Genomic DNA, 72,089 nt, shown 5'->3' with positions numbered 1-72,089 from the left:
TGCCCTGGCTTCTGCTTCTCTGAGCTGTAAATAGTTTCTCGTGGTCTCACACTCTGTCCTATCTAAATCCATTCTAGCAAGTCCACGGTGGATGAAATCCATGGGCTTACCTGGTATTATTTCTTATTTCCCCTTTCCCACATAACCCCTGTTCTTTCTTTCTTTTTTTTTTTCTTTGAGAAAGGGTCTTGCTCTGTGGCCCAGGCTAGAGTGCAGTGACGCAATCTCGGCTCACTGCAACCTCCACCTCCCAGGTTCTAGCGATTCTCCTACCTCAGTCTCCCAAGTAGCTGGGATTGCAGGCGCCTGCCACCGCACCCAGCTAATTTTTGTATTTTTAGTAGAGATGGGGTTTCACCATCTTGGCCAGGCAGGTCCTGAACTTCTGACCTCCTGGTCCACCCACCTCCTGTTCCTTCTTTGGCCTCTAGCACTACATACACCTCTGCCTATAGTCCCTGCTGTAACTCCAGCTAGAGTCGTCCCTCACTACGGGGATCCCGGTGATAGGCCCACTGCCTCTCAGCCATCAGCTGTCTTTTACACCCCACAAGAGGCATGTCACAACTCCAGGAAGCTGTGTACGAAAGTAAGTCAAGAGATACTTAGGGGTTTTCTCTCTGGACCTCAACCCTACAAACTACCTGATACCAATTTTACCATGCTTTTGGGCATCTCCTAGTGCACTTAGGTGCCCCGTGAGAGGGACTCCTCCCAGAGTTTGGAATAATAAGTGAGATATATTGGTTTTCTGGAGCAATCATAGCAAATTACCACAAACTTAGTGGCTTAAAACATACATTTATTATCAACCAATTCTGGAGGTCATAAACCTGAAATCGAGGTGTCAGCAGGGTTGGTTCTGGCCGGATTCTCCTTCAGAGCATCCGTTCCATGCCTCTCTCCTGCCTTCTGGCTGCTTGCAACCCTTGGCGTTCCTCGGCTTGGGGCTGTGTAACCACACTCTCTGCATCTGTCCTCACGTGGCCTTGTCTGTGTCTCTGTGTCTGTTTCCCCTTCTCTTCTCTTGTAAATATTTGCCATTGGATTTAGAGCCGAATCTAATCCAGAATAATCTCATCTGGATAACCTTAACTATATCTGCCCAAACCTTTTTTTCCATAGAAGGTCACATTTATAGATTCCAAGGATTAGAAGTTGGATAGATACATTTTAGGGGGTAGAAGGGCACATTTATATCAATTACATAGGGCATATACTTCAATAGGGTCCCTATCTTCTCACAAAGGCCAGAGACGGGTAAGTCCCCTCTGGGCACCCCAGCAGCATCCCAGCCCAAGATCTATTCTCTCTGAAGCCCTCTTTTTACACCAGAGGAATTTCTACTTTTTGTCCCATTTCAATGAATTCCCCCATGTTGCACCTGAATTAATTTCTATCTGTAGGCTTCTTGACTCTAGAAAATCCCTCCTCTCCTCTTCTCTTGGGTAATAAAGTCTCAGGGCACAGTGTTAATGGAAAAAAGAAAAAACTCAACAGACAAATGCAACAAAAACGTGTAGTTTAAGAAAGAGATTATATTATTTGTAATCATTTTTAAATAGTATCTCTATTACACATGTTCAGACACACACAGAATAGTATGTTATATTGGGATATGGCCCCACATGGTTAACATCTTAACACAAACTTTAAGAAAGAAACTCAGGGTCAGGTAAGGTGGCTCACACCTGTAATCCCAGCACTTGGGGAGGCAGAGGCGGGCGGATCACTTGAGGTTGGGAGTTCGAGACCAGCTTGACCAACATGGAGAAACCCCGTCTCTACTAAAAATACAAAATTAGCTAGGTGTAGTGGCACAGGCCTGTAATCCCAGCTACTCGGGAGGCTGAGGCAGGAGAGTCGCTTGAATGTGGGAGGTGGAGGTGAGCCGAGATCATTGCACTCCACTCTGGGCAACAAGAGCAAAACTCCGCCTCGAGAAGAAAAAAGAAAAGAAAGAAACTCAGACTTGAAAATATGTATATAAATTTTTATCAGTATAAAAATGTAGTCACATGTACCAACTGAAAACAACTCAGAATAACGAAACTCAAGCTTATATAGAAAACCTCCCTCGGTGGAGTACAAAATATTTTAAAACTATTAACTCTACAGGAAGCATCTAATTCGTGTAAGTTTGATAAGCTATATTTAAGTCCTGGAGGAATTTGCTCAACTTTACACTCTATGCTTTGATTTTTAATTTTAGAACATTTCAAACATAAATAAAAGTAATGAGAACAGTATAGTAATTACCCATGTACCTCTTTCTCAGTGTCAACAACTATCAATTTATGCTAACCTTACTTTGTTTTGATCCACATTTTTCCCCCTGATCCCACCCCTGAAGTTTGAAGCTATCTAAGATATTATATCATCTGTATTTCAGGAGTATTTCTTTAAAAACAGACTCTTTTTTACCTACTCAATGTTATTATCATATCTGAAAATATTCACCATATTTCATTAATTTTAAATATTCTATCATTGTTCACATTTCCCCAATTGTTTACCATTTTTTACTTTGTGTTTTGAATTACAATCCAAATCACATTCATACATTGCAACTGAATGCTGACAAATCTCTCAAGTTTCTTTTAATCTCTAGGTTCTCCCTAGGTCTCTGTTCTCTTGGTCAGTCAATCTCTACCTGCCAGCTTTTGCAGAAGAAGTGGCTTCCTTGTCCTGGAGCATTTTCCTCGGTCTGAATTTTTCTGACTTCATCGTGGTCTTTTTTAATCTTTTGCATTTTCTTTAAATTTGTATTCAAAATTAGAGATTCATGGAGATTTTTGTCACTGTTTTTGTCCAGACATCTTCATAGATGGTATTGGGTACTCCCCTCAGTAATAACTAATTTCCGATTGTCTTCTTTTTTGTGTTGTTAGCAGCCATGGATAATCTTTGCTTGAATCCATTAACTCATTAGATATTGAAAAGATGAATTATTTCTTCAATTATTCACTAGTTTGCTTCTACAAAGAAACATTTCTTCTTCATCAGCTATTAGTTATGCTGAGTTAAAGTTTGTATAGAAGAGGCAAGATAACTGCTCAGGGTTTTTTTGATTCTAAACAATTTTCAAACAAATACAATTTCTAAAATCATTCAAAGACTATATACACACATGTGCACACATAAAATACATTTATATACAATATATAAAATCTGTGTGTGTACATCTAGGTGTGTAGCTGTTATGTATATATCTTATGAGCTCAGAGATTTAAACATCTTTCACAGCTTGAAATTTATTGGCAAGGGAGCATGTTCATTTAGGCCTGAGTCCTTTTGACACACTAGTAGTATTGAATAGCATCACTATTTTCTAATATGGTAAGTTATATTCCAGGTTCATCTCACATCATCTGCATCTGCCTACTAATTCTTTTCAGTGGATGTAGATAAAAATAATTATCTTTGTTTTGTTTTAGATAAGAAACATTATCAGTTGAAACTAATACTTCAAATTCAGGAGTCCAGAGGTTCTGCTTGATTTTCTATGTGTATCTTCTTTCTGCATGCCCCAAATTCTAGTTTTCAGTGATGCAGAATAATTACTCATTTGTTTCATCCCACACTACACGGATTACGGTCTGAGAATAATATCAACACTGCCACCAAAATCATATTATTACTGAAAAGATGATTGTTTTTACATTCTCTTGTCCTACCATTTATGCACAATCTAATTGTTAAGCTTTAAGACCGCTTGGAATAGTTCCTCTGTGGAAGGTTATGCCATCAACAGGATATACATTGAGGTTTCTTTGTTTCTTTTGACTTTCAATGTTTAGGAATTGCTCTTTGTGTTTAATTAATTTAATAGTTATGTAAAATATTTGTTTTCAAAGTCACATCTTTAAAACAAAATAGTTTTAACAATAGTTTCTATCCCTTGCCTTTTATTTTATTCCCTACTTCCCTCTATAGTTAACAATTTTTTCTAAACTTTATGGTTTGTCTTTTCATTGATTTTTAAAATATAAGCACAGGCCAGGTATGCTGGCTCATTCCTTCAATCCCAGCACTTTGGGAGGCCAAGGCAGAAGGATCACTTGAAGACAGGATTTCGATACTAGCTTAAGTAACATCCCAAGATCCTATCTCTACAAAAAATAAAATATTATCCAGGCATGGTGGTGCATACCTGTGGTCCTAGCTACTCAAGAGGCTACAGAGGGAAGGAGGATCACTTGAGCTTAGGAGTTTGAGGTTGCAGTGAGTTATTATCATGCCACTGCACGTCAGCGTGGGCAGCCAAGTGAAACTTGTCTGTAAAACAAACCAATAATAAATTAAATATAACATAAGCGCAAATACACACTCACACACATACAAGAATATATATATATACTTGTATCCCAGAGTTTATTCCACAATAACCATAGTAACATACAGGGATTTTTCTAATTCTTTTTACAGCTGCATAATAATCTATTGTGTGAATTTTCATAATTTATTTAACTGTTCTCTGTTAGTGAATATTTGAATTATTTGTGATCACTTGCTATTAAAAATGGTGCTTCAATAAATAGCCTGGTTTGCAAGTACTTTCATACATTTATCTAGTGTATCTTTGGGGTAGGTTCCTACAAATAGTAATCTATGAATTTTTTCTTCTTCACATTTTAAAATATAGTTTAAAATGCTAACTCAGGATCCTAAACATAATGGCTATTGTTTTGTTTTTGGTAAAGGGATTTGGGGTGATTTTTGGATTTGGATGGATTTAAAATTTGTTTGTGTGGCAGAGCAATGAGACACTGTGATGTTCCTAGTGGAACAATGTGCTATCTCTCCATAAAAGAGTAATAAATTTAAATCCATCAAAGAACTAGGAACAATTTTAAAAGCAATAACCATGACTGTATTATATGTATGCAATATAAAATCACCACCATGAGCATAAATGTCCCAGGAAAAAACAAAGATGTTAAATTAGACATCATCAGCTGTTTCTGAGTTTTCCATTTAGTTTCCTTTGGCCATAGCATATTCCGCTCCCTGTTAATGTAAACTACTTGGCATTGGCTATGAAGTGATTAAACATTAATGGTTTTAGCTACCGTTTCTGAGAAGTGAATGATTTAATTGTGTCACACTGGATGTATCATGATTTCTATAAATCTACGCCAAACAAAAAGAGACTTTTCCAACCAAAGGGACTTTAAAACTTTAATTTCCATCATGGTAATGTCAAGAGAACTGATCTCATGGGAAAAAAGCAGCTACTAGGGAAAGCACATACAAGCACAAAACATGCTGATAAGAAGCTATGTTTTCATAGGAGACAATTAACAATATTTCAATGCTTTAAAAACTGAGAAAATTCTTGAAAATTACTGAATATCCCACATATACCATGCTGTATAAAATGTAATAATTTGAAACAAAAATGGATAATTTGGGCCAAATATAAGAGGATCAATGTTGAAATAAAGTGGTGTTCTTAGTCATTTTGATTAAATTCTTGCACCAGTTAGTGAGTGAAAAATAATGAGAGAAATTTCAGTATCAATTTATATGCTTTTTATTCAATTGTATAGATCAGGAATTGATACACTTTGTAAAGGGCCAGAGTAAATATTTTATTTTATTTTTCCTTTTAAAAAATTTTGTTTACTTTTATTCTTATGAATACATAAAAGTCATCACATGAGATACATATGATATTTTGATATGAGCATACTGTAATCAAATCAGGTTAATTGGGATATTCATCATCTCAAGTGTTTATCATTTCTTTGTGTTAGGAACATTCCAATTGCATTCTTCTAGTTATTTTGAAATATACAATAAACTATTATTAACTATAGTTACCTTACTGCGCTACCAAACACTATATCTATTCCTTCCATCTAACTATGTTTCCATACATATTAATCAACCCCACTTTATCCCCCTCACCCCCTCTGATAACCATCACTCTACTCCCTATCTCTACTAGATTATTTTTTTAAGCTCCCACTTATGAGTGAGAACATGAGACATTTGTCTTTCTGTGCTTGGATTATTTTGCTTACATAGTATCTTCCAGTTCTATCCATGTTGTTTCAAATGACAGGATTTTATCTTTTTTATAGCTGAGTAATACTTTATTATATATAATATATATTCCATTGTAAATGGAATATTTTACACACACATACACACACACACACACACACACACACACACCATTTTCTTTATCCATCCACCTGTTGATGGGCACTTAGGCTGATCTTGGCTATTGGGAATAGCGCTGTAATAAACATGAGAGTACAGATATGTCTTGGATATACTGATTTTCTTTCTTCTGAATATACACCCAACAATGAGATTGCTGGGTCCTATGTTAATTCTATTTTTAGTTCTTTGAGGAATCTTCATACTGTTTTCCATAGTGGCTATACTAATTTACATTCCCACCAATGGGGTAAAGGGCTTCCCATCTTGCCACATCCTCACTAGCATCTGTTGTTCTCTGTCTGGGCAAAAGCCATTTTAAGTAAAAGCCATTTTAACTGGCATGAGATGATATTTCATTGTGGTTTTGATTTGTATTTTCCTGATCACTAGTGATGTTGAGTGTTTTCTCTACACTTGTTGGCTGTTTGTATGTATTCTCTTTTTTTCCTTTTATTGTACTTTAGGTTCTGGGGTACATATGCAGATCATGCAGGATTGTTGCATAGGTACACACATGGCAATGTGGTTTGCTGCCTCCATTCCCCTGTCACCTATATCTGGCATTTCTCCCCATGTTATCCCTCCCCGACCTCTCTACCCCCCCACTATCCCTACCTTGGCCCCCCCAACGGACCCCAGTGTGTGAACTCAGATCTTTTACCCATTTAAAAATGGATTACTTGACCTTTTTGCTTTTGACTTATTTGAGCTTCTTATATGTACTTGTTATTAATCTCTTATCATATGGATATTTACAAATATTTTCTCCAATTTTGTAGGTTGTCTCTTTACTTTGCTGATTGTTTCCTTCGCTGTGTAGAAGCTTTTTAACTTGATGTGATACCATTTGTGCATTTCTGCTTTGGTTGCCTGTGTTTTTGAGGCTTTATTCAAGAAATTTTTGCCAGACCAAAATCGTGGAGTGTGTCCTCAGTGTTTTCTTCTTATAATTTCATAGTCTCAGGTCTTAGGTTTAAGCCTTTAATCTCTTTTGATTTGATTTTTGTATATGACAAGAGATAGAGGTCTAGTTTCCTTTTTCTGCACGTGGAGATCCAATTTTTCCAACAGCGTTTATTAAAGGGACTGTTATTTCCCTCATGAATGTTCTTGGTACCTTTGTTGAGAATGAGTTGACTGTAAATTCATGGACTTATTTCTGGGTTCTCTATTCTGTCCCATTGATCTCTGTGTCTGTTGTTATGCCAGAGTAAACATCTTAGACTTTGTGAGCTAAGGGGCAAAATCAAGTATGTCACGTAGGTACTTACAAAACAGGAGAGAAAACAAATTTCATATTTTTTAACTGATGAAATTCAAAAGATAACAATAATGATGAATTGCCCTTTTTTGTAGCAAAGATCTACTAATGATAATAATGAAATTTTTATTCAAGGGATTAACATTTTGCTTAATTGGAGTTCAAGGTTAGTGTCTCTAGCCATCAAACTGATTACAAATGTTCATTAGTAAAAACCATTGTTAGCTTGTGGACCATAGAAAAAGAGATGGCAGGTCAGATTTGGTCCACGGACCATAGTCGACTGACTTCTGGCATAGTATAAGTTCAGTCATTTCACCATTTTTCTTTCTTTACAAGCCCTAAGTTAAAGAATTGCCTCTGGAATGCAAATTTTTTCTCTGGTTCTTATTGTATACCAAGCATCTAGAATAGTGCTGGGCACATATGAGGCCTTCGATAAATATGTCTTTAATGAAGAAGTGAATAAACATTTTCTTTTATTTGATGTGTAGAGATTCGGACTAGGTGGAACCTAATTAATTTACAGAGTCAAGATTCTGGGAACCCAGAATAATGATAAGACCAAGGAACCCTGTCTCATTTGCTTCTGAGCATTCTCTTTGTCCCACCATCAAGTACTAGTACAAGTCACTGGTCTATTCCAGTGATAGTTTGCTCAATGTCTGAAGAAGAATTAATAGAATAAAATCTTTAAATGGAGGTAATTCAATGCATTTATTAAATTTTTCTGAAAAGTTACAATCATTTCATTTTGGTGACATCATGTTGGTGATTCAGAGAAAATTAATTTAAAGATTATTATTCTGAGACATTAAACCCACAAAATGCTATTTAACTCAAATTGAGCTTGACCTCATTAATAGAGGCTATACGCTTTCTGGTATAATTATTTCCGCATCTTGATATTAATATTCTATCACTGGAGAAAGAGTAGATCAACACCTGCCTCCAGAGTAAATAGAATTTTTAGAGTCACAGGATATTTCAAATGCAATATATTCATTTTAAATGTGAAGAAATGAATAGAGCGTAAGTAGGTGACTTGCCTGGGTGTCTCATGTGTGTCAGTGGTAAAACTATTATTAGAATCAATTCTAGGATCCAACGTCTAACTCTATTGTCATGAAAGATGAGCTACAAAGAAAAAGTAAATTATATTCCTTTAGCTATCAAGTCATAAATTGGGTAGTTCAAACAAGAACTTAGCACAGCCTTATTTTCATGATTAATACAGCCCATAGAAGATAATATACAATTATTTCTGCAAATACTAACACAGAAATTTTATGTTTGGGCCAGCAATATTCTCTGGTCTACATTTAACATGCCAATAGTCAGAAACTGATTAAATTTGATGAAACACTTGGTTGGGAGCAGGGTGCATATTATAATTTCAAGAGACAGACTGGGCACAGTTTGGGAACCAACTTGGTTATAGAGGCGACAAGGCTGTCCAAATATTTGTTCCTTGTCCCATCTGTCTTCCTAAGGCAGCACGTTGCAAATGAGAGGGAGAAGGCCAAGTTCACAAACCTTTATTGCATTGTTTACTTAGTTTGTAACTATTGGTCTCATATTGAGTATAACACAGATTACCACTAATCTGATAAAATTATGACACGTTAGAATAAATGCTGTTTTAATTGCATAATGTCATAATGTTTATATAGTGCTCTTACGTGTGTCTGAATTGAAACTCATAGTAGGATCACAAAGTGGACAAGTGTAATAGATTGATTGTATAAATGGCCTAAATCTTCACCACTCTGTGCATCCATGCCCCTGTGCTATGTGACTTTACAGTTCATGTCCCTGAGGAGGTTGAGACTATTTCCCAGCCCTTTAATTCTGAGGCCAGCTCTGTGACTTTCTTTGGGCCAAGGGCATGTTGGTGGACTGTGATGCATGCAGACTCTTGAAAGGAGGCTTACATAGTTCCATTTCCTCTCTTGCTCCTATGCCATGATAACACAGTCAAGCTGACCTACAGGAGTAAGAATGAGAAAACTTTCTGTAAAAGACCAGAGAGTAAATATTTTTGGTTTTGTGAGCCGTGTGGTCTCCACTGCAACAATTCAACTACACCACTCTGCCATTGTGACACAAAAGCAGTTACAGGAAACATAAAAATAAATAAGTACTGCTGTGTTCCAATAAAGCATTATTTATAAAAACAGCCCCTGGGCTGGATTTGGCCCACAGTGCGTAGTTTGCTGAGCCCTGTACTAGAGGATAACACACATGGGATAGAGTTGCGTTGCCCGAGTCATCCTAGTTTAGATCTTTCTGAATCAGCCTACTTTCACCCAATTTCCAGATTCCTTAGAGAACCCAGGCACACATCCAGCAGGACTGCCTGGCTAACCTGTAACTTACAGCAGACACATGAGCAAACCCGATCAAGATCAGCTCAACCCTGCAGAATCACTAACAAAGCCACTGAGTCATAGGATGATTTATCATGCAAAGCTATTGTGGCTATTAATACAGTAGGTAAAGTATTAATTTTGCTACTTTAGAATTAAGGATGGGGCACAAAGCCTCAGTCGTTATCTCAGGCAGCCAGAAAGCCTCAAGACTCAGATACAGGTGTTTTTCAAATCCAGTATCTAGTCACGATACCACACTGCTTCAATCCTTCACTATTCTCTTTATTTTGGGTGGTTTTGCTTCTATAAAGATATAAGTACAGATATGTATGACTTGGGCTAAAAGACTAAGAACTTTAGGCATCTTCTAACGTTACACGGATGTCCCTCTTAGTTTGGGGTCATTAAAAATTATGTCTGGCTTAAAGTTTGGATTATTTGGATTATTTTCTTGAAGTTACTAATACAGATCTCTTCGTGGTGTATCAAAGTCTACATTGTCCTGGTTCATATTTTCCAAAACTTCAGCAAAAGGAAATAACGTAAATGGTCTACTCTTGCACACAGCTCCTATCTCTCCATTTTATGGCTCACATTTTATGCAGGGCTGTCAGGCATTCTGAATTAAATGTGACTTAGGGCCTACGCTTGCTGACTGAGGAGGCTCATAGGTCCTATAGCTCATCCACAATCTTGCACATGAGCTGTCAAGTATGAGAGATTGGTGCCAAATTCAACCCAACACAGCCCCTTCCCAGTAGTCTGCCTTCGACAACTCCTCCTTGTCAAATCCAACAGTTTACCTAGAATATATAGTGAATAAAGTACCCTGAAAGGTATGCATGTAGAGGTGCTGCTTTGGCTGATGGCAGGAACACCTAACAGCTTCCCACAGGGCTGACATTTCAGGCTGGCAGGGGGGAGATGATCATAGGATTTTTGTGCTGCTGTTTCTAAATGGATTGTAAAGACTCCCAAGGCAGATTGCCTTGCTTCTTACCATCTGCCTCCACGAAGAATCAGTGTGATGCAACTATGCAACTCAGAAACTACTTTTTTGTTTGTTTCTTTATTTATAAAGTAGAGTCCTCAGGTGAATGGTTTACAGAACCCATCAGAATTCCCTAGCACTAGGTCTTACTGCATTAAAATTTAATAATTTGGGTGTCAGAAACTCCATGCCCTTCTCCTCACTGCCTAGCAAAACATCTGGCCTTAGAGTCATTGAATGTTACATTGGGAAAGTCGCAGTCAGCAGTGCTTACGGGCTTTGAGAGGTCTCCCTAGTAACTCGGGATCAGAGCTTGTGCAATTATCTTTTGATGGTTAACCTCCTAGCTAAATACAGAATAGATATGCCAAGTCACTTCCTGATTGGTAACATCCAAGAAGTAGCCTCTTTGTGTTTTAATACAGTGAAAGGGAGACTGTATAGGACAGAAGACTGATTGGATTGCCCAGGAAACAGGAAAAACATATACAAAGATAAGCATTGACTATACCTATCCAAGCACCCACAGCGGTGAGGGTCCTGTGTCATCAGACTTGGCCTTGCCAGTCCCAGTTGCACACTCATTCCAAGTGTAAAGATGAATTGGATGTGGGATGCTGTGGTCAACAGACTGTGAGGTTTTTAGTTTCATGCAAGAGATTATCTCCACCTTGAAATGAATAATGGATGTGTCAGATTATCTTAGTCTTATCCATTTAATATTTGATTCCTAGAACTCTCTTTGGTTTAAACCCACGCCCATCAAACATGCTGTTTTGCCACACACAACACACGGCACTGTGCAGAACACTGGGACGTAGAGAGATGCTGGGATCTTTAGCAGTGATGCCGTAAGGAGAACCAACAGCAGCTTCTCTTATGACTTAGCTTCCAGGGCAGCTTGACCACAGCAGGAGAATGGACTAATCTCTGGAATTTGGACAACCAGGCCATGGGACAGTTACAAGTCTGTTTCCATGCATTTCCTGCCATTCTCATTTACACTTTGGTCTCACTTATATTTAGGTTCTTCTGAATCTGCCTCTCTGGGCCTAAGAACTCCTATGCCCTGAAAGAGGCAGTTTCCCACCTATTAAGAAGATTCTACGTCATGTAGTATTACATAAAAATATATAGTTTTGTCCAATATAATACAGATGCAATATCTATATAAATATACATTTGCCTTTACTACAGTAATTCTGGTAAAACCCACCTCTCTCCAATTTCATTTGAAAGTCACTGAACCCTGCCCCCAAAACTCCCATCACTGCCCTAAACGATGCCCCTATAAGAGGTACAGACAAATATCTTCCAGTTTCAGTGGACCTTGATAACTTGTGATAGGGTTGGCTTAGAATAGGTGGGGACAGAACGAGGCCTGAATGAAGGGAGATGGTGGTATTTGAAGAAGTAACAGGGCTGGATGTGGTGGCTCATGCCTGTAATCCCAGGACTTTGGGAGGCCAAGGCGGGCAGATAATGAGGTCAGGAGTTCGAGACCAGCTTGGCCAATATGGTGAAATCCCATCTGTACTAAGAAATACAAAAATCAGCCGGGCTTGGTGGCGCATGCCTGTAGTCCCAGCTACTCAGGAGGCTGAGGCAGGAGAATCGCTTGAACGTGGGAGGCAGAGGTTGCAGTGAGCTGAGATTGCACCACTGCACTCCAGCCTGGGTGACAGAGTAAGATTCTGTCTCAAAAAAAAAAAGTAACAATGTTACCTAATTACTAAGGATCCATAAAGGTTACTACTGGTGATAGTTGTGTGAGTGTGTGTGCATGTGCGTGTACACAGCTATGCAATACAGATACAAAGATAAATAAGCCACAATTTTTGTTTTCAAATGAAGTAGCAGAAACATGAAAACAAACCCCTCCAATTGCTCATAGGTAACAGTTTTAAGGCAAGTTGTACAATTTCACTTGAGTCCCTGAGTCCCATCATAAGTTAAAATCACTTAGCACACAGACTTCACTGTAGAGCCAACTCTGTCTTGCGGTCAGGTGGGGAATCCTTGATGCAGGAGAGGCTAGACCAGTAAATATCCTTCCCCTTCATCCACCCTCCTTCATAAAAGCAGTTTCACTAATAAATCCCCCAGTACCTAAGGCTTCTCTTCTAAGTAAAAGTATAGTTGGAAAACTATTCTAAATGATTTTTACAACTTATACTTACATTTAGAAACCGAACTGGGTAATTCTTAGAGTTTGTCATTTTTCCTTAAGCATGTTCTGCTCATATACATAGTTCCTATACCTCTGAGAATATAAAATTTAAATGTCCTTTTCCCCTAAAAAATGTCTACTAATGAATATCAAATATTAGTTGCTAAATGGATAACCGCTACAATAACCACAATCCACTCTGCTTCTACTCAGAGAAGCATTACCAAATGAGAAGAAAATTTGAGAAAACAATGAAAGAAGTGATAATGGTTCAACAAAGATCTGACCCAAAACTAGGAGGAGCTCAGTTATCTGAATCTTTATGATTGACAGATTACTGAAATAATTTACACATGGGAAATGCTTAATGGCTTAGAATATACTTTTTTCAAGGGCTTCACATACAGAAAAGTATATGACCTTCAAAAAACCTTATAAAGTTTGAGGAAACTGCAGATCAGACAGGGTGAGTTAGCTGCCCAAATCCAGAGAGCAGGGGTGTGTGTGTGTGTGTGTGTGTGTGTGTGTGTGTGTTTATGCATGCAGAGTCAACTCATGGCATTTGGACTTTTCCCTCTTGGGTTCATGGATTTTTTTATTAATTACACCACAAAGAGTTCCTAAAGCCAAGATCCACAGTATGCAAAGCTGCTTTTAACATTAGAAAAAAGAAGTAAAAAGAAACTTGTATGGAATTCTACCCAGTCAATTGTCTAATAGGTTTTGTTTATGGACTTGAGTTGCTCAGCCTGTGAAACCTAAAACATAACACAGTGACTTTTCTCTTGAGTGGCAAATCTAAATGAACAATTCACAAATGCCATTAAAAGTACTGTTTAAGAAATATATTTAAAATTAAAATGAATCAAAAGATAGGAAAATAAAAAATTAATATAAATTACATGGACAGCATATATAAGGAAAATATTGATATTTTAAGAGCTCACCCTTTATTATCAAGACTGAAGTATACATTCCATTGAAGACCAAAAAAATCTAAATTTGTGTGATTTATGTGTTACATATTTATATGTAGAAACCAAACAACATATCTGGGTGCTAAATCTATTAAGTGAAAGTTTGTAGGGATAATCGTAGGCTCAAGTTATCACCCCACATATGATTATAAAAATAAAAGGAGACTTTTAAAATAGACAGATTTGGTTGACATTACCTTATTAAATTGATCAAACAGAGCAAACTGATATCATATGCCTACTGATGTATTACAATGTGAAGGACATACCACCAAAAAAGTTTAATCTGAATCTAAGAATGAGAAAGTCTTAAATGAAACAAATCCAGATTAAGGGTCATTCTATAAAACAATTTGTCTACACCCTTCAAAAAAAGTCAAGGTTATAAAAAAGAAAAAGAAAGTGAAAGAAGTCTCTCATTTAAGTGAAAACTAAATAGAAATGATAACAGAAGGCAATGTCTGGTCTTTGATTCCTGGATCAAAAATAAAGCAGTTATGAAGGCAATTATGGGGGAAATTGGAATAATTAGAATAAGGACTATATATATTAAATATTATATTGTGCTAAATGTCTTGGGTGTAATAACAGTGTTATAGTTATTTGGAGATTATCTTTTTCATAGGAAAAACATGCTGAAGTATTAAGGAGTGATGTGTCATGATATCTGCTACTTACTCTCAGATGTTTCCAAGGAAAAGAAAACAGAGAGAGGGAAAGCAAATACGTAAAATGTTAATGACTGGTGAGTCTAAGCGAAGGGCATAGTAAAATTTGTACTATTTTTCAGCTTTTCCCTAGGTTTGGAACTTTTGAAAACAAAATGTTAGGAAAAATAAAAACAAACAAAGTCATTCTCTAAATTTTTTATTTCATATTTCCGTTTCAGCAGTATTGAAATTTTTCTCATACATGCAATTATTTTATAGATTCAAAAGTGCAGTGTTGAGTGAATGTCACAAATCATAACGTGATTAAAATTTATAAGAAAGTACTTTAAAAACCAGACAAAAGACATAAGAATTATTATGTTAAATTTCTAATCCAAATGTAAATCAAGAGTACAGGATACTAGCAATGCTAATATTCAAAATGGATTTACCCCAGTTCATAATTCCTCTGCTTCTCTCTTACCTAAAACCTAAGGAAGTATTCATTATAAATTGGAAGTAGAGAATTCTTAAGAAACCAACTGGATGATGAGTTATATGAATCTCTTTACAGGTACAATCTACTTTTCAGCAATCTGTAAGCCATGGAAAGAGTAACTGCATATCCAACAAGAAAGCCCAAAGCTCTGTTTGGCTGGGGAAGGGGCATCAAATACGCAATGGTATGGTAGATCCGTGCTCCGACAAAGAGTCTGAAGTGCAGGATGGCTATGGAGGGGTCAGGACCACTCAGGGAATACAGAAGGCCAATTCCAAGAAATGGAACAATATTTTCAAGGTCATTCAGGTGGGCTCTGTAAAAAAAGATGGCTATTAAAAACACGAATTTCAAATTAGTAGGTATGTATTCTTTTTTCCCTCTCCTCTAAAAACTACATCTGAGTACTAATGAATCCTTAAATTTCAAAGTAAGCTTTTTTTCTCTGAAATGGCCTTGCTTCCTTACCCACTTGACTTTTATTTAGAATGTCTCATTATTTTTGTTTCTTTTTATTCTTAGTGTATCTTTAAATATCACAGAAGGCATTTTGTAGTTCCTAGAATATCAAAACAATATCTATCTAATAGAACTCATTTCATTTTTGTAAATACAAAATACTTTTTTCTTATGAGGTTCATAACAATTAGCAATTCAAGACTCGTTTTATAAAAATTCTTTTTCCCAAAGGAAGAAAATCCTTTTGGTGTTGATTTTTCTGAAGACTCCTCCTTCGCTTCTGCTACCCTACCAAATGATTATTGAGAGAATCCCTGCCAACCTAAACGACTAGGTTGCCAATAATTAATTTACCAATTTAATATGAAGAATCTCATGTTCTTACATCTAATATCAGAACACATAACTAGCCTTTGAAATACAATAAAATTTTGGCTAACCTATTTTCCAAATGCCAAAGAAATTAGGAATGATGGTGCAAAAGTACAAAGGGCACACAGAATGTGGGATAGGTGAAAGAGAGAGAGAGAATTTCCTAAATGTTTTCTTTATAACAGAGCTAGAGGAAAACAAAAAGTATGTTTTAGCCACAGTTTTGCTCCAACTATGGCGTCTTGGGTTTCTCCGGCTAAGATCACATACAGAACACATCTACTATTGACTTGACATTTTCACTAGTGCTGCTGTTGCTGCCACTGTTGTTTTTAGAGGTGGGGTCTTGCTCTGTTGCTCAGGCTGAAGGGTAGTGGCACAGCCAGAATTCACTGTGGCCTCAAACTCCTGGGTTTCAGCCTCATGAGTAGTGGAGATTACAGGTGTCAACACCATGCCTGGCTAATTTTTAAAATTTTCTTTTTAGAGGTGGGGTCTTGCTCTGTTGCCCAGGTTGGTCTTGAACACCTGGTCTCAAGCAGTCCTCCAACCTCAGCCTCCCAAAACACTGGAATTACAAGTGCAAGCCACCCTGACCAGCAACATTTTTAAAAATACTTAATTTTAAAATTTCATCTCCTTTAAGTCTACAGAATTAGAAATTGCTTTAGAATCTAGGCTAGAAATGGAGAGTTTGATAGCGCTTGTCAGCTATTGATATGTATTTCAAAATGAAAAAACATTTCTGTTTTATGTTACTCTCTTCTCTAGCATACACATATAATTATTACATATTGCCTGCTCAGTGATCCCCACTCTGTTCCCTTCCTTTCCTTTCTCCTGTTTTCCCTAGATTATCTCTAAGTTTGCCTCACGAAGACGACAACTACATAGAGATACGAAGAAGACAGCAGCAGCCTAGATAAGCGATGAGTTGAAAAGGCTTCAATAAAGAATGAAAGCAAAGAGAGAAAGCTGTGAGTGTTCTTGTGCCCTCTCTTTCATGGAGCAACACAAGCACTACCGAGGATGAGATAGGAAAGAAAAGACAGGAATACCGTTTTCTATCAAAGAAGGGCCCACTTTGTCAATTACACTGAGAGTATTTGTTTTGACACTGACTTCTGCAGCACCACTGAGACACCTTCACCTCCAATCTTAGGCATGTTAGTGTTCTCCTTCACAACATGCTAAAAAGACAGAAATTCTAAGGTTAAGGAAGAGACTATAAAGAGGAGACTCTCTGGAAAACAATGTCCACTTCTATCCCTGTGTTGAGCAGCTGACAGATGGAGTGCAATGTTAAAGCAGAGGAGAAAGTCAAGGACAGTAAGAGGACCACGAGGGTAGAGGGAAGGAAGGTCAGGGGCAGGGGTTTCTTCACTTTTCTAGCTCCTGCATGTTTTTCTAGCCTCATTTCTATCCTATTTTTCCTTTTGAATTCTCTTGCTCTTTCATCAGCCCTCAAAATTTCTCAAAGATAACACTCCTCATTATTCTAGCAAGGCCTGCTTTCCACAGACCCGTATATTCTATACCAATGTATGCCATTTTCTGTACTTCTTTGAGACTCTGTTCCAGGCACACACCTCCCCAGCTCTCCCTGTGAGCACCTGCTGCAGTGCAATTATCACCCTTCCATCCTAACTCACCCCCTGCTCCAACGACAGACTCCTTCCTGGAGCGGCATCTTCCGTAACGTTAGTGCCATTTATAGACAGCTGCCAAAATCTATCACCAGGTGGAAATCAGCCTTCCTGAGAGACCGCTTTCTACCTGCGTCTATTACCCTTCTCCCCCGTGATTACATTTGCCCGTTTTTCTTTCTCTTTTGGACAGATGTTCCCTGGTACACATCTGCTCTGTGACAGACCTTCCCACCATCTCTGTGCCCATGAGGCCACAGCCGTGCCTCCTTCCTCAGATCAGAATTGCTCGGATCCCAGCACCCACCTGACCTGGACTAGAGTTGCTACATGCACCTAGGGATTGTCAGGCTGTGAACAACTACAAAAGGAGCTGCTCAGAAGGCTTTTCCAGACTCCCTCATCTCAGCCAAAGCTCTTCACCCTGAGCACACAGCGGTGTGTTCACATTCTCATCAAGGTATCTTCCCAAATTGACAAGACTTCTCCTCTCCCCTTCCTCCTCCCAAATCCTAATATTCTTCAAGGTATTCCTTTGTGGAATATTCCATGGAACTAATGAAATGTGGCTTCATAACATTCTCCAATGATTACATGCACAGGGGTCTTATTTGGGGGGAACATTATAAAACGCTGAGGGTCAGGAACCCAGTCTTAAGGCTTTTTGATAGCATCCCAGTAGAATAAATGACAGTGATACATACACAATAATCTCTCCATATAGGTGTGTTCATACACTGGGGTCACAAGGGACATCATCCAGTTTAACCTATGTTCGTCTCCTGACAGAGTCCCCAGCAAGTGTCACTTAGACTTCACGAACACTTTCAGTGAAGGCGTATTCTCTACCTTTAAAGGGAATATATCCTAAATGTCTCTCCTCTCCCTAAACATGAAACTCAAGCCTTTATTTTGTCTTTCGAATGACTCCCTGTATTTCACTAGCTGGGCTGTTTGCCTTTCAACTTTTTTTTTATCTTTGTGTGTTGAATGTCTATGGTCTTGAATGCTTCCTAGACAAGGTAGGATAGTATTAAATAAACAAATACGTAAAACGCTTTCTAACATCACTGGTTTCTGTCTGTCCAGAACTCAAATAACTGACTTTAAGCCATATATCTTGATATTTCAACACATATTCCTTTACGCTTGTAATTAATTGTTCCGTATGTGTATGTATTAGTTTTCTGAATTATCGCACGCGGTACAGCATCCTTTTCACTTCATTTGTAGCCTCATTCTGTCCCTGCCAGTTTTACAATTACTGCAGGAACTAGAGAGGTGGGGGAAAAAAAGCCTAGCTTAAAAATGGAAAGAACTCTTTCAAAGAGAGATTTCTGGAAACTCTCTCTCTTTGAAAAGCATCTCCAGAAGTGTGTTATTAGGCACTTTTGCGATGAAACAAGTACGATCTCAAAAAGTATTATGTAACTGAAAACTCCACTGTTGGAGACGCTCTGCCCTTACTATGAGGAAAAGCCAGTGTCTCATCACCAGGGGGCGCTGTGCACACAGTCGCTGCACCTCCTCAAGGACACGGCACCTTTTCAGAAACAGGGTCAATTGTTCTCCCTAACATTTATTTGCAACCTGACTAGCTGATCAATTTAGATAATGTCGTTCTCCTCTAAAAGTACAATCCCCCATGGGCAGGGAGTAAGGGTGGAAGGTCAGAAAGAATAGTAGGGAGGAATCTCAAAAACCCCCCAAAAATATCTTTTGTTACGCTTTCACACATGAGATTTACTTGGATTTTCATTTCAATCTTACTAATGCTACTGAGGGTCTAATTGCTTCTGATCACTTTCCAGTCCTGGGCAATTTTATAAATACAAGGTCATGACTAGCATCATGTATGTGGCTGCCTGCTCTAAAAAGGAAGCACTAGAGGACCAGGCAAGGCTTTAAATGGTTTTGTGTCTCTTCAGTGGTTTTGAAAACTTCAAGCTTCATTCACTTTTTTTCAGTTTATTATTTTTCATCTAACACATAACTTTTCCTTTGATGTTGTTCTGCTATTGTTTGAAATTTCTACAGTGATTCCTTGTCCCGAAACTACTTTATATCCATATTCTTCACACAACCCATTTTCAAGACTGGCCGATTTACTCAGCAGGACTGCTGAATTAACAGCTTTATAACTAAGTGAGACAGAAGGTGAAATTTTGTGCTAAGTACCTGCAAAGACTTTTTCTTAGAAGAGAAACATTCTTGCTTGATGACTAGGTTGGGGGTAGAATTGTTTTGCATGAGTAAGAAGGTACTTTTAATTTTAGTGCTGATAGGGTTGAAGAGTCTGTGGGGCAAGAGGAGAGCCTCAGAAATGGTGTAACACTGAATACTGCTTGACTAAAGGAGGTACAGGTATGGGGCATATTCCCCTGAGAGAGAATGCTGAAGGACATGGTCAGACAGAGTAATAACATACAACTGAAATGTTTGTGTTGCCACAGTGTAAACGTCTCTGCACCTCCACTTACTCAAGTCTATTTTTAGCCACTATTTTTTTGTGTGTGAAGGGAACTGACTGAAAGGGCTGGATTAACATCCAGCATCACCAACTGCAGAATATGGAAACATGCATAGAAGCAGGAACCCAGATCCAGAGTTAACCTCGGGATGACATGCCGATAGGGAATCTGCAGAAATCTTGGGAGGGGCTTCAGACTTTCACAGAGGATCAAAAAAGGGATAATGCAACCTAGGTGTCCATCAATATGAATTGGATAAAGATGGCCGGGCATGGTGGCTCATGCCTATAATCCCAGCACTTTGCGAGGACAAGGTGGGTGGATTACCTGAGGTCAGGAGTTCGAGACCAGCCTGGGCAACATGGAGAAGCCCTGTCTCTACTAAAAATACAAAAAATTAGCCAGGTATGGTGGCGCATGCTTGTAGTCCCATCTACTCCGGAGGCTGAGGCAGGAGAATGGCTTGAACCCAGGAGGCAGAAGTTGCAGTGAGCTGAGATTGTGCCATTGCACTCCAGCCTGGGTGACAGAGCAAGACTCTGTCTTAAGAAAAAAATAGAATGAAATCATATCCTTTGCAGCAACATGGACACAGGTGTAGGCGCTTACCCTAAATGAATTAACACAGGAAAAGAAAAACAAATACCACATGTTCTCACCTACAAGTGGGAGCTAAACATTGGATACATAAACACAGATAGCACAACATAGACTGGGGACTATTAGAGGGCGAAGAAAAGGGGAGACGAAGGTTGAAAAGCTAACGGGTACTATGCTCACTACTTGGGTGACGGGAAAAACAGTACCCCAATCAAATCTTGGCTTATTGCTTTTCATTGTTCATTGAATCCCCAATACATTAAAACATAACATCTAAAAAGAGATGGCAGTGGCGAGAGGGACAGAGAAAAAGAGGTTCCTATTTCTCCAGAGTGTCAACATTCTTATTTTGAATCTTATGCAAAAATGCCTAATTCTTCAACCTTTTACATGAGCTGGCAGTCTCACCTGTGGAGAAAGATGATAAAACCACAAGAATCTACTGTTCCCATTTTACTCCTCCCTGCCATTACTGTTGATACATCTCTATATAAAGCAATGTCATTAACCCCAAGAGAGTGTCGATAAAAGTACTGTATGGCAAAATTGCCAATATATGTGATTGCAGTGATAGCTGGAGACTTTCAGATGTCCAGTTTTCTATAATTGTTAGGAGTAGGAAGAGGTCTGACTTTTTATCTGCATTCTCCAAGACCCTGAGACATCTTCACTGAACTCCTGGACCAAAATTATTTGACCAAGTAAGTAATTTCAAGAGACATTGGTTTACCTGCGTACACGTTCTACTCTGTCATCTGTTCGAAGATACTTCTTGGCGTTTTCTCCTTTGCCAAATGTTGCACAGTCTTCTGGGTTGGCAAAAACCTATTCCAAATACCAAGAAAATAAAAAACTTATTTCAAATACTGGCTGGGTGAGATGGCTTACACCTGTAATTCCAGCACTTTGGGAGGCTGAGGCAGAAGGATTGCTTCAGCCCAAGAACTCAAGACCAGCCTGGGTAACATAGGGAAACCCTGTCTCCACAGATTTTTTTTTAAAATAGCTGGGCATGGTGGCGTGTCACATGCCTGTGGTCCTAGCTACTCAGGAGGATCAGGTGGGAGGATCACTTGAGCCCAAGAATTTGAGGCTGCAGTGAGCTGTGATTGCACCACTACACTCTAGCCTGTCTTAAAAAAAAAAATGAAACAAACAAACAAATAACATGGGGATATTCTACCTCATAAGTTATCAGTGGAAGAAATATAGACATCCAGGTTGACCCATTTGGAGTGATAAATCAAACCTAAGAGTAGAAGAAAGCATCTATTGTTCAAACTGAATTTTTATTAACAATGCAAAGTTGTAAAAAGGAAAGCACAAATAAGAACTTGAACAAAAACCAACCAGTGCATAAGAATAGTGAAAAGGAAGCAAATATGGGCAGAGACATAATTCTAAGTCATCATGGACTATCACTATGGTTCACTGGGACCTCTTTCACAGTAATGTTGACATAACTTCTCTCAAGTGTATTAGCATTTCCAAGTGATTGGCCCAACTGAAATAAATACATTTACCAGCCAAAGGTTTTAGAGAACAGACAAGAAGCATAAAAGAGTAAGGGATGGGAAAGGTGTCTTACACTTTGTTAGAACATGTGTACCTCTTTTCTTTTTCTAAACTAGATAAAACTTTGGGCTGAAGACTACTGCATCATGAAATTTGAGAAGCTGAATTACATTCCTAGGAGTAACAAGTACACATTCATGTATTCCTTCCTGCAATTATTATGCTGTTTGAAATAATTTCCCCATCCCTTGAAACTTGAAATCTGCATTTAAAAAACATTTAAGCATGTGCCAGTATTTAATAATTTATGACAGAGAAAAAATACAAACTGCAAAATTCATCTTAAATTAAGCTTAAAAATCTTGTAAGTTTTCTATTTTTTCTTAATATGATATGAACATTTATTAGAGATGAAGATGTTGAGGAGAACTGATGTGCAGGTCTGGGAATATTTATTCCAGATAAAGTTCTTAAGGTCAGGCCTCTCTGTCTTGTTCATCATAATGTTCCCCTAAATAAGTGCCTGGCACACACTGGATGTACAATAAATATATGTTGAATAAAGAAATAAATGGTGTATTTACAATGGAAAGAGCATGAGACTGGGTTTAATGCAATTTCAGTTTGAATCCCAGTTTCACCCTTTATTTGTATGTAACCTTGGGTAAGCTATTGCTATGGACTGAATGTTTGTGGTCCCCCAAAATTTGTATGTTAAAGCCTAATCTTCAATGTGATAGTCTCTGGGACGTGAGGCCTTTGGAAGGTAATCAGGTCAGAGAGTGGAGCCCTCATGAATGGGATTCGGGTCCTCACAAGAAGAGGAAAGAGAGAGCTTGCTTCCTTCTCTCTCTCTCTCAATCTGCTCTGCCAATATGAGGATACTATGAGAAGATGGCCATTTGCAAGTCAGGGATGGGGCCCTCACTGAACACCAGATCTGCTGGTATCTTGATTTTGGACTTACCAAACTCCAGAACTGTGAGAAAAACGTTTGTTACTTAAGCCGCCCAGTCTATGGTATTTTGTAAGAGCAGCCGAAACGGACTCAGACAGCTATTTAACCTCTCTTTCAGTTCCCCTTCTATATAAAATGGAAAGATGAATCCTCATTTCACCTGACAATGCTAACAATTGTGTAAAATGACTCCATGATCAAGCACACATAAAAAGCATTCTGGCTCCTGGCACTCTACAAATTTGAATTCCCTTCTTCTTTTCTTATAAGACAGGGTCCATTTCCTTGGTGACATTCTGTTTCTAGAAGTCAGCGTGGATCTGGGGGGTAGACAGCCACTTTGTTGCCTGATACTTGCAACACATCAGCGCATGAGAGACTTAACCATGTGGGGATGTGTCCTCCATGAAAATGCAAATATCCTTCCATTATACCTCAAGACAGTTGGCCAGGCTCATGCCTGTAATTCCAGCACTTGAGGAGGCCGAGGTGGATGGATCACCTGAAGTCAGGAGTTCTAAACCAGCCTGGCCAACATGGCAAAACCCAATCTCTACTGAAAATACAAAAATTAGCTGGGTCTGGTGGTGTATGCCTATAATCTCAACTACTCGGGAGGCTGAGGCAAGAGAATCCCTTGAACCAGGGAGGCGGAGGTTGCAGTGAGCCAAGACCCTGCCACTGCAGTCCAGCCTGGGTAAGGGTAAGAGCGGGACTGTCTTGAGAAAAAAAAAAAAGATACTAACAAGGAAACGCCTTAGGGAAGACTGTGGCCTCCGCATAAAATCAATGCTCTAGAGGACAAAACTCAGGACAGGTCCTAAAAGAGAAACGGATGATCTCGAGGACGAAGTTGCGGAACGGGCACAAGGACTACACTGGTGAAAATATTTTACCTTTGTGAAGGGAGCCTTGCTCTACCCCTTCCAGCAGGGATAAGCCCCACCTGAATACAGAATGTATGCTTCAGAATCTGTCTACCACTTTCTCCACATCTGCCCTTTTAAAAAAAATCATTCTGATAATACTGGGTAGAAATAGTATCCATGAAAGAAGTCAGAAGTACACAAAATTCAAATGATCATCCCAATCAGATGAGGATCTACCTTGAAAGTAAGAACTTTAATTCTCAGCCTTTTTTTCTTTTTCTTTCTTTTTTTTTTTTTTAAATCAAAATCATACCCTTGACCTGTACCAGAGCCGAAAATACCAGTTAACTGTAAAACAATTATTTTCTAAACCCCCTTTGGCAAAATTAATTCCAAAATGAAAGTTTCCTTGAAAACTTTGATATTCCAGAATATCTCATCTGCTTAGCAGAATGACAAAAGGTAAAAGCCATAATGAAAAAACCATTTACTCGTTTCCAGGAGAAGGAACTGTTCCATAAATATATCAGCTCCATCTGTGCCAAACGATTACATCCTTCACTTACAGCGTAAAACAGTGTGCTATTGCGCTTTACCAAAAATAAAAAAAAAAAAAAGAAAACTAAGAAAACTCCTTTCCAGAATTTCAACTCTTAAAAGTAAGAAAATATTACCTCCAAATTTCTTACCTTTCTTGTCATTCTATAGAAGGCAGTTGCAGTGCTCATAAGCATCATCTTTGAAAGAATAATTGCCGCATAGGACGCAAAAGCCCTGAATACTTCATTGTCCATTAGCTGAGTAAGGTCACCCATTGTTTCAATTTTGGTCTAGAATCTTAAAAAGATTTAATAAGATAAGAAAAAGCAGACATAAGTACACAAAATAACTGGAAGATCATTTGATGTTCTTATATTGCAGCATTAACTATACTGTTCTTAAAAATATCTTGGACTATTTGCAGAATAAATGATTATTTAGTTATTAAAATGTCAAAGTAAATAGGGGCTGAGTGCAGTGGCTCAAGCCTATAATCCCAGCACTTTGGGAGGCCGAGGCAGGGGGATCACTTGAGGTCAGGAGTTCGAGACCAGCCTGGCCAACATGGTGAAACCCCATCTCTACTAAAAATACAAAGATTAGCCAGCCATGGTGGCATGTGCCTGTAATCCCAGCTACTCAGGAGACTGAGGCAGGGGAATTGCTTGAACTCAGGAGGCAGAGGTTGCAATAAGCCGAGATACTGCCACTGCACTCCAGCCTGGGCAATAGAGCGAGACTCCATCTCAAAAGAAAAAAGGTAAACATCATTATATTTTATCTAGTTTTATATCATTAAGCTTGAAGACATCAAACAAGTACTAATTTAAAAAAGGTGCAGTACAAGCAAAAATAAAGAGCTAAAATTCTCTAAACAAAGACTAAAATCACATACTTGCATTGAGATGGACTATATATAGGTTGAAATCAAAAGGCCAGAGGTCATAGACTGATCTCTCTGGAAACATCAAACTATGTACCTAGTAGCAACACTGATGTTTTATCAGGAAGGCCTAAGTTCTTAAGTATTCTTCTTTGGAGACCCAACTTACAACTTTTTGTCATTTTAGTAGTATTCAAAATCGTAGGCCACAGGACATGAATTCCAGTGCCACCATTTAGCTATTAACTTTGCTTGAGAGATTTAGTCTCTGAGACTAAATCTTTCTTCATTCTTAAAATAGACATAGTAATAGTTTCTAACTTAATGGATTGTTGTCTAATGTAATTGAGATAAAATATGAACCGGTCCAAGAAAATCCCTCAATAAAGTGTACGATGTCTTTATCATGATCATCGTCATGATCACTGGCATCATCAATTCCAAGACAGGCTAAAGAAAAGCAGGATAATGGAAACATCAAAAAACAGGAATTAAGGAATTCCATTTATGGTATGGAATTACTATTTATGGTTCATGGGTGTAATAGGGAAGGAGAATTAGTTTTACATGATCCTCAGGTCATTTCACATTCTGAAGTTACACCAGATAGAAGCTGTTCAGTAGAGGAATGTAGCTGTCTACACTTGGAGCTGGGAGCATAGCTGGGAATGTGCTGAAGAGGAAAGCTAAGACACGCTGGCGATACTGAAGTCAAAACAGGTAGGAATTTAGGGTAAAGCTTAAAATGTAAATTTCCAGTCCTCTGACAGTTATTCTTGTAACCTCCTCTTGTTCTTTTATCAGTCCTACTACCTACTTCTATCTCTTCCCCAGAAACACGTATCTTTTCTCAGACCCAAGCTTAGATGCTGTTTATCCTGCTTAGCATGTAGTACTACCTCTTCTAGATGATGACTGCTCCCGCTTTTAAAGCTCAACCCTGGCATGTGTCCTTATTAGCCTGACATCTATCAGCTCCAATCTTTCTATCCATCTTCCCTGTAATCTACACATTTATATGTATCACTATTGGTCATATAGCTGTCTCTGCATTGCTGCTGAATGTGATAAAAACCACATACACATATATTTAGCTTTATTACAGTTTGCTATGTGTCCAACTATGCTATGTACTAATTCCATCACCTTTGTTAATCTATTACAATTGTCATAGCTATATCCATTTCACAAAAGAAGAAAAGGGGAATTAGAGATGTGAACCTGCCAAGCTGGGACATGAACATCCCTGACACTCACCACACTATACTCCCTCTTTCCAGAGACTTGCTTAATTCTGCTCTCGACTCTTTAATTCCGCTTAATTCTAATTCGACTGACATGAAGTGAATGTCTACTCTGTGGCTGGTACAACTAGACACTCCTTATGTCTGTCATCTTCTTTCCTCTTCCAATTATGTTGTGAGGTAGGTATTATCATTCCCATTTTGCAGATACAGAAATCAAAGCTACCTAAGTAACCCCTATTTTTGTTTTCTTAGACTAAAAATGTACAGCTTGGATTTAAGCAAACAGAAACTACATGTGCAAGGTTTTTTTTTAAAAAAAATCCCCTATGATAGCAAATTAATCCATCTGCACAAGTCTGTGGTCTAGAAAGCACAGTATGTTAGGTTAGCTCTCAGTGCAAGATAATACTTTTGTAACATTTAATGTGTGTGCTTTTGTTCTAGTATTGAAGGAGTGGAAGTCATGAACAAACTGCACTGAGTGTAGGTAAGTTAATTAGCTTAATAAAGGATCCCTAAATCCCAGGCCTCTATACAGAGATCTGAAGAAATTCAGCAAGTATGTGAAGTTTTTTTTAAAATTATGGTAAGTTCATTAAGTCGAAAGTTGCTACTTAATGATAATTTTAAAACTAAAACCTTAGGCCTCTACTAATGTTTCCAGAATGAAATTTATTTAGTGATGGAACAAAAAAAGTCCAGAGAACTCTTTTTTCCCCTTAGTGAAAATCAGTGTTGAAAGAGCAGAGAAAAAATGGCAGCCTCCCAGGACTGCTGGTGGGAAAGTACACAAAGAAGTCAGTGGTTGGGGAAAAGGGCAACGGGAGGCCTTTTCTTTAAAAATGAACAACACACAGTGCACTTCACACAGAGTTTCTCAATCACAATGTGGCTTAACTCCTCATGTCTGTGGTTTTGGGAGACAGGCCAGCACGGAGCCTCTGACACACACCCAATGATGGGTCAATGGGTCACGTCTCCTCTCCACTTCACAGGTACTCGAGTGTCAGGTAATGAGCAGTAAAGGTAAGAACATTAAGAAATAGTAGTCTTTTACAGTACGGATTAAGGCAATGCTGGTGTAAACCTTTTCTTCCCTCAAAACTGATTTATCAATAAATTGCCATGAGTCTGCTGCACAAAACTGGAACCATTATCACGGTTGGCTCTGCAGTCAAAACAAAATGACTGAAAGCCTTTTACCAGGAAAGCTTGCCAGGAGGGAGAAGAGTGGTCCAGTATCATAATAAATAACAGGGTGAAAGGTTAGGTGGTTTGAGTATTCAAGAAATGAAGGAGAAATAATCTAAGAAAAGTAAGAAGGGAGAAACACGAATTTGGTTACAAATTATAGGAAATATTTACAATGATGAATCATATCTGCACAGTGGTTTGTTTGCTCATTATATTCTCCATTCATTGGCCAGCATGGTAATGAATACCTCGATCCAACAATATTCTGAATATCTCTCCTGCCACAGACCAGAGCTCTGTCCTCTAATGTGGAGGTGACTTCCTCATAAGAGGACACAAGGTAGAGTGTCAAGTATTCAAAACTCTGGAACTAGATTAGCATTTGGGTGGATCTTGACCCTGCCACTTCATAACTGTGACTTAACGTCTCTGGGATCTCTTCACCGTAGCTATTAAACGAGATGGATAAGAACTCCTATTTCAGCGGATTTTTGTGAGAATAAAATTAACTGGATAAAGTTAGAAACCCGTTAAATGCTGCGTAAGTGTTTGGTAAATAAAAAAGCTCCGACTTTGGCGCTGTTCTAGATACTGAGGGCTTTAGAATTTTTCCAAAAGCGTTTGCATATTTTCTCTCTCATGACCTGAAAAACTCCAAGGTAGTCAGAGCAAATAATATTTTTTTCTACCTTTAGTGTATAAGGAAATTGAGTCCCAGAAAGGTAGTGAGTAACATAACCCAAAGTCACAGTGGAGAGGCCGAGACAGCAACTTGGGGCTTTTCTCACGTGTGTAACGTGTGGGATCCCCACCGCCAAGGTTGAGTTCTCTACAGCCCTGGTCTTCTGGAGGCCGTTCCTTGTCAAATCCCATTCCTGTTTTGTTCACCGCTAAAACCCCTGTACTATTTATCAGAGAAGAATCTTCACTTCTCAGTTGAGGAACATCCTTTCCCTTTATAGGCTTTTGGCCAAAATGAGCAAAGTTCTCTTCTCAGGATGAGGTGGCCGGTCTTTCTATGCCAGTATTGCAAAACACATGAAAAATCTGGAAACACATCCCCAGGACCATGACTCTGCAATTTTGTACCTTCTGAAACTAACAAACACTACACATGAGATAAAGAAAAAACACAATTTGGTGGCCATGGTAATCTGGAACTCTAGATTAATTCTAGCATATCCTGAAGGCATTGTGGTGGCTGCGGACTCAGCCCCCTATGTGGTCTCATGCAAAGTGGGGTTCAGAGCCCAGGGACTACGGTGAAATGCTGGTGCCTCTTGGGGGAGTAGTGGGGTAAGGCCTTCCTCACGAAACTGTGCTGACCTCCTTTTCCAATCTCAGGGATTATTAAACACCACTCTAACACAAACCCTTAGAAAAATTTTACTTGTGACTGGGCGCGGTGGCTCATGTCTGTAATCCCAGCACTTTGGGAGGCCGAGGCGGGCAGATCATAAAGTCAAGAGATCGAAACCATCCTGGCCAACACGGTGAAACCTGTCTCTCCTAAAATAGAAAAATTAGCTGTGCGTGGTGGCACACACCTGTGGTCCCAGCTACTCGGGAAGCTGAGGCAGGAGAATTGCTTGAACCCAGGAGGTGGAGGTTGCAGTGAGCCGAGATTGCGCCACTGCACTCCAGCCTGTCGCCTGGCGACAGAGCAAGACTCCATCTCAAAAAAAAAAAAAAAACAAAAAAAAGAAATGAAAAGAAAAAATTTGACTTATCTGCCACAGAGAGTAATATTCAAATTTGGACTGATTTGCATTTTTTTGTAAATGACCAAAGATAATCAGCATACACAGTCCTCTTATTTTGGAAACAGGAGAGGACAACAAAGGCCAGTGCTACCCTAATGCCAAGGAGAGATATGCAAAAGGTGGGTCTGGGCTGGGATTCACAGGAGGTTGGGACCCCAAGAAAATGGGGCTTTGATGATTGCTAGTTGGAAGCCTGGGTGCAATACACCAAAGTTTGCTGGGCACCCACTCAGCACTCACTCTGAAAGAAAGCAGGGAAAGGAAATAGGAAAAAATAAACGTGGAGCTCAGACTGCCACATTTCAAGAGAAGCAGAGAAACTAGAAAATTTACATGCACTCCTCTGTCTGCTGTCCCAGGCCAGCTAGGCAATAACTGAGACCTTAATTCCCCCCAAAAGAGCTCCCTTCTCCTTTTCTCCTTCCACATGGCTTCCTCCTCCAGATTGGGGGTGGGGCACAGGTGGGAACTCTCCCAAGTGGTTCACCCTTAGCTCCCATGTCACTGGCTATAATATCACACAATAATATCATAATCTAACCCACATGCTCTTGTAGCAATAGCTAACATTATTATTAGTATTGTTATTTAGTATTATTTTAAAAACTTGCTGATGTTTCTCCTATCAAAGTGAACCCGGAGGAGCAAATCCTGTCTTGCAATAGGCATAAAGGCCATTACGCCCATGAAATCTGAGATACCGCAGGCTTTTGCACTCTTGGGGAGAACAGAAGTCGCCTAAACTACAGGCATTTCCTCCATTACTACAACTTGCACGTGCCTGTTCCTCCTTCCCCAAAGTGCAAGGGACCCTTTCAAAGAGGAGGCTACTTTGGCTTGAAAAGAAAAAGTTGGGAAATCATCACTCCAGCATGAAAAGACTTTCTGGTTTCATCCTTGGAGTTTGAGAAACGGGAAAACTTACCCACACGGGGACAGAAACACAATTCCCTTTCAAAAGCGATCGATTGAAACGCTAACGTTCAGCTGCTAAGTGGAGCCAAGGACTTTCGGCTGGCAGAGACCCCCCGCGTCCTCCACCTCCCACCCGCCCCGGCCCTCCCCGCCCGCCGCCCCCTTCTCCCCTCCCGGTACGCACGGAGAGGCCGAGGAGGAGGAAGCCTGTCCCGCCGCCGGGTCGCGCGCGCACTGCGGGGACTGTCACCGCGCGGGCCGGACGCAGGCGCCGCCCCTCTCCGGCTAATCTATTAATTAGCCCTCCCACTCTTAAAGCCCGGTCCCAACCTCCCCAAACCCCTCCTCTAAATCACCCGAGTTCCCGCCCAGGGTAACCGTCGCCTGCTGATTCCCTTCGAGCCCTTCTATTCGGCGCCTTTGGAAGCACTGGTTCCCGAAATGCCAATTCCCCTAAGAGCGGGATCCCTTGGTCTAGGAACTCTGAATCCTCGAATATTTCAGAATTGGCGAGGGGAAGGAAAGGGAAGGCGGTTAACTTTTAGTTACCTGAAAACGGTGAAAAAGATCACGCTGAATTTCGAAAGTACTTTTAAAAAACTTTGTAGAAAGTTAAAGTCTCCAGGGTAAAACTAATTAGCAGGCACTGACAAAATTACCTTCCGTTAGGCTTCCCCTCCCCTGCGCTGGTGGCGAGGCCTCCTCAAAAGGCTGATCGTGGCGGAATGTAACCTTCAGTGGAGATCACTTAATGGTGTTCCAAATTCATGACACCAGACAACTTGCTTTGTCACGATGTCCCCTCCCGTTCAGGGTCCAGAATGACCCTGGAGGCAATTGTGCTGGATCCGTTCGTTACACAAGCAGCTTAGTGTGTTTTTTTACAGGGAGGTTTAGAGGAATGCTTTGGGAAGCCGTAGATACTTACTCTACCGTCTAGATTAGGGATATTTCCAAGCTTCCTAGTCTCCACAATTCCCACAATATTTATGGATCTACCTTGCATGAGTTTGTTAAGGTTATGTTTTCAATCTCTATTATTTCTCTCCTACTGCTATATCTGACATGCATCACCTGTTGCGATGTCTACTTCCTTTCTTTGCTCTTAATTTACTCCTTTAGGCTTTAAGGGCTATCCCTAGGACTAACTTTCTAGGATTTGATGGACAAGTTCATGTTCTATTAAAGAAGAAAATAACTACCAGCTTGCTCTGGGAACAGAAATTAATCTAAGGAAGGTCTGAGAATGATTTCTATATAAGCATAACAGTAGGAGTTTTTGGGAAATTTAGCATTAGAAGGCATCTGTTCTTCATTTTTATGTCTGTATCTTTTCAAAACTCTACTTATTCGGCTATCTTTGTAAAGTATATTATAATCTGTCTGTAACACTAACTGGGATAGGATAGCATTTGAGATGACATAAATCTATGTATTCTGAATTCTCTCCAAAGGAGTTTGGTATTATAAGTATTTAAGACTCTCTTCATTTTGTTATAAGGTGACACAGGCCAAATCTTATGGATAACATTGCAGAAAAAGGAAGAGGAGAGCTATTATTTAAATAATTTGGTCTACAGAATGCTAGTTGAATGATTCTAATATGTTTTTTAAAAAGAAAGTAGCACTTGACTCATCTAATGCTCTAAATATAGAATGTGTTCAAACTTTTAACTGATCAATAAATAAATGCTGAGTTTCTACTATCACTAAATCATGAATAATTATTGCCTGTTTTATACATATATACATTATATATGAGGCAATAATATATATATATAACACTGTATTGGGTAGAATATTAGCACTTGATTTAATTGAATAAACAGTTATTAAATAAATGCAATGTACTTGGTTTGATGTTAAAATCTAAAACTAAGATAAACAAAATCAAAGAGTTGTCCTCCAAGATTTTACAATCTAGTAAACACAAAGTCCAAAAAGGCAAAAAGTTGCATTAAACTTGTGGAAGAAAAGTTTTCATTTAAAAATAAGAATGACAATTAGAGTGTGAACTAGGGTGTTAACAGGTAAAAGTTGTAAAATAATTGACACTTTTTATTCACCTTTGTTATAGGCTGTTAGATGATTGAGGGAGAGAAAGGGTTGTTACTCAGCTTAGTTTTGTCTGGGTGAAAGAAAGGATTCAGATTTTCAACCCTTCCTCTCACCACCATTTAAATTCTAGAATATCATCTTTTAGAGAAACTCAATCCAAGCGTCAGGACAAATAATACCCTAGTAAATATTAAAACAGTTTAAAAGGTCATTGATTTGGGGTGGGGAGAGCAAAGGTTATTCACCAATAAAAGGAGTTACCACAATAAAGAAAAAAAAAGCAGCATGTTCAAGGTATCAAATTAGAAATATCTGGAAGAGCAAAGGATTGCAAGTCCAGTATTACTTTGTCTTTTAAAAACAGACAAAGGAAAAATGTCAAAAAGAATTGCCATCACCCTGTGTTAAGGCATACTGTAAATAGGAAGAAAACAGGTGCCTATCACTCCTCTCAATTATATTGGACCTTTGTTTTTCCCTAAATTCACAGAACAGGTACCCTGCCACAATCTGAAACTTAGAATGCAGACCCTACTGGGAGATTTCAGTGAACATACATAATAATACATTTTAAGGTCAAGAGAGCAAAAAGTGAAATAAAAATAAGCAACATTCTAAACACTTAAGTGTTATTTTAGAATTATAATACACTTTAAACATGTATACTAGATTGTTTATTTCTCCTAATAACCCTATAAGGGAGTTCTTATTTTTCCTGTTTTTTTAGATAGACACTCTGAGATACACAGCAGCTTGAAAACTGTGCTAACTTCTAAATAAACTCTTAATCTAATAACAGCAAGAGGCAAAAGTAGCCATGATGAAAGGAACAGAACTAAAAAATGATAAAAATTCTTGAAGCTAATCAAGAGAGTATGGTAAGGGTATAAGGATAGACAAGTAGGTCAAAAGAATAGAATAGAATCCAGGAATAGAACTACACTTAATTGGTCAATTGATTTTCGACAAAGGTGCCAAGACAATTCAATGAATAAAGGAAAGCTTTCAACAAAAGGGGCTGGAACCACTGAATAGCCACATGGGAAAAAAATGAACTTTGACCCTTAACTGACACCATACACAGAAATTAATTCAAGCTGAATCATATACCTCAAGGCTAATACTATAAAGCCTCTGGAAAAAAAACATGGGTTATCTTCATGACCTTGGGGTAGGTAAAGATGTTTTAGACAGGACACCAAAAAATCATCTATAAAACAAAAAATTGGTAAATTGAACTTCATTAAAAGACATCATTAGGAAAATAATAGGCAAGTCACAGACTGAGAGAAAATATTCTCAATACCATATATCTATCTGATAAAGAACTTGTATGCAAAAGAACACCTATGACAATAAGGAGACAAAAGTAGGAAATTAAAAATAGAAAATATTCAAAATTATATGAACAAACACAAAAGAAGATATAGGAATGACTAAGCACATGAAAAGGTATTTAATGTCATTAGTCTTCACAGATAGGCAGATCAAAACCACAATGATTTGCTTCTTCCCAAAAATAGCAAAGGTAAGAAAACCACAATGATTTGCTTCTTCCCAAAAATAGCAAAGATAAGAATTAAAGACAAAATCAAATATTGGCAAGCTGTGGAACAAATGGAACTCTCATACATTGCCAGTGAGAGTATAAAATGGAAGCAAATAGTAAAACTGTTTCATAGTCTCTTATGAAATAAACAGAGAACTGTTTTATATTCCAACAATTCTGCTTCTAAATACAGCATTCACTCAAGAGAAATGAAAGCATATGGCCACCAAAATGATTGCTAAAGAATGATTTTTATAATTTTATTCATACTTACGGAAAACTGGGAAAATCATAATGTCCATCCACAGAAGGGTGCAAAGACAAGTTGCTGTATATTCATACAAGGAAATGCTAACTACATCACATAAAAGAGTAATAAACTACTGATACACACAAAAATATCTAACTAAAGCTCAATATTACACCGAGCAAAAGAAACCAGATGCAAAAGACTATGATTTCATTCACATGAAATTAAAAAATAAACAAAACTAATGTATAATCATCAAAATGATAATAGAGGTTGTTTCTAATGGATGGGGGCAGTGATTAGCTGGAAAGGTGCATGGCTTAGTTTGCTCAGGTGAGCTGTAACAAAATACCTAGACTGGGTAAGTTATAAATAACAGAAATGTATTTCTCCCAGTTCAGCAGGCTGGGAAGTCCAAGATCAAGGCACCAGCAGATGTGGTGTGTGCCAGGGCTGCTCTTTGCTGGTAAGATTGCTCCTTCTTGCTGCTTCCTGACATAACAGAAGAGGCAAGGCAGCTCCCTTCAACCTCTTTTATAAAGATATTAATCCCATTCATGAGACCTCCACCTTCATGACTTAATCACTCCCCAAAAGGTCCCATTTCCTAACACCATCACAATGGGGATTAAGTTTCAACATGCATTTTGGAAGGACACAAACATTCAGACCTTGGCGAAGCATAAAAGAACTTTCAGGGTATTGGTTACATGGGAGTATACATCTGTTAAAACTCGGCCTATACATTTACAACTTGTGCATTTCACTATATATAAATTATATCTCAATAAAAAATTCATTGTTAAAAATGCATGAGTTTCCCACTTCACCTATAAAGATACACACAGGCTGAAAGTGAGAGTGGAAAAAAAATATTCCATGTAGCTAGAAACCAAAAAAAGAAGAACTATACTTATATCAGATAAAATAGACTACAAATTAAAAACCATAAAAAGAGACAAAGAGGCCACTGTATAATGATGAAGGGGTCAATTCAGCAAGAGAAAACAATTGTAAATATCTATGCACCCAACACTGGCACTCCTAAGTATAAAGCAAATGTTAATAGACATAAATGGAGAGATAGACTGCAATACAATAATAGTAGGGACTTCAGCACCTGACTGTCATTAATGAACAGATCATCCAGACAGAAAATCGACAAAGAAGCATCCAAGTTAAACTATACTCTAGACTAAATAGGCCTAACTGACATTTACAGAATATTCCACCCAACTGCTGCAAAGGACACAGTCTTTTCATCAGCATGTGAGTTCTCTAGAGTAGACCAATTTTGGGGCCACAAAACAAGTCTCAACAAATTCAAATAAGTAGAAATTATTCCTAGTATCTTTTCTGATCACAGTGGAATAAAACGAGACACCAATAGTAATAGGAACCTCAGAAAATACACAAACACATGAAACCTAAACAACAGGTTCCTGGATGACCAATGGGTCAATGAAGAAATTCAGAAGGAAACAAAAATTTCTTAAAACGCAGAAAATAGAAATACAACATAACAAAATCTATAAGACACAGCAAAAGCAGGATGAAGAAAAAAGTTTATAGCAATAAACACGTATATCAAAAAAGTAGAAAGACTTTAAATAACTTAATGATGCACCTCAAGGAACTAGAAAAGAAAGAACAAACCAAACCTCAGTATAGAAGGGAAGAAGTCATAAAGATCAGAGCAGAAATTCATGAAATTGAGACTAAAAAAAACCCACAGAAGATCAATAAAACAAAAAGTTGGTTTTTGAAGATAAAATCAACAAACCTTTAACTATACTAAGAAAAAAGAGAGAAGACACAAATAAATGAAATAAGAAACAAGTCGCTCATGCCTGTAATCCCAACACTGGAAAGACTCAAGTGGGAGGATTACCTGAGGCTAAGAGTTCAAGACCAGCGTGGGCAATTAGGGAGACCTCATCTCTACAAAAATAATAATAATAATAATAATAATAATAAAAATTTAGCCAGGTGTGGTGATTCTATGTGAAGTGTACCTAGTGAAATATCACAGGAACCCAGGAGTTTGTGGCTACAGTGAGCTATGATTGTGCCACTGTACTTCAGCCTGGGTGACAAGGTGAGGCCCTGTGTCTTAAAAAAAAAAAAAAAGAAAAGAAAAGTGAAGAAAGAAAGAAAGTAAAAGGAGACACAACAACTGAGACTATGGAAATATAAAGAATCACTAGAGACTATCATGAACAACTACATGCCAACAAATTGGAAAATCTAGAAGAAATGAGATAAATTCCTGGACACATACTACCTATCACCATTGAGCCATGAAGAAATAGAAAACTTCAACAACCCAAAACAAGTAACAAGGTTGATGCTATAATAAAAAGTCTCCCTTCAAAGGGAAACCCAAGACCAAATGGCTTCACTGCTGACTTCTACCTGAAAATTTAAAGAAGAACCAATTCTACTCAAACTCTTCAAAAATAAATAACAAGAGGAAATACTTTCAAACTAATTTCATGAGGCCAGGATTTCCCTGATACCAAAAGCAGACAAAGACACAAGAAAAGGAAACTACAGGCCAATATCACTGATGTAAGAATGGTTCAACATACACAAGTCAATAAACATGATGCATTACATTAATAGGGCCAAGAATAAAAAATGTGATCATTTTAATAGATGCTGGAAAAGCATTCAATAAAACTCAACATTCCTTTATGCTAAGAAAAAAATCTTAGCCAGGTGTGTGATGGCATATGCCTATAGTCGCAACTACTCAGGAGGCTGAGGCATGAGGAGCAAGGGGTTCAAAGCACCAGCCTGGGAAATATGGTGAGACCCCCACCTCTAAAAAGCAAAACAAAACAAACCCCCTCAACAAATGGGGTAAAGAAGAAACATACCTCAAAATAATAAAGCCCATGTTTGATAAGCCCACAGATAAAATCACACTGAGCAGGAAGAAATTGAAACTGTTTCCTTTAAGATCTGGAACAAGATGACGAGGTCCACTATCACCATTTTTATTCAACATAGTACCAGGAGCTCTGACCATAGCAATTAGGCAAGAGAAAGAAAGAAAGGGCATCCAAACTGATTTCATCTTTATAAATTAATGAATGTATTCAATAATCACATGTACCCCAAAAAACATGTACTTTTATTAGGTATCAGTAAAAAAGTAACATATTTAAAAATCAAAAAATTATAAACTTCATTGAAGTTGACAATAAAAGAATAAGACGATAATTATGTAACTATCACAAATAGTTCCACCTTGATATTAGATTGAAAGTGTTAAAGGTAAATGTAGGTAAATACTGTATGTCATAATTGAGTCTGTGAAATTCTACTTTATTTCTGTGTTTTTGTCTCTTCTAGGGGAACAAGCAATTTTTTTGTTTGTTTCCTTGTTTTTCCCAGAAGGGGGATAGTCTTAAATGCAATTGTGTACCAAGGATTAAGAAGGAGATTATCCTTTTCATTCAAGTGGTCAAACAGCAATCTTCCCAGAATTCCCTGGCAAATGTTTCAGGCAACATGGAGACTAAATTATTTATCTGCTGGATTCATATTGACTTTTCCAAGATATAACATTACACTGATTCATGTACCAAAGGTTCAGGGAGGGCATCCTGCCACTCTAGTTCCAAAACGGCAGCTCTACATTTAAGTTAACTTAATCAATCCCTTTAGTACAGGTGATGTATTGCTGGCTTTAAACACTAAATTCGCAGAAGCAAACCTGAAAAATATGGTTTCAAGTTAAGAAAACAAACATTATACACTATTTGCTAATATCTCCATAATTGCTTTCATTCTTTTGACATCACATAAGCTTCCTGACAACAATTACCAGAATTGATTAATAAAAGTTATCATCACTATCATGGAGTTTCTTTTAGAATGATCATAGCCTTCCATGTGCTGCACGACATCACTTGGTAAATCTTGTAGAATCTAGTTGTTTCTTTTAAATCTGTTTAAAATTCTTCTTTTTCTCTGTTTCCATTTAGTAACTTTAGATCTCTGCATTATGTTGTGTTTTGCAGGGAGCTATTGACTTCAGCTAAGGAACCATGAACAATAATTATTTTATATTACTAAGCTCTGGTACACCATTGTCAGACAGGCACTTTACAGTACTACTAGTTTCAAAATTTAGAACAGAACTGTCAAACAAGCAAATGCCTACACCAAAGACTTCTATTTTCAAGCTACAGGCATGAGTTCTATGATGTGCAGTAATAGAGTGAATCTTTGTGTTCTCGGGAAAACTTCTGATTTGACAGTCCCGGAAACGAAAACCTGTTACTTTCTAGAACAGATACATCAGTGGTAGCAACAGTACAAATTTTCAAGCAAGGCTGAAGTATGGCATAAGTGCTGGAAAAGCACACTGAGATTATTAAGTAGCAAAGAGAATTGTTTTTATGATGAGCAGAGGACAACTTACCCCAAACTGAGAACTTCTGATTTGACTCACCTCAAGTGGACATTTTTCCAACCACTCAAGAAAACTTTTACGGAGTTACCAATTTATATGCAATTATAATTTTTATCCAAGAAATATTATACATCTAATACCAGTGTTTCCCAACATTTTACAAAGCCCCACAATATCAGGGACATACATTTTATATAAGTTAAATGTCTTTTGTCTTTTCAGCACCGCCATGTATGACCCCCTTAGAAACACAAGGACAAACAACCTCTGTTTGCAAAGTTGACCTTTTATCCCTTTATATTCTTATAACACTTCAATTATTTTTCTACTGTCCTCTCTTCTACTGATAATTCAATTCTCAAAATAACACTTTAGAATAAGTGTTATCTTCCTTTCATAAATAGGAAACTGAAGAACAGATACTAAATGACCTTAAAATGTTACATGGCAATTAAGAAATAAATGGAGGGTCGGGCATGGTGGCTCACGCCTATAATACCAGCATTTCGGGAGGCCGAGGCGGGTGGATCACGAGGTCAAGAGATCGAGACCATCCTGGTCAACATGGTGAAACCCCGTCTCTACTAAAAATACAAAAAATCAGCTGGGCATGGTGGCGCGTGCCGGTAATCCCAGCTACTCAGGAGGCTGAGGCAGGAGAATTGCCTGAACCCAGGAGGCGGAGGTTGTGGTGAGCCGAGATCACGCCATTGCACTCCAGCCTGGGTAACAAGAGCGAAACTCCGTCTCAAAAAATAAAAAAAATAAAAAAAAAAGAAAAGAAATATTACTATAGTTTTCCTAACTGGATTCTCTAGTTTTAGCCTCTCTTTCCTCACCTTCTACTTCCAGATAGCCTCCCCGGGACTTTTTGAAGCACAGCTCAGAATAAGCCACCCCTCCACTAGAAACCCTTAGGGGCTTCCCTTGTCTGGAATTTAAGCACTTTAATTTCTGCCTAGTCCGCCTTTCCAATTTTATCTCTGGAATGTGTCATGTTGCAATAAAATTAAAGTGTTTGGGAAATGGAATGGGTCGTCTTTTACCTGGTTTGGTCAACGTCTGTGGTGTCAAGATCTTGACTGTAAGAGCTAGCTAAGATTCACCCTCAGTGTTAACAGTATCTGAAGGGGCTATGTCACTCAAGCTTCCCTCTTTGAAGAGAGTGTGAACGATTTTTTGAGAATCACTAAGCAGGCATCTTGAAAATAAACATTAACCCTTAGTATACATATGGAAAATTTAAAATTTCTACCTACGAAAATTAGTAATTTGCAATGTCTGGCACCTTCAAAAGAGGTTGGCTACTGAAAATAAGAGAGTTTAGCCAGATCTAGATAAGAAAGAAGGTAGATAAAAAGAAGAGATGGTTGCTGGAATAGAAACCTACCGAGGCAGAGTCAGTGAGGCCTCAGGAGCAATTGGGGAAAGGGTTGAGACAGAGATGAGGTAGCTGGGGCAGAACAGATGTGACTGCAGAAGAAGAATAGGCATAACTAAAGGAAGGAAGGGGTTTTTTTGCACAAATTTATGGGGTATATGTAAAATTGTGTTAAAGTATATAATGCACAGTGATCAAAGCAGGGTATTTACGGTGTCCATATCCCAAGCACAATATACTTTTTTAACTATAGTCACCCTGTTCTGTTATCAAACATTCAATTGTATGTTTGTACCCTTTAACTCACTTCTCTTTGTCCTCCCCACTCACCCCTCCCAGTCTCTCTTTTCTAACAGAGATTTTTATTAAGTTTTTAGACATAATGTCTAATGTAACCCTCCTCTCCTTTCCCCATACTGTCTTCAGTGGAGTATTCCGCTCTCTGTAAAGTCTTAGGAAATTGATTTTCCTTTTTTTGACCTAGGCAAGTCTAGTCTATTTGCCTAGGCGAATCATGACAGTATGGACCTGGGCTTCAATGGATGGGTTGAGAACAGAGGGGTCCCTCCAGCATAGCCACATCTTGGCTAAACAACTAATGTACAATGAGCGTAGAGCAGGTTTTTATCACAGTTCCAGTTCCTCCTTGGGAAGAAACTGGCAATCATTTGATTCAATTACTCAATAATTGGCAATAACTTGAGTCCAAGTGGTTTTTTTTCTTCTGTGTGTTTTCTTTTTATGCCAGCAAAATCTATGCTGCATCTTACTACAGAAACTGTATTGGGAAGTCTCAATCTTTAATTGGAGATTTGCTCAGAGGCCATTCTGTTTATGGAAGTTTATATATGACTTACACAGGAGGCTTTTCTTTTCAATATCATCTATAAATGCTGACTGGCTATGAAAAATGATGCCCTCCATGTCTGCCATCTTTTTGGAAGAGAAAAATCGTTTTCTTCTGTTCTCTTATTCAAACAGGATTGGAAATATAGAGACAGCGTTTAAAGCTCCTATCCTGATTTTTTTTAAATGCTCCTTGCTTCAAATGAGATCTGCAAACAGGGTGCACCATGTTAACAGCGATGACAGCTTTCCTGTGAACACCATGAAGCCTCACTCCTTCACAATCCCTGTGAACAAGGTCTTAGGAAGGACAAAATAGGTATTATGGAGCCAGTAGAAAAATTACCGCTATCTTAACTGTATATGAAATTCATGATGAGGCAGAGAAAGTAGAAGAATAGATTGTAAGGATAAATGTGTGGAGGTGGTTAACTTTCGCATGTTCCACTTACTTCCATTGCCATACCTGTCCTCTGTCCTGGCTGTAAGTGTCTTTTTTCTTATATCAGTCTCTCTAAATCTAGATAGCCTAACCTACCTCCTACTGCTTCTTAATTCTGAAACTCTCACCCGGTTAAAAGTGATTTCATTCTCTGCTGAACTTCTGTAATAGATTATACTAAACTGTTTTATGACATGTTTATGTTATCTTGTAATTTGATTACTTTTGTAATTTTAACACTCCTACTAGACCATGCTAACTCACTCTTGACTACAAACCATGGCCCTAAGTTTGTTGAAAAGCTAGATACACACACACACTTATACATACATACATGTATAAATGTATATTTGTGTATCCATATTCTTCCTTATCTCTTTTTTCAAAATGTTCATTATGATATATAGTATGTACATATGAAATGCAATAATAAATACATGTGATCAGAAATATAAATATTGTATTATGTCCTTTACCAACAGTACTTAAGGCCCTTTACTCCCAAGATCCTCTTAAGTGATAGCAACAAAAATTACAGAACACTTACCACCTAGGATTATTTGCTAGAATAGATCATCTCAGTCCTTATATTCCTATCACTGAAACACACCCTGCTAGTATTAGATCAAGTAGTTTTCAAACTATGTTTTCCCATAGGGTTCTGCATTCAAACGAAATGTTAAAGATAACCTTAATATTTAAAATAATTGATAGCAATATGCAAGTCTTTCAGATGTTTTAAAATAGTTAATGGCTGGAGAAAATAAGTAACTCTTTGGTTAGGAAATCCCTGAAGCATCTCCATGCCATCTGGGGGTTTATCTAGACCAACTTCTCCTTTTAACTGGAGAGGAATTGAAGCACAGAGAGGCTGTTGTAACCTGTTCTACATTACTCAGCTAGTAACTAGAATGTACATGTTCTTGGTCTAAGGATCTATCTATTGTATCATTGTCCTAATCCTTCTTTGTGATTATTTTAGAGCATGACATTTCTGGGACCTAATTTCAGACTGCAACATACATCCAGTTTGAATCCTAGAGCTCCTACACTCTGCTTACACCCAGTCTTTAAAGTCTAGGGTCCTGCTTCATTCCGGACGCTAGGAAAGGCTTTTCCTACCAAGAACCCCGTCACTCAATGGCTATGCTCTGGACCTCCCCAGGGCTTGTCCTCAATGCCTGGCCTGTTGTTCAGCCATCTTCTCATCACCTATATTGCTTCTCCTTTGACAGATAGTGAGGATTTATTTGAACCTGAAGATACACATTTTCTGACTATTCCACATCTGGCCTGATTTTGCAGTTGAAAGCACTCCAGCCTCCACATGCCTGTCTCTGAATTTACCATCCTCAGGCTGAGTAACAAATCTACACCCTCCCCCTATTCTTCTGTTTTCTGTCTTGCTCTGTGCAGGGAATAGAGCTTGAGTTCATTCCATCTTGGTCCTCTAAGAATCAGGTTGGGTAATACCTCTCTCTTGCTTTCTCCTTCACACATACACAAGTGTACAAGGTACTAAGAGAATAAATAACTACACGCTTATGAATAGAACAGGTAATACTGAGGGAATGTAATTAACTTCACTTCTCGGATTTCAAAGGCAAGAACTTCCTAGCAACATTCCCGGCCTGCCTTTTTTCACATCTCCATCTGGGAGCTTAGAGATCTTTGTTTAACTTTTGCACACGGGAAGATAGACTGCCCAGGTGAGCTTCCTTTGTTTAGAAAAGTCTTCAAAAAGCTATGGGAGGACAGTGGGCCAAACAACAAATCAGATGTCAGAAATCAAAGATCAATCGCTCCACCAGAAATTTAAATGAACTACTTTCATAGAACAAAAAACTTAAATGGGGCGGGAATAACTCCCAGGTTAAAAGTCCCCTTCTCTCTCATCTGTGCAGACTCCATCTTTGGATCCTCTCCTATGACAGCGTGGGAGCTCGCTCGCTCTATTTCTTTCTCTCTCTCTCTGCATAAATAAATCACTTCTGCAAAACTCTTTGGGGTCTGATATTTACTTGAATGAGCTCATTGTGCCCAGTGGGGTCCTCTCCCCCCTTCTTGGGTGAGTGAGGGACCAAGGGCCTGGACGAACACATACTATTGAGGAGCAACCTGAGCCCATCATCCACAATTCTGTCACAATATCAACTTCAGTGGCTTAGAAAAAGGAAAGACCAACGTTGGTGAAGACAAACCAAAAAACGCTTTTAAAGAACATCTCATCCCAGTACCATTGGATAGAAAGTCAGGGAAAGGGGGCCATATCAAGGACAATATGAGCAAAAAAAGAGTCACCAGAAATACAAGGAGATTGACTTGGACTGAGAAAAAAAGTGAAATGTTTATAGAGGGGATTCTTTCAAGATTATTTTTCATTGGACTTTGAGATTAATGATTTTGTAGTCTATTACTATAACTTTGGTCACAAATCCTTCAAGATTTCTGGTTTTGATTTAGTTGATTATGACCACATCCTTCTCTTTACTTGTTAGTCATTAGGTGGGTCTTAGACAAAATCATGAAGTAGGCAATAATTCATCTGCCAGAAACGGTCAACTAGACTTTTCTCTGCACACAGAAAAACAAGAAAATGTCTGCAATGCTATCCTAAATCCATCTAATAAACAGCTGCCATGGTCTGAATATGAAAGAGCATGGTAACTACCTGCGTCCTGAAGCTGATCGCAAAGACTTTGGGATCTTTCCCTGCCTGACTTCTCTCTGTATATTTGTTAAATTTTTTTATATTGCAAGTATGAGAATACCCTATACAAATTCAACTAAAAGGGATTTACTAACTCATATAATTAGGTAGTCCACAAGTATATCTAATTTCTGTAAGGTCTTGAGTCAAATGTCATAAAATGAAATTAGGATTTCTCCCCATTTCTCTGCCCTGCTTCCTTGGTGTTGACTGCATTCCAGGAAAACTCTCTGCTCATGTGTGGGAGATATGTCAGACCCTACGAGCATATTAAGTCACAGAATTAAACCTTCTTGACCCTAATTTGTTTTAATTGGATCTGATATCTATCTCTAAAAGTAGATGAAATGCACTAAATTTCTGACCCTGGATAAGCCTACCTGCAGAGGCAGGGATGGAAGTAAGTTTTAGTCATGTATCAACTGGGAAACTTGGGAAGAGTTTTAAGAATGGGGTAGGGATGCTTGTATTCCAGGCAATAAACAAATGTCCACTAAGACATAGCAATTTTCTATGACTCTTTGTTCCCTCTGCTTCCTTTTATGGTTTATTTCTGGAGCCAGGTGGTTGACTGGGGTTGAATTTCATTTCTGCAATATATATATGTGCCATACACGCCCCCTACCCACACCCACACGCGCACACACACACACACACACACACACACACACACACACACACATATTACCTTCAATAAGTTATTTGACCTCTCTATACCATATATTTCCCTTCTGTAAACTAGAGATAATAATTGTACCTACCTCATGGGATTTTTGTGATTATTAAATAAATAAATAATGCTTAAAACAGGGCCTGGCACATAGAAAGTATTCTCTTGTATTTATTACTATTATTTGATTATATCACCTCCTTTGATCCTGACTTCTTTCCTATTTGTTGAGTTTCCAGTTCCTTCAAATTGCCTGACTCAGAGTTCCCAATGGAACTATTTCTTTGTCAAGTTTTTCCAGTCTTCTCTGGCTTCTTTATCCAAATGTACCTATGCCAATGAGATTTTTATCAGTGCATTCTTTCTGTGATTTATAGTAGGCTGGTGGCTGAGAAACATAGGGGTGGCTTTTTTGCCACCTTTCCCCCAAATTAATATCAGTGGACCCATAATCGTGTTGGCCTCAGAATTCTCGGAGAAGTTTAGGGGCAGTGCTCTGTATGGGAAAAGAAATGAGGAACTTGGCCGGGCGCGGTGGCTCAAGCCTGTAATCCCAGCACTTTGGGAGGCCGAGGCAGGTGGATCACGAGGTCAAGAGATCGAGACCATCCTGGTCAACATGGTCGAGACCATCCTGGTCAACATGGTGAAACCCCGTCTCTACTAAAAATACAAAAAATTAGCTGGGCATGGTGGCGCGTGCCTGTAATCCCAGCTACTCAGGAGGCTGAGGCAGGAGAATTGCCTGAGCCCAGGAGGCGGAGGTTGAGGTGAGCCGAGATAGCGCCATTGCACTCCAGCTTGGGTAACAAGAGCGAAACTCCGTCTCAAAAAAAAAAAAAAGAAATCAGGAACTTATCCTAAAGCTGGTTGCAAATATACTGTTTACTTAGACGTATGTTTGTTTGGAGTAGTACTTTTAAGGGGGTGTTTGTATCATCTCCCCTTAAACCCCCAGCCACAAAGTCCCCCAGCCATCACTGGTTGCTGCCACTGGCCATCACATATCTCTGAATTACTAGCTTAGTCTTTCTGTTCCTTCTCAAAATCCTGTGCAAACAACAATAAATTTCCTTCACATTCCTATGTGCTCTAAATAGCCACTATACTATGTAAACTGTTCTCTTTCGATTTAATAAGTCTTCTCATCACTAAATCAAAACTAATTAGCTTTGTTTTTCAAATTGCTGACACTGGGGGTCTTCGCCATAACAAACCTCTGTGTGATTAGTGATATAACGGCTGGTGCTGAGCTTGGGCAAATATTTATAGAGTAATCATATTCGATAGGGTTGAATAATCTCTTGGATTAAGTGTGAGCTTCTGCCAGGCGATGCTGCAAAATTGTGCTAATGTAATGGTACAGTCCATTGTTCCGTATGCTGATATAACCTCTGTAGACACTGACACAAATATAATCAAGGATATTAGGGAACAGTATGGCTCCTTTATTGGCATTCCTGGCAGCAATATGCCAGAAGAATCCAAATATCACTTTGTAAATATAAATTATGTGACAGATAAATAGCAGTACATACATGGAGTGGATCAAATATACACACACCTAGCACAGGTATGAGCCTAAGGTAAGTGAATTGTTGTTACGCCATTAATATATTAAACACTACAGGAAGAATTTTGCTTTTATTTACTTTCAAGAGCATTAATTGGGTAAATGAGCTGTAGAGTTAGAGGAGGATTTCTTCTATATCAAGCTATATTGATATTAGCTCCAACTTCTCACAGAGAGAGATACAGGAAATGAACCTGAAGAGACATTGTTAATTCTTAATATGTAACCCTTAACCCGAAGTCTGAAAGGAAACTCAGCCCTTGGAAGGAAGAGATGAAGGCAGTAGTTTTTCCAGATTTATGTACTTAAACAATGGCCAAGTGGATACTAGAAATGCCATCTTCACACACCTTGCCCCCCAGTGCTTTCCCAACCAGTTTATAGGGAGCCATGAAAGTAAAATACTATCATACTGACAAATGACTTGAAGAACCCAGGTAATTTCTTTATGCATATTCATAACTTATCATGTTATAAAATTTTTTATTTAATAAAAGTTATATATTTGATATGTATAGGTAAAAAGACCTTGAGCTTTTTATTTTCATTGATTAATTGCAATTGCACCATTTTAAAAATACAGCTTCACTATCTGTCTTAAACACTCCAACCAGTTATCTATATTTAGATGTGAGGAGGAGGCAGAGTAATTCTTAAAGAGTTCTATGTTTCTTACAACTGACTTGATTGACAGTCCTTAAGTGCTATTTCTTTCAAAGCAAATATGACTCACAGCCCTTAGGTAGAATGTGTGCACAGGCTAGAAATATTGATCGTCCATGTCCTAGAAACATTCAAACACAATAAAAAAGAATTTTTAACTTAATTCTGAATAATGCAATAGCAAAAACATATGAACAGGACACAATCGACAATGGTAATGTATCTGCAATGTTTTGTAATGTCAAGGATTTAATTTAAACTCAAGAAACAGTAACTGTCTTTCCAGCTCGAACTCACCCTCTTCAGCTTAACTGTGACAATTCATAGAACAGGAGGTGCAGAAGGAAACTAATTTAAAGATATAAATAAATATGCACTTATTTAAGTCATTGAGTACAAAGTACCCACCTTATGAGTAACTCTAGTCACCGGCTCAAAATTTAGAAATGAGAGCAACCAGGAAACAGTTTGGTAAGACTTCCCTTGGGGATTACTGATAATAGAATGAAGAAATGTTCCCCAGTACTCCACATCAACACTGGCCAGAGCTCTGTGGAGGAAGAGGCAGGTTTCAAAAGGTAACCTGGGACCCAAAGGTTCCAGTCAATAGTTGCTCCCCTCCCTTGTGTTTCCTGAGCTACTTGGAAACCCCTTTTTCTTCTTGCCCATGGCCAGCCTTCTTGCTACAATTATTTCTGGTTCCCACAGAAGGCAGCAGAAAATAATCAATACTGCTGTGGGTTACAAAACATGAAGTTTTCTCAAATTTGATACCACAGAGGTGCCAGCAGCTGGATTTCTCTTCCTTCCAGCAGTGGTTCAATGACAGATTTGCAGTCTATGCTTCTGTCACTCATTACCTTGAGTAGTATTTTCTATTTTAAGAAAAAAGTTCAGTTTTCTACAATTAGCTCTTTTCCATTTAATAAATGTATATAATCCTTTCCTGGGGTAAGGCAGATATGCTTCCATACAGTTACATGACTTGGGGAGCTGATGTCAATGAATGAGAGAAATGAGCTAGAGGCAGGAATTGCTGGTGGATGTGAGTTGACAAAGAATGACATCCCCAACGGGCAATTTCCATGCCTGCTGACTTCTGTTTCCCAGGCCAGCCCCTCTGCAAGTCATTGCCTTCCTTTCTCACCCAACCCTTTCCCAGTATGCCCTAGCATTGCTTGCTCTTCCACTATAGATCAGAGAAGCAACTGGAAAAATGTCTGCTTAGCCTTCATCTATACAGTATAATCAGCCCAGTCCTTAGGCACCGATAATTTCAGGGCTTGTATTTAAGAAGTTTAATCTCCATACTCAATCAATTTATTTTCTATCATAACACTGAGACTAGTGCAACCAAGTTTTTCCTGTCTCTGACCACCTTTATTATCTAGGCCCTCACCTAATGGCAGAGACTGAAAGTTTGCATGCCACCAAAATTCGTTTGTTGAAGACTAATCTTCAGTGTAATTGTATGTGGAATGGAGGTAATTAGGTCATGAGAGTGGACCTCCCATGATGGGATTAGTGCCCTTTTAAGAAAAACACCAGAAAGATGATTTCTCATTCCACCAAGGGAGGATATTGTAAGAAAGCATCCACCTGAAAACTAGGAAGAGGGCCTTAGCCACAAACCGAATCAGCTGGCATGAACCTGGACTTCCCGGCCTCCAGAACTGCGAGGAATACATGTTTGTTGTTTAAGCACCTAGTCTATGGTATTTGTTATAGCAGTTCGAACTAAGACATCTAATTTGATCCCCATCCCTACATGTGGGTTCTTGACATCTACTGCTGAATATCTGAATATCTGTCTTTTGATCTCTGCCAGCTGTCCACTGTGTATGCTCCATAATAACTACCTGTCCCACCTCTGCTTAAGGTAACATGTGAGTTTCACTCTAACCTTAGTTTATAACATGTCTGTCCTTTCCTCTTTGACTCATCTCCCAATTTCAGATTCCCTTTCTGTGTTCACATCCTTGTTCTCCTATGGCCAGATTAATACTCTGGCTAACAATTCGATTTTAGAAGCCCTGGGGGTGTCTATGAATTCTTGGTCCTGGTCTTTGTCTCCTAGCCCTATACTCCAGGTATAACAAGTCTATTACAAGTAATAAAACCATAAAAGATAATAGTAACTTATTTGTTAAATACCCACTAGGTATTAGGAACTATGTTTTTAAGTTTTATGTTAACATGTACAACCATCTTTTCATTTATGCAGGGCTGAGAGCCAGCTAATGGGCATATGAATATAGCATTTCCAGCTGTGAAAATACTACATTGTTTTCTCACGAGTTAGTAAATAGCCACTGTTCCAGTCTCCCAAAGACTTCCCACCTGACTTCCAAGTTTTCCAGGCTTTCTTACCATCACCTGCTCTCAAGCCCCATAATCCAGCAATCAAAAGGTTGATTCCTGGCACAGTTCTCTGGCCAGTGTTGATTCTCATTGGTTGCTGCCATGCCAGGCTGGCTGTCAATTATCTTCAATATCAGCTCCTCACAATCTGAATTATGCCTAATCTACAGATCAGCAAACTGAAGCTCAGAGAAGTATACTTACTCAGGGTCATAAGTTAGTAAACGATAAAGCACAGCCTCAAACCTTTGTCTTCCTATCTTTGTAGACATTTCTCTTTCCCCTATACCAGACAGTTCATAAATGCAAAGAGGTGAGTCCCCCAAACTTAAGTGTTTTGTCAAAATCACAGCTTCCCAGGCCACTCCCCCTAGAGATTCTGATCCAAACCAGTCTATTTCAAGGCTAGAATTGGTGTTTTCAAGAAGGTGAGTTTTATGGTTATACAACCTTTGAAACACTGTACAGGGGCATTTTATTTCAGAGTATACTTTGAGAATGACTGGAAAATATTGTAATATCTTCATGTTTTAGGTGAGCAAGTAAAGACTGTATTACAATTCCCAACTTGGAGGAAATGTTTTTTAAATAGAATGGAATGTGTGTTTCAGGCGGAAGGCTACCTGGTGGTTCTTTTAGATGGGGTGGTGTAATTCAAAAGTACAGCCAATCTTTGACAGGTCTGGAAACATCATTAGTGACAACTAGTGATGAGAATGAAGCAAGGTTTTGGTTTACCAATAGGTCAAATGAAAGGACACAGAATGAAGCTAAAGCTCAAATAAAAATAATTTCATGAAATGTAGAAAGGGGCACTGAGTTTACTGAGGTAAAATTTTGGATGCTAAAAACTATCAATTTACCCAAATAATAATCCAGAACATACTTTGCAGAATAATAAACTGTGAAAAAATAAAGGAGGTTAAAAGTATAATGTTATCTGTGATGGCCACTGGTGCTTTCTCTGCGTGTTGCCATCCTTCTGCAGTGGTGTAGATCTGTTAATGTTTGACAATATGGTTTGTCACGTAAAGCCTTTTTAGTAGCATCCCTCTCTGGACACTTCTCTCCCATTTCTGCTGTTAGCCAAAGCTAATCATGAAACATAAAATGGTATCCAGAAAAAGGCAAGTACAGTATCACATATTAATTGCACACAGCCAGTTTATGGTGCAATTCTCTTTCACATGATGAAAAGGCTGAGAGGAAAAAAAAAAAAACAGGGAGAAAAAGAACAAAATAGATGAGCAATTGTCTCTAGTCTGGTCTTCTAATGGGCACTGATTCGTTAAATATTTCTGAGGGCAACAGAGTCATCTAACCCAATAGAACATCCTAAGATGTTCTTCCTGCCATGTAAATCAGCAATGAGCAGGAGAAACCTACAACGGAGCGGAAATTTACTACCACAGGACGTGGCCCAAGCTGGGTTGGTTCTCTTCCAAGTGACAACCTCTGCCAAACGCTTTAACACCTGCTGCAGTTAACAGCACACGTATTTCCTTAGACAACTGAGAAACAACTTATCGGATAAACCAATAAGTAAAATAAAGCGCCAAATATATCCTCAGCAGAGGTTGATAAAATGAAACATTTAAATAAGTGTAACCAAATACTTCCAAATGGCACACCTGACAATGACAGGAAAGCACAAGAGCAGGAGCCGTAGGAAGCAAAACAATAGATAAGGTTTTTTTTTTTTTTTTTTTTTTTTCCTATAATTCTACAAAGCAAAACCCTTATCAAACCTCACCCTCATCATCTGAAAAAAATGTGACTTCCTACCCCGGGGTGAAGAAAAATGAAGTAAAACAACAGCAATAACAATAACAAACCTTAGAACTGCACGGCGCAGGGCCCAGGAATAAAGAATACTGCCTTCCCTTATTTATTTGAGTACAAATCAAAGCTTTTCTTTCTTTACTTGTTAGTTGTTTTTTGTTTGTTTGGTTTTGGGGGCGGGCTTTTTTCCCTATCTAGTACTTAACACCTGTACCAAAGTCCCTGACTCTAGAGGTAGGGCTTAGCTAATGAGGTGTGTCTACACAATTGGAAGCCCATTTCTAAGTGAAAATTGCACTGTGCTGTGAGCACAATCCCTCCAGGTTGGAGAGAGCATTTATAAAGCAGCAGGGGTGGTAGCCAGTGCTTTCTTTTTAAGAAGGGGCCTGTAGGGTTACCACAGCTGGGAGAGAGAGAGGCTGACCTAGAGCTATGGGCTAACGTGATAATTCTCCTCCAAATTAGTCATATTTCTCCAGGTTACCTTCACAGATAGTGAGTAAAAGCAGATATAATCCTTTTCCTAATTGTAAACCAGCACAAGCCTAATTATATTCCCATTTACCCCAGATACTCTAAAATCATAGGCTTTCTGTTTGCTAATTCCTCTTATTCATGGTTTTATGACTCTGGAGGAGGCTTTGGGGAGTACGAATGGAAAAACAGTGCAGTGAGTTAGTTCCACATAGACATTAACTATGAAAAAGTAATGGCATAGAGGAGAAAGGGGGTGGAAATAAAAAATCTCATATGTGGTTTGGACTGATTTGGATGAGTGTTTGAAGGCTTGTCTAGTAAGTGCTGTGGCTGAGGCCAGGGTTGCAGGAGTACATGGCAGTGTTTTAGCCATCAAGGCTGTATTTGTTATGAATTAAACAGTCTTTCTGTGATAAACTTTATTTCCTTTGTCTTAGAATGCCTATTATCTTTACTCTAGTTGACATTTAAGATTTATATAATTTTTGAGTGTTTTTATGTCAAACTATTAACACTAGCCTGCTGAGGGCCCCACGCACCCAAGCTTATGGCGTCATGCTAAAGACCATAAGGTGTTAGGAACATACAGTAGGAAAAAGCGTGGTGGTTGCAGTGGCAACCAAATTCATTCAAGTCTTTCCAGATATGTTGCCTCCATGTCCCTTTCTACCATCCTCATGCACTTACAATGTACATGTGTGCATATGTGCATGCATGTGTGTGTCTGTGTGTGAGAGAGAGAGAGAGAAAGGAAAAGAGTTATCAAACTACATAATTCTTGATGGAAAAATGAACACTCTAAGATAGTTTTAAATGGTTTATTCTGGTTTTTGGTGTAAGCAAATAATAAAAATCTTCCAAGTTATTGCCAGGATCACACAGTCTTTGTCTCTTAAGTTTTCCCAAGGCCACACCTAAAAAGGGCATTATGGCACCAGTGTTTAGTGTCAGTATCATGGAAGGGCAGGCACTCTTTCGGTCTGTAGTTGCAAACATGTTCATTGCTCGTTGAACAGGTCAGTACCAGTTCACAAGCTAGAGCAGGGACATGAATAAAGTTTGAACAGGTGCCAAAGAAGTATTCTGAAAGAAAAGGCGTTTGCCACTTCTGGAAATGCAGGCATTTCTGGTAGAGACACATTACTCCAAAGCTATATGGGCCCAGGATTTGACCTTCTACTGCTACAGGTCAAGAAATGTAATGGTCAACTCCTCCAGATGATCATAAGGCCCACATTTATACTAAAACAAATTCAGCCTCACCTTACAACTTTGTAAGCAAACTGAGAATAGGGATGATGTCTCCCTCATTTCTCTACCACCCCCACAGCCTAGAAGAATTGCTTGCATAGATTACGTACTCAAGCAACGTTGCTCAAATTGGTCATAGAGAGCAAATTTAATAATTTCCTATGAAAATCTATACCTTAAAACAGACAGCTTGTGTTTTATTTTTTGTTTCTGAGTGCTTTCTTATCCAGGTCAGGAAACATTGGAAAATTGAATTTAAATTTGAAGGTTGTTTGGTAAATATGAAATCAGAGAACTAGAAATTGCATGGCCTCAAAAGATGATATTTTTGTCAAGCTATGAAGCCTGGTGAGTCATTCCTCTCCACCAAAGGATCATGTTTGCCAATGTAATCACATATTTTTGTACCCTTGTCAGGTTACATTCTTTCTTTGAATGCCACTCTCCTGAAACACATTCATTCTTACCCTGCTTTTCGCTTTTTTAGATTCCACAAAACTATTTGTATTTATTGCCGTGTTCCACATTTTAATTTAATCTTTATCATTTTTTCCAACCAATCTGTAGAATATTCTCCCAAATAAATTATTAATTTTAATGTTTAGCTTAGAACCTTTCTTTCCTCACCTATCCTGCTGACATTCTCAGACCCCTCAACATCTCATTCAATTTGATACACAACAATCCCAGGCTAGGCAATGGATTAAGGGCTAAGTGGATACTAACATTTATAAGATATGGCCTTCTCTTTCATCATCTGGTATCAAAGACCCCATTGGTGAACCTACTAGGGTACCCTAGAGTAGGGTGGTCATGCATTCATGGGCTCTGAAACCAACCTGCTTGGACTTACCTGCCTTGACATTTCCTAACCATGTAATCTTGAGCAAAACTTACTGAACTCCTTTGTGACTATTTCCTCATCTATAAAACAAGAATGTTAATAACAGTTTCTACTTTTTAGGGTTGTAGTGATAATTAGATGAGTTAATGTAGCTAAATTTCTTAGAATAATTCCTGGTAAACAAACAAACAGAACTCAATGTATTTGCTATTATTACACACTGCTTTCTCAACTTTTAAAACCTTTGTATATACTTATTTTCCATTACCATAGGTCCATGGACACCTTGTAAATTATCATCATGTGAGGGGTCTTCTTGCCACATTCTCTGACTCTGCTAACTATGGAGCTGTGGATGGGCAATAATTCTTCCTGTGTTCATTCTTTCATTCACTCAACAATCATTTATTGTCTGCTCTGTGCTAGGCTCTTTTAACACTGAAGATATAAAGATAAACAAGATAGACATAAAGGGTCTGATCTTGTGACATTCTACTAGAAAAGAAAAGCATATACAAATGCAATAATAAAAAGGTAGTTACAAATGTGATACCAGATCTTTGAAGAAAATGAAAGGGGTACTGTGTTAATAAATTGCAGTAGGAAAATCATTCGTGAATGATCCGGACATATCATGAGCTGGGAGACAGCATTTCATCCTGATGAGATTAGTGAAAAAGCCCAAGAAAGAAGATAATCAAGAAAGAAACAAAAAGGGTTTGATGTTTTAAGGAATGGAAGAAAGGCCCGTGAATGATATAAAATGAGATGGGAGACCAGGCAAGAAATCTACTTATGTGAGTAAATGGAGTCCATGGTTTGGGGTTTGGATTTTACTCTAACCAAAACAGGAATTCATTAAAGTTGGATATCATATACAGAAGAAGGAAACAGGACTCTGACTCCTATCTCTCATCATATATAAGAAATCAAATAAAAAGAGATTGAAGACAAATCTAAAACCCAAAACTATGAAACTACTAGAAGAAAACATAAGGGAAATACTTCAGGTCACTGGTCAGAGCAAAGCTTTTATGAAGAACTGAAAAACACAGAAAACAAAAACAAAAATAGACAAATGAGATTATATCAAACTAAAAAGGAAATAATCAAGAACGTGAAGAGACAACTCACCAAATGGGAGAAAACATCTGCAAACTATTCATCCAACAGGGGTTAACATCCAGAATATACAAGAAACAAACAACTCAACAGCAAAAAAATAAATAGTCATCATCATTTTATTTTTTAAAATTTTTTAATTTTTTTTATTTTTTTTGAGTCGGAGTTTCACTCTTGTTACCCAGGCTGGAGTGCAATGGCTCAATCTCGGCTCACCGCAACCTCCGCCTCCTGGGTTCAGGCAATTCTCCTGCCCCAGCCTCCTGAGTAGCCGGGATTACAGGCACGTGTCACCATGCCCAGCTAATTTTTTGTATTTTTAGTAGAGACGGGGTTTCACCATTTTGACCATGGGCAAATAAGCTGAACAGACACCTCTCATAAAAAGTCATACAAATGGCCGAGAAGCCTATGAAAAAATGTTCTACATTATGAACTATCAGGGAAATGCAAATCAAAACTACAATGAGATGTTATCCCATCCCCTTTAGAATGGCTATAATTAAAAAGAAAAAAAAATAACAAATGCTTGTAAGAATGTGGAGAAAAGGGAACTCTTACACTCTGTTGATGGGAATGTAAATTAGCTCATCTATTATGGAAAATAGTATAAAGGTTTTCCAAAAAACTGAAAATAGAACTAATATATGATCCAGCAATCTCACTATTGGGGATGAATCCCCCCCACAAAAAACAGTACATTAGCATGTCAATGACATATCTCTACTACCATGTTGATTGCAGTACTGTTCACAATAGCCAAGATATGGAATCAATCAGTGTTCATCAATGAACAAACAGATAAAGAGTATGTGGAATATATAGACACAGTGGAACACTATTCAGCCATAAAGGACAAAATCCTGTCATTTGAAGCAACAGGAATTAGCTTGGAGGACATTAAGTTAAATAAACCAGGGACAGAAAGACACATACCACACATTCTCATTCATGTAGATTATAACAGTTGATCTCATAAAAGTAAAGAGTAGAATAGTGGCTACTACAGGCTGGGAAGGGTAGTGGGGAGAGGGGATAAGAAAAATTGATTAACAGATGCAAAATTGCAGCTAAGCAGGATTAAGTTCTATTATTGTCACCCTACAGAGTTTTACAGCACTGTAGGGTGACTATAATTAACAATTTACTATATATTTACAAATAACTAGAAAATTGGATTTTGAATGTTCCCAACAAAAAGAAATAATAAATGTTTGGATGGATATGCTAATTATCCTAATTTGATCATTACACATTGTATACATGTATCAAAATACTACCCTGTACCCCATAAGTATGTACAATTGTTCTGTGTCAACTAAAAATAATAATAAAAGCAAGACAGAATTCCTCAGAAAAACCCCAAGAATCCATTGAGGGTTCTAAATATGTTCTCTGGGCCAAGAGGTGAAAGATTGTAGAGAAGAAAAATGGAAGTAGGAGTCCCAATAGGAGGCCACTGCCGTTGTGAAAGCCATGGAGAGGAGAAAGGTGGGCAATTTAAGATGTACTCTTGAGATAAAGCAGACAGTGCACCTTTCCAGTAAATGGGTAAGCACCGTGATGCTGACAAGCTATTTTCCCAGTGAACCGGTAAGTGAGGTAGGTAGTTGAGTCTTCCAAGGGGGTGCAGAAGGAGCTGCTTGAAATCGATTTGTATATTTATATTATAAAGTAAATGAATTAAGAGAAAAAATTGGATCCTGAATCTGAACTTATTTATAAATTATTATACCTCATCAAAAACGTCTTTTTTGGACAATACTATATAGATGGTCATGTTTATCTTTAGCATTATAATCCACACCATTAAAATTATTAATAATTTGTGAGAGCTTGCTGTAAACTAAGTGCCCTTCATCCATTTTCTCATTTAGTTCAAAAACAGCCCTATAGACGGTCACTATAATTATGCCCAATTTTATGGATGCAATGAAATTGAATCTCAGTGAAGTTATTTTTCCAAGGCATTAGAGCCAGGTAACACACAGCTGGATTTGAACCCAGGTCACTGACCCAACAGCCTGAACTGTTACCTCTAAATAGAACACTATTATTCCCTTATATATCACAGATAGCACCCTGCATCCCCCAAATACACACACACAGAGACACAAGCACATATACATCCATGTTTCCTTGCCATCAAAATCTTCACTCAGAAAGAAGCTTACTCTCAGTCTCTCTAAACCCACTAATCATCTACCCAGTTTTGATAAATTATATCTTTCAACCGTAGAATCACTAATTGTGAAAATCAAGCTTAAGCAAGGCAGTAGAAGAGATACTTCTGGAGACAGAGCAGTGTATTTGTGCCTCTGATAGCACATCATAGCCAGCCCTGTGGATAAATGTGGCCTTAGCCAGGAAAGGATAAATGATAGATGATTTGGAAGAAATAAATGACAGGAGCGTTAAAATGTTTTAGGGCAAAGGACATTCAAATAAATGCTATTGGATGATTTATTTTCCAAAAGGTGTTACATTCACTGCTGAAACACACCTACATGTCTGCCAGAAATGTGGTTGTAAAAAATCTATGTGTATAAAAAATTTACACTGTAGCAAGCTGACCTCAACCCTTCATTTACTAAAGCTGCCACCTTAGCTGCAAGCACACATTTTCAACTTGCACCTAGATTTCAACACCTGGATGTCCCAAAGCTACTTCAAGAAGAATATATTCAAAATTCAGCTCATTACCTTCTCTCCAAACACCTAATATTTGAAATCCCAGTTAACGCATCATTTCAGCAGTTTTCAATGCTATAAACTTCAAAGTTTTCATAATAGCCTCTCTCACCCTCATTCAGTTCTCCAATTCCAATCCCACACAATAGCAAATATGAAAAATTCATCTCCCTTAATTTTCTCACAAATGTACCTACCTCTCTTTACCGCCTTCATTGGCTCCTGCAGTTCAAGTTTTCAGCATGACTCAAGCAAAATATCTTAGCCCTGGTTTTCTAAAAAATCAGAGTTTAAGGCAAAGCATCAGCATTAAAATTGTATTGAGATGAAGAATGAAGGAAAAAGAAAAGTGAGGCAAGAAAGGAGGAAAAGCATAAATAAGATGATCTGTTACTGAACTGGCCACAGCTTCTTGAGGAAGTCTGGACAATGCCTCAGTTTCACAAGGTGGAAGGAAAGCACTGCTAAAAAAAAAAAAAAAAAAAAAAAAAATCTATGAAAGAGGAAGAGTAAGCAGATGACCTGATCCTGTCTTCTATCTCTCATTGGTCAAAGTTCAACTCTTGGGGATTTATTTTTCCCACACTTCTGCTATAGTTCATTTCCCCACCCTGGACAACCAACAGAGAAATTAGAGTCTCCAGGCATGCTTGCAAGGAGAACCTAAGCACCGAGCTACTGTAGCTTCTCTACAGAATTGTAGTGCATGAGATGAAGGTTGCCCGAAAGCTCAGCCCTAAATTCCCGGGGAAGATACAAACGACTGGAGGTATTAGGAGATGGGATGACTGAGGCTGCAGCCCAGCGTGGTGGTGTGAGCAGTTGCTCTTTGGACCAATCCAGATAGAAAGCAAAGCAAACAGCGGAGGTTGGAGTGGGTAGGAAAGGGAGGCAGGCTGACGTGAAATGACGCATAAACTGAGTCTGCTAAAATTCATCGAGTGCCACTCCATTCCGCTTACACTCTCTAATAACATATGAATCTTATAAGTGAGCAAGGTGCCCTTACTTCTTCCCTGGAGGGGAGATAAAAAATGGAATCTTCCAAGACTGTGCCAGTTGCCAACTTCTAAAACAATGTATAGAGGGTTAGCAACCCAAGGTATACCTCTAGCTGCTTTTGCTGATCCAATAGCCCTATTGACATTCATCACCTCTCCCTTCCCTTAACCATTCTAGATTTTCTTTGCCCTTGGCCAGAATTCCAGTTGATCTGCAGTTCTTGTCTCATAACGTGATCCAGACCTTCATTTTGGAAGGATCTGAGGTCTTAGTCACCTTGTCTTCGTCAGGCTGTTATTGCTACAATTGCCTGTTAACAAATATCAGAGGGCACAGAAGCACCAAGGGAAGAGCCAGTGAATCCCCACATCTACCCCCATTGTGTAGTAGAAACCCTAGTTCCTGATAGTACTTGGGATCAATTAGCCCGGTCTATAGAGCAACTCCTTTTTGCCTGATGATCTACTGGCAGGGAAATCCTAAAGTAGCCAAGCAGTATGTAGAGATTTCAGCTCCTAACTTTTCTAGGATAAGAGGCATGTGGGAGAATGGAAGTGCAGTGAGAATGAACAAATCCTACTTACCTCTCTTTTTTCTTCACCTCAAATATTCTTGCTATCAGGGACACAATTCCACGTTCAGGTTGCAGGTGTAGCACATATATGGCACTAACCTCTTAAAGACTGCCTCTGAGCTGATGCTTAACTGAGCCTATTCCACATCTTATCAAGCTGTCTATATACAAGTTATGAGGAACACACATCAATTTTATATGAATGAGCCCAGTGGGGCACCTCATTTGCCAAAAAATGGATCCCTTGGCCCAAGGCAATGTTGTGTGGGATACCATGTCAATGGATATGGCTTTCTACAAAGGCTTAAAATATAAGGCTGGCATTTGCACTGCAGGCAGGAAAAACAAACTCACTATATTTGTTTCCTGTTGAAGCTATGACAAATTACCATAATCTACTGGCTTAAAACAACACAAATTAATTATCTCACAGTTCTATAGATCAGAAGTCCAACATGGATGTCACTGGTCTAGGATCAAGTCAACAGAATGAGTACATTCCTTTCTGCATTTCTCCACAGGAAGAATCTGTTTCTTTGCTGTTTCTGGCTTGTAGAGGCTTTCTACATTCTTTGACTCATGGTCCCCTTCATTTTCAAAGCTATCAGGGCTGAGCTGAGTCCTCACATTGGCATCTCTCTTCTGATTCTGTCTTCCAATTTTAAGGATCCTAATAATTATCTATTGAGCCACCCGAAAAGTCCAGGATACCCTTCTCTCTCTCTCTCTTTTTTTTTTTTCTTTGATACAAACTCTTGCTCTGTCACCCAGGCTGGAGAGCAGTGGCACCATCTCGGCTCACTGCAACCTTCACCTCCCAGGTTTCAGTAATTTTCCTGCCTCAGGAGTGAATCCAGTGAATCCCAGCCAAGTAGCTGGGATTACAGGCACACAACACCATGCCTGGCTAATTTTCATATATTTAGTGAGATGGAGTTTCACCATGTTGACCAGGCTGGTTTCAAACTCCTGACCTCAGGTGATCCACCCATTACAGCCTCCCAGCGTGCTGGGATTACAGGCTAAGCCACCATGCTTGGCCAACTCTTCTCATCTTAAGGTCGGCTGATTAGTAAGTTTAATTCCATCTACAACCTTAATTCTCCTTTGCCACATGACCTAACATATTCACAGGTTTTGGGGATTGGATGTATACACGTTTGGCGAAGAGAGGAGCATTTTTTTGTCTGCCATACCCACATCCAGGATAGTGTTTTTGGTCAAGACACATTAAATCATCATTAATATAGGACAAAAATCGTCCAGTATTTACAAATTCACATTCTTCTATCTATTACTGCTTCTGGTAAGGATGAATTGCCCCTCCAAGAGAGAAGAGATTCTACGTGGACTGGCTGTTCTCTCCAAAAAATGGTACCAATCCAGGACTAAGTATTAGTCATTCCTGCTGGCAAATTGTGCATTCCACAGTGCCAGCTAGATTAGCCTTCATTAAGAGGAAGGCTGTATTGTTGAGCTCATTTTTACACTCCATTTCTGCCTCATGACCACTCAGGTTACAGGCCCACTAGAGACGTACTAGGTACTAAGAGCAGTGCTGTATGATAGCTTCAGAACAAAGCCACTTGTTCACCTTGGTACTTACAGTCCCTGCTGAGGTGATGCTTTCTAGTGAGCATGAGAAACAAAGGTTTACTCACCTTATGCCCATCCTCAAAGACCCTCCTCCCAATGTCCTTATTATTTTAGAATTATTCCTCCCAGACCTCTGATCATCTGCTGGACAAGTCCATGAACCAACCACTGGCCAGGAGTCTCTGAATGCCTGTAACTCAATTCACCTTTTCTCTAGACAAAGAGGACAACCAGGCGAGCTGCTGATTTTTCTGCCCACTATGAGAAGTTCTTGCCAACACATTCTTTGAGGGCCACTTCTAAGTGGTGCTGTAATGACAAAGCAATTTATTTCTAGATAGCACCTATATAACTTGCCAACCCATCTGTGAAACAGGACAAAGTTATTCTTTCCTCCTTATTAACTGATCATAAGGAAGCCCTATAAAGTCAGAGGTATAGATTGAAGGAGAATTATTGGTACATCAGGTGTAAGTGATTTGGAATTCTGAGCCCCATGTATTTCATGTGCTGAGGTCCAGTTTTTAATGTACAGCTTTCATACTACAATGGTTTGCTGCTGTGCCCATTTGACATTATGATGTCTGAGGTACACAGACACTCAATTCATGATGGGTAACTATGGTCCCATCCTCATTTTTTATTCCATGATCAGCCACTCAGTCTATATCAAGGTTCTGCAACACACTGGAAGCTCCAGAGCCCTCGAGGTCTGCACCAAGACTCTCCTCCTGGAGCATCCTTCTTCACAACGATTGTTACTTCTAGCACTATTGGAACTGCTGGGTCATTTGGTCTAAATGATAGGGTGGCTTGTGCTGCAGCCTGCACATATGACAGAGGGCAATTTTGTGCTGTGCCAAATTATAAACTGGCAGTTTTCCAAATAATCCTGCTAAATAAGTAACATATGCTGCCTTCTAAATCTGAATGGGTCTACTAGTACTGGATCTTTTAATGATAAGAGATGCAAGGTACAGCCTTCTTAGTGATAAGAGGTACAAGTCCTTTATCAAGAGATTTCCCAACATGCTGCAGACCCCTGGGCTCATGAGCATTTCACTGAGGTATCAGGCCCTCAGTGAAATGAGTTTTTCTGAGTTTTTTCTTTTCTCTCCTTTGTCACACATGTGTTCTATGAAAGTATCTAGGTTGTTTGCCACCTCTTACTAGCTAGTTCCAATTAGCATGATGTCATCAACATAGATGAGCAGGGTGATAATCTAAAGAATGTCAAAATTATGCAGGTCCCTGTATCAGCACAGAAAGCAGTTGAGTTGTATAACCCTGTGCAAGAGAGTGAGGGGTACAGACCGAAGGGGATCTAACAGGAAACATTCACCAAATCAATAGTTGCATACCAAGTACCAGAGGCTATATTGATCTACTGCAGTAAAAAGTCATAACCCAGACACTATGATTGGGGTTTCCAAGTTAATGATGATTATATTTTAACATTATTTGTCATGGTTTATCAGGTTATTACAAAGTCCAGACAGGTAAATTGAGCAGGGATAGAACAGAGACTCCTATTCCTCAATGCTTCAAGTATTTAACAAAAATGCTAATATCTGCAATCCCCTCTGGGATGCAGTATTGCTTCTGGAAACATTGTGTTGTCCAAGGGGTGGCGGCAGGTACAGGAACTCCCATTTGTCCTTTCCTATCATGATGGTCCTTACTCCACAGAGCAGAGAACGCTTGATAGAATTCTGTCAGCAGTTAAGCCCATCTATCCCAATTATACCTTACAGGAATGGGAAATAACCACAGATCGGATCAGTGGACCCATAGGACCAGTTATGAGACAGTCTTGGACTGGAAATCCAGTTATCACCTGCCTTCCATAAGACCCATTCCACCTGAGTGTCTATGACGGCAAATCATATAAGATCACAAATCTAATATTTTTGAAAAATTTTAATCCTCCCCTTTCACTGTCTAGTTCAGAGGAGAATTTACTAGATATCCCTGTGATGGTGCTATGGTATGTTTCTCAAAAAGATTTGACCTCCCCTTCAAACAATGAGATCTAGATCTAGGACTTGACTTGGATTTGTAAACTGAATGAGTAGCATCAATTTTCCATTGTAGCAACTAAGTTCTCATTGCCACTGTCTTTATTTTTACTTCTTATATACAAATTGAGCAATACATTATCTGTTCCTCTATCCATTCAGGCGAACCATGACCTATTGACGATTGCCACAGAATCCTGCAAGCAAAGGAACCCGGATTGTCACAATGTGCTGTCTTACTTCCAATTCTGTAATAAAGTTCACTTTGTCTCTGATGTTTAAGTACAATAACCTGACCCCTGGCATAATGAAATCCCAACATCCCTACAGATAACAAGGATCTTAGGTCCATGGTTGATCTGACTGTCAGTCACAGCCTGCAAAGAGCACACAACAACCAATAAGCATCTCAAAGGTTTTGGTGTTTTCCTCTCCCGGCATTCCTTATTGCCTTCCTGAAGGGAGAATCCTCCCTGTTACTTTTCTGAAATCCTCCCAGGGACCATAATCAAGTGGTGAGTCTTACCTAAAAAACCAGCCTAACATTCCCACTTCCCTGAGACTTCTCTGGGAAGTTCTTGCCTCTCTACTTTATTCATCGTAGGTCATCATCATGACCAAGCTTCAATAAATCATTCCAGCAAAACACCAGAACCAATCCTCAAGTGAACCTGCCACAACATTGAATGCTGAGTCACTGTTGAAGGCCCACATGTCGATGGGTTTTTTCCATATTCAGCTTTCATTGCACATCCCCAGGATAACACACAAAAATCCACTCTCATATATATTCTCCCAATTCCTGTTGGGATATAATAACAAATCCTATAATTTCTTTGTATTATAGAATTTCTATAGGATTTTCCTGTCTCAAATAGAGATTGTGATTCCCCACTAAGTCTGTGTTGAGACTCTTTCCTGATATTGGGCTACAAGCATTGAATGGTGTTGGTGGCACATTTTGAGAAGAGCAAGCATCATCTCATGTGGCATCTTCTGAGCTGAGGCTATTGAGTGCTGTTCAGGTGCTATGGTCTGAATATTTGTCTCCCCTCCATATTCCTATGTTGAAATCTAATCACCAATGTGATGGTATTAGGAAGTGGGGCCCTTGGGAAGTTACTAGGTCATGAGGTTAGAGCCTTGATAAGTGGGATTAATGCCCTTATAATAGAGGTCCCAAAGACTGTCTTCCCTCTTCCACCATGTGAGGACACAACTAGATGCCACCCTTTTGAACCAGAAAGAGGGCCCTCAACAGACTCCCAACCATGCTGTCACCCTGACCTTGGATTTTCCAGCCTCCCCAGACCTATGAAAAATGAATTTCTAGTTTTTATAAGCCATCTAGTCTATAGCATTTTGTTCTCACAGCCTGAACAAACTGAGACATCAGGTAAATGGAGGCTGCTCTCCTCTAACAAAGGGAGAAGGGGCTTCTTCTACCACCCAGGAGCATTTGGAGGAACTTCAGAGCTTTTTGTTCTTAGACTTGTCTATTCAAATGTCAAGAGTCCTACTTTTTCCCTATCAGGCATTCAGTGTTGACACCAGAATGGCTGTGCATTTAGTCTTCTTTGAGCTCTACTTTGTAATGAGATCCTAGGCCTGATTTCTAGCATAGTCAGCCATAGGAGATAAAAATCCTTAAACCTGCCTGTGGCTTTAACAATATGCTTTAACTTGGCAAGTAGGGGACCTAAGCCTTTTCCCAATTAACTATAAGAGAAAGCTTCTTAAAGCCATTTTACTGAGGTATTTGACATGTATATTTATTGTGTGCTAATTCATTGAGTTTGGAGACAAGCATACACCCATGAAACCATCACTACCATCAAGGCCATAGACATATCCATTAACACACAAAACAACTTTAATAACAGTGATATTATTGCATGCTAGGGATCCTAATGCCTTTAGACCAGTGGTCAATTCAATTTCAAAATACTATTTGAGAGTCTGAATGCTAGAATCACTCCTTGTACAGTTGTCTTAACCTATCCCAGAGACTGAGGCAAAACATACATGTTGGTGTTTTATTTTGTTTTACGGGGGTGAGGCAGGATAGTCCTAGGAAAGTAGGACTGAAGGAAAATAAAAGTGATGTAGGAGATGAAACAAAGCAAAGATGGGGTGAGCTGGTTACAATGTCTAACAAAAACAAACAAACAAATGAAAACCCACAGCTGATTGCCAAGACGAAGTAGTCTCTACTCAGAACTTGTCAAAAAGAGGAATCTCTTGTGCTCCTGTCTCCTGTCTTCAACTGGTTACAGTCCCATTGGTGTTAACTCCTCCCTAGTTCCAGGTCATGTTATGCGGCCTCTCTGAGGAGCTGCTGGGAAAGCCTGTCTCCATGCACACTTGGTTCTCAGTATGATACATGATATATTAGTTCATTTTACTGCTGCTGATAAAGACATACCTAAGACTGGGCAATTTACAAAAGAAAGAGGTTTACTGGACTTACAGTTTCACATGGCTGGGGAGGCCTCACAATCATGGTGGAAGGCAAGGAGGAGAAAGTCACATTTACGTGGATGGCAGCAGGCAAAGAGAGAGCTTGTGCAGGGAAACTCCCATTTTTAAAACCATCAGATCTCATGAGACTCACTCACTATCATGAGAACAGAACAGGAAAAACTCATGTCCATGATTGAATTATCTCCCACTTGGCCCCTCCCACAACATGTGGGAATTATGGGAGCTACAAGATGAGATTTGGGTAGGGACACAGAGCCAAACCATATCATTCCACCCTGGCCCCTCCCAAATCTCATGCCCTCACATTTCCATTTTTTTCTCCAAAACCTCCTGGCCCGTGATGGGAGGGGCTGCTGCATTTTTAATCACCCATTGTCTTGGTGATTAACATTTGGCTCCTCATTACTTATACAAATTTCTATAGCTGACTTGAATTTCTTCTCAGAAAATGGGATTTTCCTTTCTATTGCATTGTCAGGCTGCAAATTTTCCAAACTTTTATGCTCTGTTTCACTCTAAAAACTGAATGCTTTTACCAGCACCCAAGTCACGTCCTGAAAGTTTTGCTGCTTAGAAATTTCTTCTGACAGATACCCTAAATCATCTCTCTCAAGTTCAAAGTTCTACAAATCTGTAGGGTGAGTGAAAAATGCCACCAGTGTCTTTGCTAAAACATAACAAGAGTCACCTTTGCTCCAGTTCCCAGCAAGTTTCTGGTTTCTGTCTGAGACCACCTCAACCTGGACTTTATTGTCTATATCACTATCAGCATTTTGGTCAAAGCTATTCAAAAAGTCTTTAGGAAGTTCCAGACTTTTCCACATTTTCCTTTCTTCTTCTGAGCCCTCCAAACTGTTTCAACCTCTGTCTGTTACCCAGTTCCAAAGTTGCTTCCACATTTTCAGGTATCTTTTCAGCAGCACCCCACTCTACTGGTAACAATTTACTGTATTAGCCCATTTTCATACGGCTAAAAAGACACACCGAAGACTGAGCAATTTACAAAAGAAAGAGGTTTAATTGAACTTACAGTTCCATGTGGCTGGGGAAACCTCACAAGCATGGTGGAAGGCCAGGAGGAGCAAGTCACATCTTACGTGGAAGGCAGCAGGCAAAGAGAGCTTGGGCAGAGAAACTCCCATTTTTAAAACAATCAGATCTTGTGAGACACATTCACTATCACAAGAACAGCACAGGAAAGACCCACCTCCATAATTCAATTATCTCCTACCTGATCCCTCCCACAACACATGGGAATTATGGGAGCTACAAGACGAGATTTGCGTGGGGACACAGAGCCAAACCATATCAGTGTGCTATGAAGTTTGGTACTATTAAGAGATGAGATGACTCTGGCTGTGATAGAGGTGAAGGTTGTCGTTAGGTGAAGAATGTTGTTAGGGCTTCTCTGTTCAGTAAAAGAGGCAAGTAAGTGAGGTCTCAGTTAGGGTATTGGTGGAACTAAGTTGACCAGGGCTTATGCGTAAGTTGAGTCTAGAATCATAACCATTACAACACCTTCCTATGGCTTCCCTTCAAGTCTAACCTTGTGGTAAGAACTGGTTTTTCTAAGAATATCAATCCTCTACAAATTTTTCTAAAATATCAAAACCTCTATATTCCTTATAGCCTACTCAGGACTTTTTCTTAATCTATCTACTGCTCCCAAATCTTTGTTTAATTGACTATGTCCCTCTTTTCTTATCTTTGAATGTAAGATACGGTACTTCTTCTACCTAGAATCCCTCACCTTAACCAATCTGCCTATCTCTGGTAGACTCCAACTTACTGATCAAGGTCCCTAGCAAATGATGGCTTCTCAATAAAACTTTCTATGACAACACGGCAGAAAAAAATCATTTTCACATCTGTGGTTCCCACTAACTTTGCATTAAGGACTTAGACCTTAAAACCCAAGTCCAAGAGATATCTATTCAGAAGATGCAGCCATGATGCAGTAGAAAGAGCACAGGACTTGAGTGCTCTGTGTTGGAATCTGTATTAGTTTGCCAAGGCTGCCATAACAAAGTGCCGTAAATGGGATGGGTTGAACAGCAGAAATTAATTGTCTCACAGTTGTTCTGGAAGCTAAAAGTCCAAGATCGAGGCATCATCAGGGTTGGTTCATTCTGAGGCTATAAGGAAGGATCTGTCCCACATCACTTCCCTAGCTTCTGGTGGTTTTCTGAAGCTTTGATGTCCCTTGTTATGTAGAAGCATCACCCTGATCACTGCCTTCATCTTCACATGTCATTTTTCTTGTGTTGTGTTTGTCTGCAAATTTCCCCTTTTTATAAGGATACCAGTCATATTACATTAGGGGACTATTTTCCTCTAGTATGACCTCATCTTAACTAATTACACCCACAATGGCCCGATTTCCAAATAAGATCCCATTCTGAGGTATTGCAGGTTAGAACTTCAATACATCAATTTTCAAAGGTACGAGTAGGAGACGGGGAAGTGGGAAGAGGGAACACAATTCAACCGATAATAGAATGCAGCTTGGGGAAATTCTCATACATTTTCTGAGCCTCTTTCCTCTAATCAGATAAACAGGAATAATAATACTGATATAAAACCTAGATTAAATGAAGATCAATGGCAATGTTGTATAAAACGTGTCCAAGTCACCTTATTTTATTGTTGTTGTCGTTCTGTTTTGTTTTGGTCTAGGCTTTTAGTAGCCTGCAGCCATGGTTTTCAGTGTCTGTCTTTAGTGATAAGTGGAAAAGGATGAGGAAGGGGCTCTACTCCCCAACCAGAAACAGAAACTAAGAACCCATGACTGTATTGTCTCCTTTGGACACCTCTGTCAGAATAGCAGAGGGAGAAGGGGTCAGAACAAACAAAATTTGCATAACTATTAGGTAAGAATACCTTCAATTGGACACCTTGCTGTTTTAGAGCAGGATCTAGCGTTGAAAGGTTAGTTAAAATACAGAATACAGGAAGAGAGCAGAAGTATAGACTATAGGGAGAACATAGAGTAATGAGTTCCTCAGGGGAGAAAGCAAAAGCTATAGCAAGAAAGAAAATGAGAGTTTATTACACGATCTTTCTAACCCTCATTTTCCACATCCAAAAAAAATACATACCTCCTACGGGTATAAGGAAAGCACCCTGAGTAGTAAACTAGCCACAGCTGGAAATACATTAGCAAACGCAGACTCTCACCAATGATGTGAATGAGTGTGCTGTTTTATGTTCACCTTCCTTTCTACTTTTTCCTTTTACTTATCTCTCATTATTCAAGTACTGAATTCAAGTTTTCTACCTTGAAATTCCACCTTGAAACAGCTACACAGATGTTCTACTCCAAAATAATTTTGTTTTTTTAAAAATAGTATTCTTTTGTAAAAAAAAAAAAAAATTTTCATGCAAGTAGGAGACAAAAGTCTTTCGGGTCAGATTCATTCTCAGAAAGTGCTGGCATTGAAACTACTTTATATCCATTAATTGAAACTGTTGAAAAGTTGTATATTGAAATCCACCCCGCCGAGAAGCATTTTTTATTATTCACAGTGTTTAAATGAAGCCGTCCAGCTCATGACACAATAAAAAAAGGAGGTTATAGTTGTTCTGCAAACTTGAAACTACTAATGCTTTTAGATTTCCCAGTCTTCATTTACACATTAAGACCCCCACCATAAATACACAAACACGCGCACACACACACACACACACACACTCTCTCTCTCTCTCTCTCTCTGCTGCCTCTCTCTCTGAACAGAGAGCAAAGGGGAAAGAGGAAAGGAGAAAGAGATTCTCCAAACAGCCCTCCAGTGGACCACAACTCAACATCTCTCCTGCATTTCTGCTTTTGATCTTCAAGTCTCTCACTATCAACTCCATCAAACACTCAATTTTGTATATTTAACTGTCATTTATAGTCTTACATTATGTTATTTGCTATGAGTAAGAGGAGAGGAAAGACCATAAGTTGATTACAGTAAGAATGTCTTATAATCAGAGGTTAAAAATCATAGATGTATGTAAATAATGTAAGACAGACTATACCATAGAGAGAAATCAATTAGAATGTATATTCAGCTGAGAAAGAAATTGTATATTGTGGGTAGGATTCAAGGGGGACCTGGAGGAACTTCACGAAGGAACAGTATTAGCAAGGATTTTTAGCAATTAGGAAATTTTTACAAAGACATAGCGACAATTAAGAAGTCAAGTTCGACTAAAGTTGAGCATATTTGTGGAGGAGTAGAGAAAGACAAATTATGTGACTGGAATATGTAAAAAATGTTGTTTTTGTAGGTCCAAATTGTATGTTAGGGCTAAACTGTAGATGATCTTGAATGTCAGAAAAAAATCTGTGCTTATGCTCTTAAATAAGTGTGAGACCTTTGAGGGGACAGCATGTGTGTGCCATATTTTAAAGAAGATTCACTTGCTAATTATGAGCTTGGGTTGAAAATAAGAAGTGCAGTTGGGGAGCTCCTGCAATACTGGATACCAACTCAGTTCCCAAACCTCTATTAGACTTCATGTCATTGAATGAAGATCTCTTTCCTGTATTTACTTCCTGTCCCTGGTACGTTCCTATTTATTCAGCATCCTTCACCAATTCCTTCGACCTCACTTGCTATCCCTGCCTGATCATCAGGATTCTTACCTCCGTACCTGGATGGGCAAAGCCTAGCTCAGGAGGGTCATGGGGTCAGTCAGGCTAACCTTGCAGTAACAGCTATCATGATCTTTATTTCATTTACCATAATATTTGTTCGTATATCTTGCTCTCTCTTTCCTCCTTTGACGGTGGTTTTCTGAAGGGCACACTTAATGCCTTATCTATGTGCTGGGGCCTAGCAGGGCACTTGGCACCTACTAGGTGCTCCATAAATATTAATTCAGTAAAATTGCCACCACAGAAACTCAGAAAAAAAAGTAGCTGCTTTATTAAAACCTTCTCTGATCTCCTGCTTAACCTCCCAATAGCATGTGCTGAGCCTATAGCCTGGGTTTTCTGGGATAGCCCCAATCTAAAATAGTTTATAATTACCTAAAAGAACCTCTATTACCTTGTTTCAAAGAGCCATATTTAGCACAACTTTTAACATCTTTTTAATTTTCCTTAGGGCTTGTCATGCACAATTCAGTTATGGACACATGTAAGTGCTCAATAGGTGTGTTTATTGATTGAATAAACATTTCTGAAATTTTAATTACCAATCAGCTAAATAAGAACAGGTAAATCATATCTTTCAAATCATGTGTCCAACTTTGGTGGCAAAAAGAACATATTTATAGTCCATGCTAGATAGATGAGTACTTGAGTATATCCTGTCATCTTTGTTTCAATATTACTGTAATTTTAATGTAACTAGTTCTTAAGACTTTTTTTTTTGACAGAGTCTTGCTCTGTGACCAGGTTGGAGTGCAGTCACGCAATCTCGGCTCACTGCAACCTCTGCCTTCTGGGTTCAAGCAATTATCCTGCCTCAGCCTCCCGAGTAACTGGGACTAGAGGTGCACACCACCATGCCCGGCTAATTTTTTTGTATTTTTAGTAGAGACGGGGTTTCACTGTGTTGGCCAGGATGGTCCCGATCTCTTGACCTCGTGATCCGCCCGCCTCGGTCTCCCAAAGTGCTGGGATTACAGGCGTGAGCCACCGCACCTGGCCATTCTTAAGACCTTTCTAACTCCTATTTCCAAACCTCCCAGCAAATCAAACTCCAAAAACTTCATAAAGACATATTTTTACTGAGGATTTCCTGGAAAGACAAGGAAGTTGTTTACCTCACATATTACCAAGTAGGAATTTATTTAAAATTCACTAAATATTTCTCTTCGACTCTTTAGAAGTACTCTGAGATCCTTCTCTCTCTTTTCTACTCCATGCTCTCCCTTCTCATGCAAAGCTCATCACCACTCTGCCTTTTCTCACTCCATTCTCTGGCCACTTCTAGCCTCCTACTCTTCCATTAGAAACTTATGAACAGTTTTCCCTGTTCTTAAGTAACTTGGCCACACTCAGTTTATTCCAGTATTCCTCTCCAAAACTATTAATAGCTGAGAAGCAAAGGATACTTTCTCCTGGGTTCAATAGGAGTAAATATGGGAATTTCAAATAAATATTTAATATTTTCCCTGTATTGTCTTTTACCAGCAGATTTCATACATCTTCACATTTACCTTAAAGCTGCTCATGCACAAGCCTGTCCACATACAGGTACTCAATAAATATGTGTTTATTGACTTCTTAGGAAAATGTTTCAGGAATTTTCATTACTGGTCACTCAGAGTGTTTAACAATATTAATCTAACACGTAACTCCTGGACCCCTACTATAAGTGACAATGTAGTAAGGGAGTCACACAGCTTTGGATGGAATGAAGGTGTGATCAGAATCCAAAAGTTCTATTGAATCAGCCTGTTCATGCCATGAACCAAATAAAACTTGAAAATTGACCTGATGAGGCAATCCAAATGTCTCTTCAGGCTCATAATTTTCCAAGGCTCATTATACAATTTCACATTACAGTTTTCAGCTCTTTCAATCACAAAGTAATAGACCCAAAACAAACTAAGAATATAAGCAATATCTAGATCACAGTAGGGAGACTCATCCCCCTCTCAGCTAATTGACTGGACCAGAAAGCCTAATTAGTGCTACAATCACTTCCTACCGGAAAGCATTCACTGTACATTAGAACAACCTAATGTTAACTAACATTGCACATTAAACCTAGATCATGTTCACTTACAAGGAAATCATTTTTTTAATAGAAAGAATTCAGTTTTAATGTTCTGTAATGGGTCATTTATTAGTATA

The 72,089-nt window shown here is 38.8% G+C and overlaps 1 protein-coding gene and 1 long non-coding RNA gene across 6 annotated transcripts; both read right to left on the bottom strand.

Moving 5' to 3' along the window:
• Positions 1–14,795: 14,795 nt before the first annotated feature.
• MGST1 (microsomal glutathione S-transferase 1) lies at positions 14,796–37,994 on the bottom strand. 5 transcript variants are annotated; one of them, XM_032253748.1, is made up of 4 exons: positions 30,711–30,805; positions 24,674–24,821; positions 21,373–21,467; positions 14,796–15,410 (listed from the first exon to the last, which is right to left on the bottom strand). In XM_032253748.1, the coding sequence occupies exons 2-4, from the start codon at positions 24,797–24,799 to the stop codon at positions 15,164–15,166; spliced, it is 468 nt and encodes a 155-aa protein (XP_032109639.1). In that variant the 5' UTR covers positions 24,800–24,821; positions 30,711–30,805; the 3' UTR covers positions 14,796–15,163. The 5 variants fall into 5 exon arrangements, with proteins under 5 accessions (XP_032109639.1, XP_032109642.1, XP_032109640.1 ...); XM_032253751.1 differs by lacking the exon at positions 30,711–30,805 and adding an exon at positions 37,977–37,994 and having other exon boundaries at positions 14,797–15,410; XM_032253749.1 differs by lacking the exon at positions 30,711–30,805 and adding an exon at positions 31,076–31,330 and having other exon boundaries at positions 14,797–15,410; positions 24,674–24,832.
• A 2,328-nt stretch (positions 37,995–40,322) lies between these two features.
• On the bottom strand, positions 40,323–59,987 carry LOC116533860. The gene is made up of 3 exons (XR_004261475.1): positions 57,820–59,987; positions 46,076–47,644; positions 40,323–45,188 (listed from the first exon to the last, which is right to left on the bottom strand). It is a non-coding gene; the product is annotated as an uncharacterized LOC116533860 (long non-coding RNA).
• Positions 59,988–72,089: the final 12,102 nt, after the last annotated feature.

Source organism: Sapajus apella, unplaced genomic scaffold (assembly GCF_009761245.1).
Source record: "Sapajus apella isolate SASKATOON/1434 unplaced genomic scaffold, GSC_monkey_1.0 scaffold84, whole genome shotgun sequence".
NCBI classification, from domain to species: domain Eukaryota; kingdom Metazoa; phylum Chordata; class Mammalia; order Primates; family Cebidae; genus Sapajus; species Sapajus apella.
Note: the sequence above shows the minus strand (reverse complement) of the source record. Positions and strands in the feature narration are given on the sequence as shown.

Excerpts from the sequence above, each read along its gene's own strand:
- MGST1 (XM_032253751.1), bottom strand. The coding sequence starts at position 24,799 with ATGGGTGACCTTACTCAGCTAATGGACAATGAAGTATTCAGGGCTTTT. Across the intron at positions 21,468-24,673 it reads TCTATAGAATGACAAGAAAG|GTTTTTGCCAACCCAGAAGA; the intron begins GTAAGAAATTTG and ends TATTTGGAATAG. Across the intron at positions 15,411-21,372 it reads AGAGTAGAACGTGTACGCAG|AGCCCACCTGAATGACCTTG; the intron begins GTAAACCAATGT and ends CTTTTTTTACAG.